This window comes from Monodon monoceros, unplaced genomic scaffold (assembly GCF_005190385.1).
Source record: "Monodon monoceros isolate NGI ecotype Baffin Bay Population unplaced genomic scaffold, NGI_Narwhal_1 Super_Scaffold_16, whole genome shotgun sequence".
Taxonomy (NCBI): domain Eukaryota; kingdom Metazoa; phylum Chordata; class Mammalia; order Artiodactyla; family Monodontidae; genus Monodon; species Monodon monoceros.
Window position 1 is genome coordinate 75,125,437 of NW_021703772.1, and position 72,089 is coordinate 75,197,525.

General features: G+C 34.7%; 1 long non-coding RNA gene across 1 annotated transcript; it reads left to right on the plus strand.

Annotated features, from left to right (window-relative positions):
- Positions 1–6,173: 6,173 nt before the first annotated feature.
- LOC114896524 lies at positions 6,174–43,282 on the plus strand. Its single transcript, XR_003793827.1, has 3 exons — positions 6,174–6,397; positions 8,810–8,927; positions 43,231–43,282. It is a non-coding gene; the product is annotated as an uncharacterized LOC114896524 (long non-coding RNA).
- Positions 43,283–72,089: the final 28,807 nt, after the last annotated feature.

The following is a 72,089-nucleotide window of genomic DNA, read 5'->3' on the forward strand; positions in this document are numbered from 1 at the left end:
CCTCTGAAAATTCTCCTATTAATGGGTCCTAAATTAATCTTTGTGCCTGATCTGCAAATGATGTCATGAAGCAGCAAGCATCATGAGAATTGCCATTACATGGTAATATCCTGTTTTTTTCTTTCCAGTTTGAATTTGGATCAGTGGATAGTTAAAAATAGGAATTTGCACTGGCATTTCCATATTCCTATGGTGCTTCAATGTTGGAATAGTGCCTGTTTTTTTGTTTTTTTAAATCAATTCAGTGAAAAGTTTGCACAGCACCATGTGAAGAAGGTTAGGTGAATATGCACTATACCTACTGTGCCAAGTGAGCAAACATATGCAGACTGCCCCTATTTCCATATAGTTTCTATATGTTCCACATATTGTGGGTTGGTAAAATCATGTAACTTAAACTAATTCATTGTCCAAAGCAGTACAAAATCTAACCTTTTGAAAATCTGATATATAGTTCCTCATTAAAAAAAAAAAAGAGGAAAAAAATGCACAAAGAAGGCATCAACATTTCATCAAGACAGTCAGTCAAATGAAAGTATTGTATTTCTTTCTGGTTAGAAATGAACGTAGTCCTAGCAAAACTCAGAGACGTGAAAAGATCAAATAGGCTACTTGTCCATCCTTAGACACACAATTATATTTGAAAACGTTAAGTCTTAACATACTGAAAGTAAAGACTTCCAGAGCTCTGACTCTAGTGATACCTCTCTCTCACTGAACCGGTCCATGGTCCATGCTGAATATGCTGTCACTCAAGGAAGCATGAGACAATGCGGCCACAGGGAATAATGTACTCCCACAGAAGTTCTGATGTTAATTAGAAGTATGGTTTCAATTAGTAATGGTGATAATAATATTGATGATTGTTATTGTAATATCTATTATCATTTTAGTTGAATTTGGTGCAGAAGAGAGCTGAGCTGGGAATCACAAGTTTAGGTGTTGGTGCTAGCTCTAACTCACAGAAGGTTATGTGTCCTTGATTAAATCATTTACCCAATATGTGCCAGTTTCTGCCTCTGTAAATGTGGAGGTTAATACAATGCGAAAGGGACAAAATATGAGCTTTGGAGTCCCCAAGACCTGGTTTCTGTTTAGACTCTACCATGTATTATCGATGTGACATTTTTTCCAGAACAACCTCTCCCATCCTCACTTTTCTTTTGAGTACATTTGAGATAATTAAACTGATCAGACTGAGCTAAAGTCAAGAGTAAAGGGTAATAGCTCATAGTAGGTACTTAAATGTTTGTTCATTTTGTTTCATTATGACTACTACTTTCCTTGACTACGAATGTGGCAGAAGGGACAGAAACCATATCAGTAGCCAGTGATAATGTGATTAGAAAAATGTATGGGTTTGGAGTAGCTCCTCCTTACAGGACTCTCACAGTAGCCTTTGTCCCACGTGTAGCAAAGTGAATTGACCATGCCATCCTGAACCTGAAATGCTTAATTTGAAGCCTGTCCTCTGTGTCAAAGAGACTTAAGTTCACAGAGAAACTGCAGCAGCTAAAGCAGTGGCTCTACTCTGGGAAATTCATAGATGTTTTTGTTGTTCTGTCCACAGCCATGCTCTTAAAAAGGACTGCATGACAGGGTTCGCCGATCGCTGTTTGTTAAAGGACCTTTTTGTGGCCCTCTGTGGGATTATAAGGTGGCTCAAACACTGTATCTTAATTCATAATCTCCCAGCAAATGTAAAATGGCTGAAGGTTCACTTTTCCTAGAGAGTTTTAGTTCTTTCCTCTCTCTGGCAGAGAGAATTGAGCTCACTATGAGTTCTAAAATATACAATTATAGGAAGCCATGTTTTGAAATGACAGTGGGGATGAAAATGGCATGCGTGACTCCTGTTTGGACACGAATGACTATCGGAAAGGAAGTCAATCTTGAATGACACTGAGAACCAGGATAATGAAGCATGAATTGACAGGTGATGGGCTAGATGTAAAACATTTGAAGAGCCTGTATAATAAAATGAGTGAAATAGGTTGACTCGATCAAGGGAGATTATGGGAAATTATGTCATTTCTATACTGTTTGTTTCTGTGATGAATGAAGAACTTCATTTCCTGGACTCAGGTTTAAGATCTTTTCTATTCATAATTTCTCCCAAATCTACTTTGGAAAAAAAAGAAATTCATCTGTAAGGTATTATTATATTTTGTCTCCTGGTCCAAATTGTGTATGCTATTTTGTGCTACTCAAGATGAATCTTGTGGTGATGATGGTCTTATTTTCTTTCCCTGCTAAAAAAAAGAAAAACAATTCCAGGTAATGGTAAGTTTTGAGGCCATGAGAAATAGCCAGTACATGTCAAAAATATGTTGGTAAAAATTACTTAAAATTTCTTCAGTGGTAAATGGATGGGGTAAAAAAAATGTATGCCAATTTGTATTCAAGTCATTCTTTACCCTTGCCAACATTTTCACTATCAACCAGTAGCATGTTCTGATTCAGAACTTGCCGTTGGAGTAGTGTATGTGTCTTGTCCCAAATAAGGGTTACTGACTCTTCTGAAAAGAAAAATTACTTCTAATTTCCTCAAAGCCTTGCTATCACTGAGTGATAATGAGAACAGCAGAGTGAGGCAGACAGATCTCAGAGGGGCTGAACTGCTGACAAGGAACTACCTGAGTGGACCAGGGATAAGGGCTACACTGCCAATCACTCTTCTCCCAGCAGAGAATAATGCCAGACAACCACGGGGCATATGTCAAGCATCGTTCAATAGGTCTACCTGTTGAGGTTTCCAGATTGACTGATAAAAACAACTTGTCTGCAGGTAGTTTGTCTACATGAGAAGTGACCCAGTTGCTCTATTTAATTGTGTGGATCCAATTGATACTTTAACACAGAAAAAAATAGGTTATCAAGGAGGAGTCAAGTTGGAGGTGAAGTAAGAGGGTCAGTGTTCCCTTCCATCTCCTTGAAACACATAATGTCTTGTAATCATAGCTAAACAAGTGTGCAGATACATCAGTAGCTTTTCTGAAAATGGATGTTTTTAAATTTATTGAAAGGAGACATTTTCTAAGAAACCATTTTTTTAATAAAATAAAGATTATTTTCAAATTAAGTAACTTCTTTATGTTTTCTTGGTGCAGAGGATCAGCAGATATAATGGAGATTTTAGAATCAGCAATTAGGTTTAAAGTTTGTCCACTTAAAGCACTTAACTAACTACAGGACCTCAATTTCTGCTCTGTGTTTTATTGACCTTTCCAGACTCATTTAATGCTACATTTCAGTTATACTGAATGTGTTACTGTTTCTGAATCAAGTTATGGTCCTCTCATCCCTCCAGCGTTCACATGTGTTGTTACCTCTATCCGGAATATTCTTCGGTAATTTAACTTTAATCAGCTATTTCCCATCCCCACACACATACACACTCGTGTACCTGATTTCTCACCATCCTTCAGGACTTACCTTAAATGACACCTCCTCCAGGAGTCCTTCTTTGACCCCTACTTGAAATTAGATCCCGTGTATGACCCTACACATCTTCCATCATAAGGCATCTTATTGAATGATGTGTTTATGTCTTCCCAACAAGACCATCATCTCTGAGAGCAAAGATCGTGTTGCTCTCACTCAACACACTATCCTTAGCACCTATCCCAGCTCCTGGGAACACAGGAGACCCTCAGTGAAAATTTGTGGGATGACATCCTCCAATGTGATTCGTTACTTATCAGAGTCACATATCCAAAATCTCACCAGTTGTGCTATATAACAACAGTCTAACACACAGTAGCCATTCACAAACATCTGTTCAAAGAATGATTAAACAAGTGAATGAATAAATGAGTAAAGTGTTGAGAAGAACACAAAAGTCTTTCTGTCTAAAGTATTTCTTCATAAAATTTGAAATCCTGAATCATATTTTTTTGTTGAATAGCTATTAACTCCCCACACAGCATGGACTATAAAATGACAGGAAGCTGAGCAAGTTCCCATCTGACAACAGATCCTTGGGACCCTGGAAAAACAACAACAACAACAAAACAATGAAGACCCCAGGAAACAAAAGAGTGGAGGAGGAAGGAGGGTGAGATAGAAAAAGACTAAAACCACCTGCCTCTATTCGTTACAGCACTTCTCAGAGCAACATTTTTGACGGCTTCTATAGCAACGACCTCAAAAACAAAGGAGACATATGCAAGTTCAAGAAAATGAAATCAGTGTTTAATTACTAAATATTCTACCTCTAAAATTAAAGAAAAAAAGCTTAAATAATTCAGTTTGATTTGGTCTCATTAGTCTGATTTCCTAGTATTTAGCCTTAATTATGTGATACATAAGCCCTAATTATGTGGTACATATACAGTGCACTCTCTAAAGTTAAAGATCAGAACGGATACTGACTTAAATGATAAAATATGTTAAATTATTAATGGTAATTAATCTTACAAAATAGGCATAATTAGTTTAAGTACTTTAGATATTATTCTTAATAGCATTACAAATAATATGACACAGTTTGATCATTTTAAAAGTAATTTATTGGGAAGAAAAGCAGTTCAAGCAATGTTTTTTTACTCAGGAGGGTGAAGGGATTGCTTGGTGCTGCTAAAATATTTAGCTGTCCTTGTTAAAAAGGTGAGCTTGTTTTAACCCATTAAGTGCTGTGTCCTAAACAAAATGGGAATTTAATTTTAAAGAACATTTTTTTCGTGAATATATCATCCTTACAAATAACAGTAGCTATTCCATTAAGAGTTTTCTAATATTCTTTCATTCAGTGAGTTCTGGGTATCGTGCCATGAATTGTTTAGAATTGTTCAGTTTGTTTTTTCCCTTTTTATTGTTGAGTTTTTGTCTTCTGCTGAGGTTAATTTAAATTTTTGGTTATTTAACTTTGATGCTAGACCAAAGCCTTCTGTTTTAACTCGTTCTTTCTACCTCTGAATGAATCTGCTATTGTCATTTAATGCCTAACATGGGGTTAAACTCTGAGAAGTTCTACCGGAATATACAAGGAATACAGTTTGCCTTTGAAGCAAAATTTTGAAATGGATGTTTCTTTATTGAATGGGAACATGAATGGAATCAGATAATTGGTCATCTCTCCTAACTGGAATTTAGTGATGAAGAATAAGATGATAAATTACACATCAGAAATCATACTGCTTGCTCTCTGGACTTTACTACAATGTTCCGAGTCCAGGTTTAAAAATATCTTTACTGTCTACTACTGAGGAAAGCTTATATAATCCAACTGCAGAACCTTTTCTCAGAATGTAGCCCAAGAGAATGACCAGAAACATGATTTCATCCAATAAAATTCTGATGTTATTAAATTAACCCGTTATATATGAATCAGTCTTGAACTTTGACATTCTAAGATGCTACAATGGTTAAAAGTAAGTAAAGAATGCTATTGAGCATCTGTCTCTAAAGTCATACAGAGAAAGTTTCTAATATTTGTTCTAATGACACCCTTCCACAATGTTCAAAATCAAAACAGCATTCTTCCCAGACACCACACTCACCATTTAATGTGTTTTTCAAAGCTACCATCACCAACATTTTGAGCAGACATCTTCCCAGTATTCAGACTCCCTAATTAGATGTAAAGCAGTGTTGATTTGATACTAATTCAAATTTGGCTCTACTGAATAAACACTCGTTAAGGACACAGATAAAGGTTGGCTCCTGAGTAGAAAGGCTGGCAAAAGTGGGGTCTGGACTTCCCTGTTGGTGCAGTGGTTGAGAATCCGCCTGCCAATGCAGGGGACACAGGTTCGAGCCCTAGTCCAGGAAGATCCCACATGCCACGGAGCAACTAAACCCATGCGCCACAATTACTGAGCCTGCATGCCACAACTACTGAAGCCTGCATGCCTAGAGCCTGTGCTCCGCAACAAGAGAAGCCACCACAATGAGAACACGTGCACCACAACGAAAAGTAGCCCCTGCTCGCCGCAACTCGAGAAAGCCCACATGCAGCAACGAAGACCCAATGCAGCCAAAAATAAATAAATAAAATTTAAAAAAAATAAAAATAAAGTGGGGACTGTCAGGGAAAGGAAATCTCAACACTGTCACAATGTTTTACTGAGAGGACTCCAAGGAATACAGCAGTGATTTCCATACTTTTGACAAATTTAAATCAACGATAGTAAACTTTCTTCACATTAGATCTTGCATAGAATCTCATTTGTAAAACAGATGAAACTGATATTTTAGAAGTCAGTGAGAACAATAAGGGTATTTCACTGAAAAAAGAAATATAAAATTGGATGTTACAGATGACATTGCTCCATTTCAAGAAAATCCACCCAGATAAAGTATAACATGTTTTATTTATTTTTCAATAGGTGGCCTTGAGTCTTAGACTGCTCTTCAACTGATTATCATAGTGTCACAAAAGAAACTATCATCTGAGGTAAGCAGAGAAGCAGTTGTTGGAACTGTTAGTTTCTGTGATTTTTGTTTCATCACATTTTATTGGGATCTATATGCTTATTTGTTGAGTGTTCTTATACAAAATATTATTTTGAAACTCCTTATTTCATATTTCATATTGCTTAAGATATACATTACATCATACAAGGGGCTCTTTATGAGGTCTGTGCTGAGAAATTCCTGTTTGAACTTCATTCCAAAGAAGAATGGTGGTTTTGAGTCTAAAAAAAAAATCTTATTAACATTGTGACCTGTGTAATTGCCAAGTCTTATTTTTTTATTTTGGCTGCAAAAAACCTTGGGGCCATCAATTATGGCCAAGTACTAGGTGTGTGTGTATGTCTTTATACCATAAAATTCTGGCCTCGTTGCCAGTATTTTTCCTTAATAGTCTTTTGTATATTTTCCCATATTTTAAAATACACTGTTGTCATATAATTTCACAAGTTATCTTAAATATTATCTGAAAAAATTGTAGATCAGAGCAACATAAATAATAGATCATTTCAAACAATCTGACTGTTTCTCCCAATGACTTTCCCACTTTTGAAGAACAAGACCACGTCTAATTCATTCTTGTATCTTCAGACCTAGGAAAGTGTTTGCCACTTAGAAGGACTGTTGAATTAATGAAAATACTAGTAATTCTATATCTCTATTTATAAAATTTCATTTTTTCTATTGCTTATTAATAAAAATATGTGATGAATGCTTTTAATGATGTGGTTCCTTTTTTACTCTGTAAACTTACTTACTGTTTCCCAAGTTTGCAAATACCTGAGCATACCCTATGCTGTTTAATAATTATACTCTTGCATGCAATAAGCCGTGCATTATTCTTTGTCCTGGAATGTTTGTCTCCCATCTTATTAGTTTTAACCCAAATATCACTTCCTCTCTGAAGGCTTTTCTAACTCTGTCAGAAGTGTTCATCACCCTTCTCTTGAATTTGCAATATAACTACCCTCAAAACTTTATATAATTTTTAATCAAATTGTATATTAATTTTATGAATATAACTGTTTATCCTGAAAGTCTATGATCTTTATAGGAGGTCACCTTTGTGTCTAACATATCATGAATGCTCCATAATTTTTACTAAATGTATTCTATTTAGCAAATTTAAAAACAACATTGACTGTCAGTCCAATAGTTTTAGCTTAACAGCTTGAACTGTTAAAATAGTCCATATGTTTGGTATTATTTTCACTAACTTTGGCTAATTTCTAGTTTTATTTTTACTGTCAGAGATGTCCTTGTTCTTTTCCTAAATTTAGAGATAACTGGTGTGATTAAGTCTTTTATGTTTCTGAAAATTTTAGGAATGTTAACAATCATCTTTAGGGATTGAAAACATTGTCAACGTAAGACTAAATATACACATGCATATATAATATATATTTAGGTAGATAATTAAGCAGGAAAACAGTAAGCTAAACTGTATAATGTTGGAAATTGTGCAGACAGAGCTGCAAATTCTTCTGGTGCTGCACACAATGCATGGAATTGGAATGTTTGGTAGCTGTGTATTTGCTACCTCTGTTTAAATTTGTAATACTTATTGATTTCTAAATATTTTCCTTGTCTGTTGCCTGGAATTAAATTGATGAAAGTTTCAGAATCAACATCATCAAAAGAAACTCCTGGATTTTTCATTCATTTGCTTTTTTTTTTTTTAACCTCTGAAAAAGTTACAAAACAACCACAATTACATTATTACATAGTGTTAAAGTTATAGCAATACATAGTTTTCAAATTGGAATGCTTGTGAGAGGTATTTGCACTTAATGAGAAAATATGTGTTAAAAGGATATTAAAACTGATTAGCTGCATATCACTTTTATGTTTATAATCATATTTCAACAGTATTTGTTATGATATATGACAATAATCTCTATATGAAAATATACTCATGGAAATTAATCATACTAATTTAATACCAGAATGTTGCCTGCATTGTCCAATTTAATAATCATAACATCAAAATGTTAGTGTAAAATAGACTCATTTCTCTTAGGTATTTTCATTTTGGCTCTCTCCTACCTGATCCTTCCACTTGCCTATTAAACAGTAACATACTGACACCAAGATGTATGAAGAAAACATTTGAAGTCAATTCTTAATTCTATTTTCCCAAATTTCTCTCATTTGTTGGAAATCAGACACAAATGCATTTAGTGAATTGTTAATGAAAAATTTTAGGTAGTTTCAATACTTTAATGTTTTTTCCTTTCCTTTTCTTGCCTAATTTTAGTTTTTTAATGATTCATTTAATGAATTTCAATAACATGCTTACTTCCGAGTCCTTAGGAAATGAAAACATAGGTTTTTCCTGTGTTTTTTTTACATTATTCATTCTTTCAGCAAAACTTTTATAATTTATATTTCAAAGGAGGAGAGAGAAAGAGAGAAGAGAAGTGAAGAAGAGAGGAAAGAAGAGAAGAAGAGAAAAGGAAAGGGACACTCACTGGCCAGATCTTGGGCTTAGGAGAAAATCTAGCTGCAGTTAGGTGAGTGAACAGAAGTTGAAGATGCCCCAGAAAGGTGGGAGAAGCCAGAGATGGTTTGAATTCTATAGCAAAGTCAGAGTAAAAGTATTAATCTATCATAGGCTACTTCTGAACTAATTCAAAACATTCAGGAAAACTTAGTGTGAATATATAACTCGCCAAGTCTGTCCTTAATCAGCTTCCACTCTGCTACTCTGGGTGATGAATGTCTTTTGAATCTTAAGCACTGAGTTCCATCAGAGTGGAAAGGAAGGAAGCTTGTTATCTGACTGTAATAATCAGGTGAGTCTTCAATGGAAAATGTAGCCTTTGAGTTAGACCTGGCAGACTTTTCACAAAGACAGACAGACTAGCATGATTTTTCTCCTTGTCTTGAATACTCATTGTCAAGAGAGCAGAATGCTCAGGGAGAGGTAATAGGTAATTAGGTAGGTTTGGCTGACTACGTTTGAAATATATAATAAGGATTTTGAAAGTTAGGAAATAATACTAGTTTTGCAGGAGTTTACATGATTGGAATTTAATTGTATTAAATTTAGGGGCAGTATTTTAAGTGGTTTATGGCAAGGAACATCTGAAGAAGAGGCTAAAATAAGCCTAGTAGATAAGAGACTGTGGTATAGAGAAGTAAAAGTGGGTGGGGATCAAGTGAAATGAAGAGGCATAAAATGTTCTTGAAGATAGCTATTTTTAAAAATTTTATTTAACAGACTCAATAAGTACTTATTTTCTATTAGACACTGTTTTGAGCACTTGTAAAAGTTAATTTATTTAATTTATAAAACTTATTCCAAATATTGGCTAGAATGAGAAACAATTTTAAAATGACTACATGTTTGTGTGGTCAGAAGAGTGAACAATGAATGTCTAATGGAAATATAATTTTTAAAAAATTTGCTATCGGGTGACCTATAGTTTGTATGTTTAATGAGATAATCTACATGAAATAATTTAATAACTAGCAAAGCCTTGAACAAATGCCCAAGATATTACTGTTCTAATTATTCAAAATTGACCACAAACTTTAAAAAAATCGTATTTGAATAAGCTTGGAGTCAGGCAGTAGATTATCAGAATTACAAGAGAACTAGTTAATATATAGCACTTGCATCTAGGCAACAGTAGAAAAAATGTTTGCATGATAACAGAGCTATATGGCCATTATTTGGAAACTGTTATGTGACTATTTTCCATGTACTTCTTAGCATATTTTTGAGATGGAAAATCCATGGAATGCTCCATTTTCCTTTTTGCATTAAGAAGCCTTGCATAAGAAACTCATTGTGCCAGAGTGATAATTTTGCATAGTTGATAGTTCCCATGAATCATGAAACTACTTTCAACCCACACATCATTTGACCCTTCTCAGCTTTTACACACAATCCCAAAAGACAGAACTTGGATAAAATAAAGAAGTGCCAACCATGAAAAATTATACTGGATTAAAGACAAAGACGAAGGAATTATTTTGAGTGCTATATAAATGTACTATATGACATGCGAAGCAAAACGATGCACCATATTAGGGTGCATGGAACAGAGTGACAGAGTTAAGTAAGAAAATGAAACTCTGTGGATCCCCCAGTGGAATGAATCAGCTTAATTTTATTATTATTTTGTAAATGGTAAACATGCTAAGTTTTCTTTGAGCTTCTGTGTAAGTCAGTTTTCAATTTTATTAGCTATATAGTGTAGAAAAAAATATGGTCTAGACTTCTTGGAGAAAAATCTATTGTCTCCTTTGAAAATTTCTTACACTCTCATGATTTCAAATAGTATTTTTAAGCTTCATATTATCGAATATTTATCCATAGGTCTGGCCATCCCAAGATTTGTACATTTATACACTTAAACCTGCTCTAAACTTCCTGCTCAAAGTCCCGTATATTCCTTAAGCTTAACATATTTTGAATTGAATTGATTATCTCGTCTGCACCCTCACTGACGCATATGCCAGCCCCCAAATTTCTTCCTCTTTTTCTGATTTGGCAGCATGGGAAAGCCTGAAACTTAGGAATTTTCCTTGACTCTGACTCAGTCTTACATCTCTTAATGAAAAGTTGTTGATTTTACCTCCTAAGTATCTCTTTCCTGCCCCACTGTCATCCATGTACTCAGTATCTCTCTCCCGGCTATTAAAATATCCTCTGAATTGATCACCGGACACCATTCTCTTCCATATCAAATTAGTTTTTCAGATTGTCATCAAAGTGATAATGCTAAAATGCAAATCTGGCTGTATAACACTTAAATTTTCTCATTTGTTTCCTAATGCCTAGATTATAAATCTAAGCTCATTGTTTGCTGCTGTACTACACATGTTTATCTCCCAACTTTAACAAACTCTCAGAAATGTGTTTGATAGAGTGTCAGTAGGACCAGGGGGGGTCTATTCAAAATAATGTGTAGGGTGAATTGATCTGAGGAGTGAAGTGAAAATTTAGGAAGAGACTCAAACATGCCACATTTATTGGCACATATTTATAAGCATTAAGTAGGTAATAGGTGCTGAGGACATAAAGACTGATAAGACAGGGTCTTTGTCCTTGAGTCGTTGCTGGTCTCCTATGAGAGACATTTAAACTACAAATCTATTTTTGAACAGATTAGGAGGTGGCACCTGGGCAGAATCTTGAAAGACAATGAATGAGGTGTTATTTTAAATAAGTAAAGAAGAAAGCGTTCTTAATCAGAAGAAACATTGCGTCAAAGGTACAGAGACTAACAAGATCATACTAGATTCTAAAAACTATAAAAAATTTAGGCTACACAGTTAGCAGACACAGTTAGGCTACACAATGCAGACAAGATAAGCAGAGGCTGAAACATAAAGGTCCTTGATTCTCATTGTACAACGATTGAACTTTGTTATTCAGGTAGTGGGATGCTTTTAGATATGTTTACTTTTCTGAGGTTGGGGTGCATAAATACAAAAAATTTAAAAAGTATATGTAAAGTACAAATTAACAGCACCATATTAACACCACTTTAAATGTATGATAAACAGGGGTGACTTGATTAGCTCTGCGTTTAGAAAGAGTCTTCCAATCTAGGGACAAGATAAAAGGGAACTAAATCATGCAGAAAGCACACTGATTTGGAAGCTACTGCTATAATCCAAACAAGACATATAAAAAGCCTGATGGAATGGAGAAAAGAGCATGTATTTGGAGATATTTAAGTGGTAGAATTGATAATATTTGATATTTGATCAAGGAAGTTAAATGGATGGAAAATACATTCCATTCAAGTACAGCAGAACTAGAAAAATGAAAGAAAATTGATTTCTTTGCAATGGTGTAAACAGAATCGTTCTAGGTAAATTGCACAAATGAAGGACCAAGACCAACTATACACTTATATGCTGTTATTAAATGTTTATTTGGGTGGATTAAATCCATTTAATGTGGTTAGGATGTAAAAAAAGTAGTTATCTCAGTCACGTGTATACAAACAACAACAAAAACTAAAATGGAGATACAACATTCAGTTTTCAGAAATTTCAGTGTAAACAACACACTTTTTCTGATTTGAGGCACAAGGAGCTATACAGTATATAAGTTGTTTATTTTTTCTGTATATGACTATAATAGTCCTTTGAAGTTGGGAAGCTGTATCCTAAGTTATGGATATTGGTTCTAAACACCCTTAGGTTTTCAATATTCACCACTACTCCTACCCCTGTCTATTATTTATGGACAGAAAAGAGTCAATGAAGGCGAAGCAATGTTAAAAAGATAGAACATAAAGGGGAAAAAAAAGCGATAAGTGACCTGAGAATCTACTCCGTTAAATTTGCTGAGCTTGATTTAAACCTTCAAACTAATTTTAAAAGGAGGCATTTTTCATTATTCTAACCTCAAATTCTGAATGTGATTAAGCTTAAAATTGAGCTTATAATATGATTAAGTTTTAATGGAATAATTTCCAGATTTCTCTTTTCTAGGCCTGTATGTTTTCTTTAACCTTAATTATTCTTCTGTTTAGAAGTTTAATTGTGTAAATTTACGACTTGAGCAACTTTATTTCAACAAAAAAGCATGGTGTATTGGGTATCCAAGTTTTCTGTCCAATTTTTCTTTTATCTTTTATTACTAATATGTTTACTGTTAACTAGGGAGTTAAATTATTCAGCTCCTCTTTGTTCTATGCTAAAAACAAAACTGGGGGAAAGTTAGATTGTAATTATTTTAAAGAGAAGCTGAGATCCCTAATGAAATCTAGAAGCTAGGAAAGTTGATTTGTGAGGGCCATGGGTATGCGTGAGAGCTGTACAGAATTAATCCAATGAGGAAATTTGAATCATGCTTCAAGGCAAAGGATGCCTGTGAACCAGTCATTACATAAAGACGTTTTTGTTGCCCCATGCCTTTGGCTTCTTAGTGAGGTTGTTCTTTTGGCAAATGATCTATCTTAATATTACACAAGGAAGCTTTGTGTGGCGCAGTGTATCATCAGAGTTCTCTTGTTCTATAATAATGTAAGGAAAAGAATGTGTGCAATTCTAAACACTAGGGTCCAAAGTAAAGATCGTATTCCCTTGTTACATATATGTAAAAATGATAGTGAGAAGCAACCACTTAAAACAAATACTAGAATTACAGAAACTCAACATCTTTGGAAGGTTATCTTCAAATGATGTCTTATAGCGCCGATAAGAACATCAATAATAGCTAATATGTGTTAAGTGCACTATACGTGCCAGTCATTGTAGTAAGTAATTTTTATGGATTATTTCACCTACTCCTTATATCTACTGAAAAGATTGGTTTCATTATTTTTCACAGTTCCTAGATGAAAGAACTGAGGCTTTGATATGTTAAAATTTTAGCCACAGTCATACTTCCTGATCCAGAATTTCAACTCAACTCAAATGATTTAAGATATGATACTTAAAACCACCATCCAATATTTCCTTCCAATAATGATGTAAATTTTGGTTCCTCAAGTAATGCTTAATGTTATGTGGTAAAGAGTTTTGTTTACCATTACGTTAAGTTAGATCTATGACAAGCTGAAAGAAATTTTGATACATTATCTGCCTGTCTCATATTGTCAACATTTCTAAATTGTATTTGAATCATGGACTTTTTTTTTTAGAGTCCATAGATCCCTAGGAAGTATATGGACGTGCCTTAGGGAACCAATGACCCTATAAAATTATATCTTAAATTTCCTGTACCTGCGGTTTGCTATATTTTTCTGGTAAGTGAGAACATTGCTTCTTCAGAATTTTAAGCTGTATATGTATGACCCTCCAAACATTTAGGAACCATTAGTCAGATATTTTGTACTCTGAAAGTAAAAGAAATCTAAAAGTAACACTTTAACAAGCAAAAGGTAGAAATGAAGTGACCTCTGACTTTTAATAGGAGCAATGACAGCAGAAGTGTATAAAGGTTTAGATTAAATGTCACTAGGATCCTAAACAGTGATTTTTAAAATCATGTGTAAGAGAGTGTTACATCTATGTGATTTTGACTCGTTATGCAGTATCAAGCCCAGTTACAATACTATTTTTCAAATTTATTTATGTCAAATACGAATGACTATTTCAAATTCTCTTAATATGAATCTATCAAATCTGTTCTAAAATTTGGCATACAGTCATCTGGATTAACTGTTTTAATTCTATTTAGCCATCATTTTCACTTAAAAATAAATGTATTTGTATGGTAAGTGTATTTTTTTTTGTTTTTTGTGGTTTTTTTGTGCTTCACAAACATAATTTTTTATTTGCTATGTGGAATAAACACTGGGGAAGGGAGACACAAAAGTTAGAGACACCAGTTAAGAGAGTGTTGTATTGCAAGGGTACAAAATAATAGGAAAGGGCAATTACAGAGGTAATTAGGAGAGAAAACCAATTCAGGAAATTATGTTTCTTTCTAATTGATAGACTTCCAATAATTTTTTTTTAACATCTTTACTGGAGTATAATTGCTTTACAATGTTGTGTTAGTTTCTGCTGTATAGCAAAGTGAATCAGCTGTATGTATACATATATCCCCATATCCCCTCCCTCTTGCATCTCCCTCCCACCCTCCATATCCCACCCCTCTAGGTGGTCACAAAGCGCCAAGCTGATCTCCCTGTGCTTTGTGGCTGCTTCCCACCAGCTATCTATTTTACATTTGGTAGTGTATATATGTCCATGTCATTCTCTCACTTCGTCCCAGCTTACCTTTCCCCCTCCTGTGTCCTCAAGTCCATTCTCTACGACTGCGTCTTTATTTCTGTCCTGCCTGTAGGTTCTTCAGAACCACTTTTCTTTTTTTAGAATCCATATATATGGGTTAGCATACGGTATTTGTTTTTCTCTTTCTGACTTACTTCACTCTGTATGACAGATCTAGGTCCATCCAGCTCACTACAAATAACTCAATATCATTTATTTTTATGGCTGAGTAATATTCCATTGTATATATGTGCCACATCGTCTTTATCCATTCATCTGGCAGTGGACACTTAAGTTGCTTCCATGTCCTGTCTATTGTAAATAGAGCTGCAATGAACATTGTGGTACATGACTCTTTTTGAATTATGGTTTTCTCAGGGTATATGCCCAAGTAGTGGGATTGCTGGGTCGTATGGTACTTCTGTTTTTAGCTTTCTAAGCAACCTCCATACTGTTCTCCATAGTGGCTGTATCAATTTACATTCCCACCAACGGTGAAAGAGGGTTCCCTTTGCTCCACACCCTCTCCAGCATTTAAACAGTATTTTTCAGGGTTTTTTTTGGGGGTTTGTTTCCGGTACATGGGCCTCTCACTGTTGTGGCCTCTCCCATTGCGGAGCACAGGCTCCGGACGCGCAGGCTCAGCGGCCATGGCTCTCGGGCCCAGCCACTCCGCGGCATGTGGGATCTTCCCGGACCAGGGCACAAACCCATGTCCCCTGCATCGGCAGGCGGACTCTCAACCACTGCGCCACCAGGGAAGCCCCTCGTTATAGTTTTGATTTGCATTTCTCTAATGATTAGTGATGTTGAGCATCCTTTCATGTGTTTGTTGGCAATCTGTATACCTTCTTTGGAGAAATGTCTATTTAGGGCTTCTGCCCATTTTCAGATTGGGTTGTTTGTTTTTTTGATATTGAGCTACATGAGCTGATTGTATATTTTGGAGATAAATCCTTTGTCAGTTGCTTCATTTGCAAATACTTTCTCCCATTCTGAGGGTTGTCTTTTCATCTTGTTTATGGTTTCCTTTGCTGTGTAAAAGCTAAGTTTCATTAGGTCCCATTTGTTTATTTTTGTTTTTATTTCCATTTCTCTAGGAGGTGGGTCAAAAAGGATCTTGCTGTTATTTATGTCATAGAGTATTCTGCCTATATTTTCTGCTAAGAGTTTTATAGTGTCTGGCCTTACATTTAGGTCTTTAATCCATTTTGAGTTTATTTTTGAATATCGTGTTAGGGAGTGTTTTAATTTCATTTTACAAGAAGCTGCTAGACTCTATTACATGATGTTTGTATTATTTTACATTTCCCACAGAACTGCATGAGAGTTCCAGTGACTCCATGTCCTCATCAACACTTGGCGTTTCCAGTCTTTATAATTTTAGTTTTTCTTGTATGTTTGTCGTGGAATCTCACTGTGGTTTTAATATAAATTTCCCTGATTACTAATGATGTTGAGCATTGTTTCTTGTATTCATCATCCATTTGTATATAATCCTTTGTGAAGCTACTGTTCAAGTCATTTCAACACTTTTAATTAGATTATTTACCATTTTATGACTGATACATTTTATATTTTAGATACATGCTCTTTGACAATTTATATGTTGTGAATATTTTATTTTGCTCTGTGGCTACCCTTTTCATTTATTTAATCATGTCTTTCTAAGAACATAATATTTTAATTTTGATGGTTCACAGTTTATCAATATTTTTCTTCTTTAGTTCCTACTTTTTGTAGTCTATCTAAGAAATCATTGCCTAATCCAAGTTTGCAAAAATTTTCTACTGCTTTCTTCTATAACTTTTCTACTTGTGACTTAGTAATGTTTAGGTCTATGTTCTTAAGATTAAATGTGTGTTGTGTGAATTAAATATTGAGATTCATATGCATATCCAGTTGCTCCAAGACTGTTGAAAAGACTGCACTTTCTTCATTGAATTGCCTTTTGCTTTTGTCAAAAGTGTAATAACTGTGAGTCTTTTTCTATAATCTATTCTATTCTGTTGACTAATATATCTATTCTAACAATAACACACTATCTTGATTACTATAGCATTGTCGTATGTCTTCCAAAATTCTTTTTTTATATATAAATTTACTTATTTATTTTTGGCTGTGTTGGGTCTTCATTGCTGCACGTGGGCTTTCTCTACTTGCGGCGAATAGGGGCTACTCTTTGTTGCAGTGTGCGGGCTTCTCATTGTGGTGGCTTCTCCTCTTGTGGAAAGCTGGTTCTAGGCATGTGGGCTTCAGTAGTTGTGGCACTTGGGCTCAGTAGTTGTGGCTTACAGGCTTTAGAGCACAGGGTCAGTACTTGTGGCACACTGTCTTAGTTGCTCTGGGACATTTGGGATCTTCCCAGACTAGGGCTTGAACCCATGTCCCCTGCATTGGCAGGCAGATTCTTAACCACTGCGCCACTGGGGAAGTCCCCCAAATTATTTTTTAAAACTGTTTTTGGGGCTTCCCTGGTGGCACAGTTGTTGAGAGTCCGCCTGCCAGTGCGGGGGACACGGGTTCGTGCCCCGGTCCGGGAGGATCCCACATGCCACGGAGAGGCTAGGCCCGTGAGCCGTGGCCGCTGAGCCTGCGCGTCCGGAGCCTGTGCTCCGCAACAGGAGAGGCCACAACAGTGACAGGCCTGCATAACGCAAATAAAAACACCTGTTTTTGGTTATTCTAGGTTATTTGCATTTCTACATAAACTTTAAAATCAGCTTAATCAATTTTACAAAAAAAAATCTTTTGGAATTTTAGTTGTGATTGCAATGAATCTAGAGATCACTATCAGAAAGACTGATATCTTAACAGTATCAAGTCACCCTGTCCTTGAACTAATAATTTTTGCAACTGTTTCTTTCAACCTGAAAACTTTATATATATATGTATTTTCTTTAGAGTTGTTTCTTTAGATCCTTCATTCAATTATAGAGAGCTCTTTCTAGTTCTTTCCTTTTCAATATTTGTTTATCCCCAACTTTAAACTTGAAGGATCTCAAAGCACTCTACCACAACTGCAAAAAAGAAAAAAGTCTATGTCAGGGCAGGGAGGAACTGGTCTCTTCAAAATTATAAAACTAAAAGGTCATCTTCCACATCACACTCCTCCCCACCAGGTGAGCAAGATGGAAGCTCTACTCCAGGTGGATGCAGCCAAGATAAAGCTCCCTCTCACCCCAGCATTCAGTCCAGGGCTACGATTTCTCCCAGGAGTGCCAGACCAACAGCATTTCTAACCACCCTACCAACCTTGTAAGGCACTTGTAGGGCAGAAGCTCCACTCCAGGTGTGACAGGCTGAGAATACAGAACCCTCATTGTTATCACTACAGCTCACTCATAGGGCAGTGGATCTCACGCTGGGAAAGGTAGGCTCAGAAGACCAGAGGCTGCTACCTCCACCCAATGCCTCACTGATAGAGTAGCGTTTTCACTCTGAGAAAAACAGGCTGCTGTCCCCATGCCAATTCTGGAGCAATGATGTAGAGGAACTGTCCAGGGAAAGAGGCAGGATGCAAGAACAGAGAGTTCCATGACTCTCCCTAAGGGAACTGACTCTACTTGGAATAGAGTGTGAGGAAGTTCAAGCCTAAGAACACTGTGTCAAAAACAAGGAAGGTTTTGGTGGAAAGCAATTAAGAAGAGGCTGGTAGATTTATGAAAACAACAAGGAAAACAGTAGACCAGTTAGAAGTTTCACAGAGAAAGAGGTAAGAAGTGTCCTTATGGGAATGTTCATAGCAGCACTACTTATAATAGACAAAAAACGGAAACAACTCGTGTCCAATAACTGATAAGTAAATGTGGTATATCCATACAATAGAATTTTATTTGACAATAAAGAGAATAAAGTACATGCTGCAACATTAATAAACCTTGAAAACTTTGTGCTAAGTAAAAGAAGTCAGTTACATAAGACCACATATTGTATAATTCCATTTACATGAAATGTCTAAAATAAGCAAATCTATAGAGACAGAAAGTAGATTAATGGTTGCTTTGGTCTGGGAAGGTTGGAGGTGGGGTGATGTGAAGTGACTACTAATGGGTGTGGGGTTTCTTTCTTGCGTGATTAATATGATATAAAATTGCTGTGATGATTGTTGTACAACTTTGAGTATTGAATTGTGCAATGTTAAGTGGGTGAATTGTATATGAGTTATATCTCAAAAAAATGCTTAAAAAACAAATTATAATAATAGAATTGGAGAGTTTAGAAGGAAGGACAAAGTGGTTTAAAAATTTTGCTTATATTTGTGTGTTATGGAACGATTGTTTGCCCCTGCTCAATATATGTGCTAAAATATAATGCCCAATGTGATAATATTTAGCGATGGGGCCTTTGAGAAGTAATTAGATAATGAGGGTGGAGGTCTCACGAAAGGGATTAGTGCTCTTAGAAAATGCCAGAGAACTAGCCCACCTGTGAGTGTAAAAGCTTACTCATTGAGGATACAGGAAGTCAGCTGTCTGCATCCCAGAAGAGGGTTCTCACCAGAACCCAACAATGCTGGCAGAACTGTGAGAAATAAATTTCTGGTTTTGATAAGGAATATAGTTTATGGTATTTTGCTATAGCAGCTGAGCTTTTAAAGAAAATTCTCTCCTAAATCATGCTACTGAGAAGATAAGTTAACTCTAATAAAGCCAAAAATAAATAAATAAAGGTGACCCATTTAAGAGAGGATTTGGGTAGGTCATTTAGATTCAGTCTGTAGATTGGCTCTTAACCTAAAAAAAGAAAAGAAGCTTACACATTTAGCCCCAGTTAACAGAGTACATGGTCAAAGTCTTATCTATTTTAAAAAATCATATTTGTCCTTAAAATCTCAGAATGATAGCTTGTATGTTGTTAATGGTGAAGGAAGGAGTAGATTAGTGGCCAAATTAGGATTTAGAAGGCTTGTATATATTTTTCCATCAGCCAGGACTAAAGAATATTGAATAAACCTTATTTTTCTGAAAAGACATTTAACCTAAAATTTTTAATTAAAATTTAATAAAAATTTTAATAATACTCTTTTTTTAATAGGAAGCCTACTCAAATACTATCAAAAATTTCCTCGCATTTGTCATTCTTACAATATTTTCAGTTTGAACCATCATTCTTTTAAAATTTTATTCAAAAAAAAATAACAGACTTGTAACAGTTGACCTGCCTTCCCTGTGTTCTACCTAGTACAGTGTTAAAATATAGACATATCTTTTATGAAGACATTAACCTCCTGATGCTATGCCTTGTCTCACCCACCCTCATTGGCTCTCTGTTGTCATAGAGCAATAGTTTACAAACTGAAATTCATATAACATTGAGTTGCACAAGTGACCCATTTGAGTATTTAAAAAATATTAGACTTACATTTATTTTGCTTTGTAATCTCATTCTTTTTTTATACCTTTATTATTTTTTAAATTTTACTGAAATATAGTTGATTTACAATGTGTTAATTTCTGTCCTATAGCAGAGTGATTCAGTTATACATATATATATATATATATATATATTCTTTATCATATTCTTTTCCATTATGGTGTATCGTAGGATATTAAATATAGTCTCCTGTGCTATACAGTAGGAACTTCTTGTTTATCCATCCTATATATAATAGTTTGCATCTGCTAATCCCATACTCCCAGTCCTTCCCTCTCCCCATCCCGTCCCACCTTGACAACCACTAGTCTGTTCTCTATGTCTGTGAGTCTGTTTCTGTTTCATAGAAAAGTTCATTTGTGCTGTTATTTTAGATTCCAGATATGTGATATCATATCGTATTTGTCTTTCTCTTTCTGACTTTCTCACTTAGTGTGATCATCTCTAGGTCCATCCATGTTGCTGCAAATGGTATTATTTCATTCTCATTTAATTTATTTATTTTCAGTCTTTTTCCATTGTATACATACACCACATCATCTTTATCCATTTATCTGTCGATGGCCATTTAAGTTTGTTTCCATGACCTGGCTATTGTAAATAGTGCTGCTATGAACATAGGGGTGCATGTATCTTTTCAAATTATAGTTTTGTCTGGGTATATGCCCAGGAGTGGGATTGCTGGATCATAGGGCAACTCTATTTTTAGTTTTTGAGGAACCTGAATACTGTTTTCCATAGTGGCTGCACCAATTTACATTCCCACCAACAGAGTATGTTCCCTTTTCTCCATACTCTCTCCAGCATTTATTATTTGTAGACTTTTTAGTGATGGCCATTCTGACTGGTGTGAGGTGGTACCTCACTGTAGTTTCGATTTGTATTTCTCTAATAGTTAGTGATGATGAGCATTTTTTCATGTGCCTATTGGCCATCTGTATGTCTTCTTTGGAGAAATGTCTCTTTAGGCCTTCTGCCCATTTTTTGATTGGATAGGTTTTGTTTGTTTGTTATTGAATTGTATGAGCTGTTTACATATTTTGGAAATTAAGCCCTTGTTGGTTGCATCATTTACTAATATTTTCTCCTGGTCCATAGGTTGTCTTTTCATTTTGTTTATGGTTTCCTTTGCTGTGCAAAATCTTATAAGTTTGGGTCCCATTTGTTTATTTTTGCTTTTATTTCGCTTGCCTTGGGACACTGACCTAAGAAAACATTGGGACGATTTATGTCAGAGAATATTTTGCCTATGCTCTCTTCTAGGAGTTTTATGTTGTCATGTCTTATATTTAAGTTTTTAAGCCATTTTGAGTTTATTTTTGTGTATGGTGTGAGGGTGTGTTCTAACTTCACTGATTTGCATTTGGCTGTCCAACTTTCCCAATACCGCTTGCAATCTCATTCTTTGAAATATCTGTTTACCTATGTTTTATAATGTACCTATTATATTGGGGGATACTAGAAATTAGTGGATGAGGAAGGGGAGCAGGGAGGGATGTTAGATGTCCTGTATGGCACAGTCCCAATCAATGAAGTTTTTTCCTGAGTTCTGTATCACTTTCAAAAGAATCACTGGATAGTAGCTGGGTGAAAAGACGACAACTGAATTTCATTTCCCAAGTAAGCAAAAGGTCTTTTTCTTTTACAGTTTTGTTGTTGCTGAAGTTTTTCAGAAATGTAGCCCTATGCAAATTGAGGGAAAATTTTAAAAAGTCACCATTTAGGAAAATTACATCACTTGTAACAACCATGTTAGTGGTATATATGTTGCCAATTCAACACACCTGAATCAGCCTGCCTTTATACGTGATTCTATCTTCAGTGATTCAAGTCCAAGCATCTGAATTCTTTATTATGTCTTCTAATGCACTCACGTCTGGGCATTTCTGTCTTGAAATTTTCTTCTTTATATTAAAGTTGTTTTTTGTAGTTAAGTATATGGATAAGTTATATTATCTATAAATTTTATTTTTAAATAGTGAAGTGAAGATTATATCTTTATACTATTTCATATATATGCATATGTGTGTGCATATACTACTCATATATAATAAATATATATTTTTTATAAAAATGGATCTTTGGGGCAGACAGAGTTGAGATCACCACTCTGTGGGCTGATAACCATGTAATCTGTGGGCTTCAGTGCCTCCCATCAGTTTTCCATTCCTACATCAGCCTTTGCAACTTCTCTACTCTATATGTTCTGCTTTCACCACACCGTACTGGCTGATCATGATTTCCAAATGCGCCATGGATTATGGTGCCTATCCTTATTCCTTTCCTCCATCTCCTTTTTCTGAAAAATGTATACTCTGTTTTATAATACTCTGCTCAATCGGAACACCGTTAGCCAGAGTTTATTTCACTCATTCCCGAACTACTGTATAATTTTGCCCTTATCTCCAAAACAACATTCCTATTTCTATCTTCCCAGTTAAACTGTAAACTTCTAAAGGGCAGGGGTGATGTTTCTTTTTCATTCCTCGAGGGCAAAGATTGTGTTGTATTCATTTCTATCAGCACTTGCTTGCCTAAAAGAATGTTTTTTGATTATTCACTAGTCAATATAATTTTCTTTCTCAATGAACTAAATGACAAATATAAACAGCTTAATGCATGACGTTGATTTGAATTTTCAGCCCCCTCACACACACACCAAGAATTAAATGTTTATGGACACACAGTCCTAACCTCCGTTTGAGCCCTGGTGGCCTTACCTGACAGGTTTCCTCCAGTACCTGCCACCACTGTCACATTTTTGCACATATTCTCTCGTGGCTCCAGCCATTGTCCCAGAGTAATGCCAATTTCTCATCAATTCTTCCTCTTTACATCCTGAAACAGAATTTAAAAACAGTCAAAACATTAGGAAAAATATTGTCTCTTTGTCAGCGTGTTTTCTCCAGCGATTTTGATTCCTGTGATTGAATTACCAGTCCGCCATCCAGGCATTCTTAACACCCAAGTTAGTTACTTCCCAAATCAACTGTTGGGCCACTTCTTCCCATAATACCAAAGTTGGCAAACAGCCTTTGAACTTGAGAAACATCTCATGTATGCAAAGCCACGCACTTTAATTAATGGGGGTAAATAAAATGGAGGTTTTTCACAAATACGCTTTTCATTAACAAATAAGTTGTGGAAGGCAATAGAAATTGTTTTAATTTAGCATCTTTATTTTAAAAAGATATTACATAAGGGTTTACAATTATTATGAAATATAGAAGTTTACTGAATTTAAATTTATGTAATAAATAAATGTGCTTACAAAATTCAAATGGTAGCTAAAAAATTCAGTGAGAATAGAAGCAAAACTGATTACTATATAAAGAGTGAGCCAATGTTATACAATAAGTGATGGTTTACTTGTTTACTGATTATCTTAGTGTAACCCAAAAGTACTACTAGTGTGGTTTCAGTAAATAAACAAAGGAATGGACTATAGAGGGTCCTGTATTAAAATGAGAAGACAGGGCTTCCCTGGTGGCGCAGTGGTTGGGAGTCCGCCTGCCGATGCAGGGGACACGGGTTCGTGCCCCGGTCCGGGAAGATCCCACATGCCGTGGAGCGGCTGGGCCCGTGAGCCATGGCCGCTGAGCCTGCGCATCCGGAGCTTGTGCTCCGCGGCGGGAGAGGCCACAACAGTGAGAGGCCCGTGTACCGGAAAAAAAAAAAAAAAAAAAAAATGAGGAGACAGTTTTATAAGAATGGCATACTAAATCTTGAATATGATCTTTGAAAATATTTCTATAGGTAAAATTCTATGAGTCTTTCCCAGCTATGTTTCTGCCAATAGGAATACAATCTATGGTTTAGAAGAGATGTGTCCTTGTGAAATTCCCTGTAAATTTCCTTTAACAGAATCCTCTGTTCTTACTAGTAAAATAAGAGATTATACTTTTGTAATAAAATTTCACTCTAAAGATTAAATAAAATTTGTATTAAATGTGACAATAAACTTCTCTGTCTGAATACTTAATATTGAAATAACCCATAATATATAAATACTCTAAGAAATCTCAAACTACAAATAATTTTCCAAGTCTGAAAATTTTTTCCAGAAACTTTTTATCCTTGGAGGCCAGAATCATATAAGAAGATACATCCTTTAGGTCCCGTGCACCCTCCCTCCTTCTCTTCCTTTAAATACTGAAATTTTTTCTTAAATATTTTTGTGTGGAGATTTAAGCTTCAGTTTCAACCATTAATATTATGCCAGAAAAATAGCATTTATAGGATTTAGAGCTGGAAAAAATAGTAGAAACCATATACTTTAATACAACCTTGGTGTTTTATTAATTCGAAATGAGTTCTAAAATTATGATGAATTTCTAGGGCACTCACCAAAGTAGTACTAGAATCTGGGTTTCCTTGCAATACTGGAGTCTTCTAATAATTGCAAGAAGTTGAAACGCTTGTGTTACAGTCCTGGTTGGAGCATTTTTGAAAGAAAATGAAATTATTATTTTTCTCTCTTCTTTATCCTTCTCTTTTTCTAAACTTCATAATCAATCTTTCTTCTACATGTCTCCAAAAAACAAATTATCTATCTTCAGTAAAGCTACATTTGATGTCAGGACTTCCTCAACAGCCAGTCACAAATGCCCTTTGTAGTAGTTGGTAATTTAATTCACCCTTTTATCAGTCAAGTTCAGCAGCTAATATTTGACAAGCAGGGGTTACAAACCTGGGTAGCTTTTGACATACACAATTTACTAGCCAGAATCCCAAATCAATGACTTTGAAACTGAATCTTGCTGCCAGTGTATATTTCTTTGATTGCATAGAGTTTTTAAAAATTGAATTTGAATGCTTAATTAAGGGCAGACTTACCAGTGTGTCACAGTTTCTACATACCCTGTTACTTCTGTGTGTGACATTTGATGTTCAGTTTATGTTATGGTTATGGAACTGAAACCAGCATGAATATCACTTTGTGGTTGTTTCATTTTGTTATGGGAGAGGAGGGTGCATGGATGTTTTCTTCTCATAACAATAATGTTTGGGAAGGATGAAGACAGTCATCAGACTAATAGTGCCACTGATGCTTCAAAGACAAAATCTTCGCACTTGATTCAGGAAATCTTAAAGACCATAAAGCATTGTTAACTGTACATAATATTGTGACACATTTCATATCCCTACCTTGCTAAATACAAAGCGGCGTAATATCTATTAATGTGATTAAATGGGTCAGTTTCTAAATACAGTCTTACTTAAAGCTGCTTTTACATATCTTTTAAAAATGGTTGATTATAGAATTAAAAAAAAACCCCAAAACATTAAGACGGTTAATTAGTATTTTAGTATACATCTTTGAGTATTAGAATTAACTTTTTGTAATAATGATTTTAATTAGAAACACAGTAGTAATATTTTGGTTAGTATTTCATGATATCAATAAAAATATTGCATTGTCTTTTCCCATAAATGCAATGACAAACAGCAAATGGTAAAGATTTTACAAGCTAATTAAATGTCATTAATGAGGGCTATAAAATATATATAAATTGTAGTTTCACTTACTTTTGGAGAATGATTATATTTGACCACAATGGTTAAAAGACTTAGACTTACAAATAATACTTAATATAAGCTTTCTTATGAGAAATTTGGCATGAAAATTAAATATGGCCTGAATAAAAGAGTAAAAAAATTATTTTACAAATCTTGCTTCAAATATGCTTCCTCTGCAAATGTATTAGAAATCAAAATCAAATAAATTAAAATTTTTCTTTTCAACCAACATTAACAACTAATGATTAATCTGAATCTGAATGAGCATGACAAATTGGAATCTTATTTGCAAACAGTCAAAATTATGAAAATCAATGCTGCATGGTCTAAATATTATTCTTCACTGACTAGGGAAATATAACCTTTGTTTTGGGTTTATATAAAATATATTATAATTGTTCATACAGTTTTATGAAGAAAGACTTTTCCATTTTAAAGTTATTAGATAATTTTAGTAATCATATTGACAATAAGTGGTTTATCACTTTTCATAATATTATTCTCAATATTTGTCAACATCTATTTAATTTTATTTAATTATTTTAATATTTGATAGTTTGCTTATCCTTTCAAAGTGTGAAATATACAAATATGCCATTTTATTTTTTTCCAATGGAATAGAGCTTTAAATTTGTATTTTCCTTTTTTTAAAAAAAGCACTTTTATTGTGTATTGGATCTAAAACAATGGTTTGATTAATATTAATACAGTCATGGATTTTTTTGTGTGTATTTCAAAATTTATATTCTCCATCACAACACTAGGAAAAAAAAATATCTGTCCCTCCGCCGGACTACTGTTAGTTTGATGATTATACTAATATTAACTGCTTCACTTGAGTAAGCAAAGAAGAAGTAAAATACCAGTCAGACCAGCTGTTAATTCACAGAGTGTTGTACTATGCTTATTAAAAATACCCAAAAGATGTACCTTTGTGATTCAGTCTTTTGAATTAGAATCAGAATATTAATCATGCCTCAGGCCTAAATTAAACATTGGAAGGCCCCTTAAGAATTTTCACCAAATTTTCTTGGATTTTTCTTTATTGGGTCTTCCTAGACTCTGTTTAGCTCTGTAATTGCTTTGCTCCTTTGTTGATAGGTTAAAGCACAGTGTGATTTTCTCCATGTCATAATATTTAAGAGGACGGCTCAATGGTCTACTCCAAGTTGCAAAGTGCAGCTGAGACACTGATTTATAACAGAAATAGTGTTTACAATGTCAAATAAAGTATGAAGTAAGAACAACTATGTATTTAAAATCTATAGCTATAAAAGGATCTGAATCGTTACTATCTTCATATCATTTATATTCTGAAGGGGTTATCTTAAGTGACCCTGCCAAATGTGGATGACCTCTTATATGTGAGTATGCAAATGCAAGAAAAAATAAGGAAAACCTATCAAGCATGTTCAAAATACACTATAGTCTGATTTCAGAAAATGGTCAATGTTACTAATGAATGTATGCCTGAGTACTTACATATGGACCCAGTTTCAAAAATAGAAGTGTGTGATTAAGGTAACATTTGTGCATCTATCTGTCTAAGAACTGTGTCTTGAGTGTACTGTTTATTTATCCTGGAGGACAATTTGAACTCCACACATGAGACCAAAAGGAATGTTATGACCTTGAAATATTTCTTTAACATTTAACATATCTCTACCACCTCACTCTCCAGGCAAAAGGATGAAATGGAAAAGTATATCAATTTGAGAGAGTGTATTATTTTTAAAATAATCAATGATAGTCATAAAGTGCCAGTGCTCTTCCTATATCACAACACTTTTTTTCCCATTTCTCAATTAAACTTATGATAAATTACTAATATTTAAATAAGAACTTTGTTAATTCTGAACCCCCCACAATTATTTTTGGAAAGAGAAAACACGTCTCCTAAAATTGATATTTGATTTACTAACACATTTGTTTGAAGCAGCAGGCTCAGGTTTTTAAGGGTTTGCTTAACAATATTTTGGCTAAAGTGACAGTACGTGGACTTTATCTTGGCAGTACTTGTATATTATATAACACAACACAATAATAACTGCTGTTCAATGTGATAAAAACAAGGGGAAATTTTATCTATTCATAGTATTGTTAAGACAAAAACAAAAAAATTATATATTTTGGGGTGAAGTAGTAACAGCTTACCCACTGGTATGTTAACTAGTTCCTATTAAAAGACTTAACAGAGGAAATATAAATTCATTTGACCTGTTAGGTATCTAAAAATTAGTGCTGTACACTGTTATAGGCAATTTTGGTAGCTAGTAACCTGGGGGGAAAAAAACCCAACACAATAACCAAAAGGAAGCATGTATCAATATTTCGGAAAGAAGTGTGACCAGTGACTGGTGAGTACTTGGAGAATCTAACTTTGCAAGTATGGCGCCAGTGGTGCTTTGTTGTGAAACAGAACTTCATTGATGTTCTGAACTAGACCGTGCCTCTCTTCTTCCCTTCTCTTTGAAAATCTTCAGAGCTGCTTGGGTGATGGACAAATGAATTACAGCTTATTCTTAGAAATATGTGGATTATGAAGTAATCTGCTGGTTTTAAAAAAATCAAATGCAATTTTGTCAACTATTTTCATTAGAGACCAAACTGTGACCAATAAAGAAACAATAACTGAAGGAAAAATTTCCAGTGACCCTCTGTGATAACATTAGAAATGAAGATTAGAACAAATTCAATAAATATAAAATATTTAGTAAATGGAAGACTGATGAGATCTATGAGCTTATGACCTCTTCTGTTGCTCCAGACTATCATGATTTAGTATTTTTTTGAAGAGGAACTTATAATAGTTCTATAAAATCTAACTCTAACCACTATAACTATTTTACCAATTTTGTTTTGTGTATCCTCCATTTTTTGTTTGAATACTTTAAAGCACATCCCAAACAGCATATCATTTCACCCACAAATACTCAAATATCTGTTATTAACAAAGAATACCCCAATATTTTTGTTGTAGTTTTTCTTAAACATTTTAGCCATTTTTTAAATTGAAGCATAGTTAATTTACAATGTTTTGTTAGTTTCAGGTGTAAAGCAAAGTGATTCAGTTATATTCTTTTCCAGATTTTTTTCTATTACAGGTTATTACAAGATAGTGAATATCATTCCCTGTGCTATACAGTAGGTTCTTGTTGTTTATCTGTTTTATGTAGAGTAGTATATATATGTTAATCCCAAATTCCTAATTTATCTCTCTCCCCTTGCCCCCACTATCTCCTCTGGTAACATAAGTTTGTTTTCTATGTCTGTGAGCCTATTTCTATTTTGTAAATAAGTTCATTTGTATCATTCTTTTAGATTCCACTTATAATTGATATAGCATTTATCTTTATCTGACTTAATTCACTTAGTATGATAATCTCTAGGTCCATTCATGTTGTTGCAAATGGCAATATTTCCTTCTTTTTTATGGCTGACTAATATTTTACTGTGTATGTATACCACATCTTTTGTATCCATTCATCTGTCAGTGGACATTTAAGTTGCTTCCATGTCTTGGCTATTGTAAATAGTGCTTCTATGAACATTGGGGTGAATGTACCTTTCAAATTATAGTTTTCCCTGGGTATATGTCCAGGAATGAGATTGCAAGATCATATGGTAATTCTATTTTTAGTTTTCTAAGGAACCTCCATGCTGTTTTCCATAGTGGCTGCACCAATTTACATTCTCACCAACAGTGTAGGAGGGTTCCCTTCTCTTCACACCCTCTCCAGCATTTATTGTTTGTAGACTTTTTAATGATGGCCATTCTGACTGGTGTGAGGTGATACCTCATTGTAGTTTTGACTTGCATTTCTCTAATAATTAGCGATGATGAGCATCTTTTCATGTGCCTGTTGGTCATCTGTATGTCTTATTTGCTGAAGTATTTTAAAGGCTAACACCAAAAAGTTCCATTCCACCCTAAATTCTTTAGTATGTATTTCTAACAATTAAAGTTTGTTTAAACCAATAAAATTAAAAATATAATTCCTGGGCTTCCCTGGTGGCGCAGTGGTTGAGAGTCCGCCTGCCGATGCAGGGGACACGGGTTCGTGCCCCGGTCCGGGAAGATCCCACATGCCGTGGAGTGGCTGGGCCTGTGAGCCATGGCCACTGAGCCTGCGCATCTGGAGCCTGTGCTCCGCAACGGGAGAGGCCACAACAGTGAGAGGCCTGCGTGTCGCAAAAAAAAAAAAAAAAAAAATTATATATATATATATATAATTCCTTAATATCATCTAATTACCTGGTCCATGTTAAAATATTTCCATTTTTCAGATGAGCTCAATTTTTGCAAATAGTTTTTAAATAAGGATATAAATACCGTTTATACATTGCATCTGGTCAATTAATCCTTTTAAATAGTTTAAAGTATATTACAGTTCATCCTTCTTTTTTTGACATTTATTTATTTAAAATTCTGGGTATTTTCCCTGAAGAATTTTCCACATTCTGGATTTGGTTGATTCCCCTGTGTTTACTATAAACTTACAATCACATTTAGAGTTTGATTAGATTAAAGTTTAATTGACTCTTTACTTTGTATTTTCTCCCATCAGAAGACATATATCTAGCTGCTACACATTTAGTGATGATAAAACATATCAGTAATAAACTGACAGAAATATGAAAATATGCCTTACTATTTTTAACAGCAAACAATAAGAAAGAATGCATATGTCCATCAATAAGGGATTGGTTAAATAAACAAGGGAATACTATACAGCTGAATAAAAAAATAGAACATAATCTCTAGGATATGCTGTTCAATGAAAAAGCATTTCAGAGAAATGTGGCATGGTATACGCATAACATATATGTGTATGCTAATATTTTATGTATATAGTATGCCACCATTTAAAAATTAGGAAATATGTGTAAATATATGTATATAATATTTAGTTATATTAAAATAGGCATATAAATCATGAAATTTAAGTAAGTGTAGGCATCACCTAGAATGGATGGGAAGGAATAGAGTGGATGGGATAGTGATAGAAGCTGGACCTCTCTGTAGATAAATAATAGATTTGTAGATTTAACTTTGGAGCAATGTAAATATTTTATGAGTTATAAAACAAAATAATCCTTTATATCTGTAGGGTAACATAGACCTAAGACAAAAAACAAGCCTTCAAATAACTCTAAATTGTCTTCCATACCATGCTGTTGACTGTAAGGTTGAAGTTATTCTGAATTGGCTGTGTGTATATTGTGGGATAAATCCAAAGATTGAGAATGTCCATTGTGATTAAAGGAGAAACAAATTTAAAATGAGATTATGTTAAAATCCTGTATTTGAATTGAAAATCATCAATAAAAACAGACCATATACCATGCCTTAAAAAAAAAGTGGACAAACACAGAATTTCTATGGCTCTCCACTCAAAAGGCCAGGAAATATGACCAACCTAGTTTAAGTGAACATTCCTAGCACTCAGAGTGCAGTTTCTAAAATCTATTTTCACTGGAAGGACAGTAGCCCTTGCAGAAAAAGCTGATTCTGTGTTCTAAATCTGGACCATGTAATGTTCAATATGAGCCTGGAAAATATGTTACATCAGAAAGCAAATAATTTATTCAAGAAACCTAGGATCATATTCATAAAATTAGAGTCAACCTAAATAAGCTCCCAAGAAGCAAAGACGAAATGATTTAAGCATCAATAAGGATTAGAGTACAATGGATTGTAACTCATCAAATATGTTTAAGTACATCAGTTCACAATTACATTAATATACTTAGTCACCTTTGGAGAATGTTGGGCAAATATTTAGGAAATATTGGCAAATAAAGGAAATTAAGCCAGCATTTACCCTACAATCCTATATAATATGAACATCAGCATAAACAAATAGTCAATGACCGAAAGTTTGTCTTTATGAAAGTATTCCAGGTAATCAATGAAGAGGAATGTTGGAAGTAAAATATCAATATTTTTATGCCTAAGGAATTAATGGATCTAGGTTATGATTATCAATGATTTTTCCTCACAAAAAGGGAAACAGTCAGACATTATATACTTCATAATGAACGTACACAAAACTACCTACAAAGCAATCTTGAACAAAAATCCAAACAAAACTGAACAACCCTCTAGATCTGACTATAAACTTTAATAAATTGTGAGGATGGAAGGCCATGTTAAACTCACAAATTGGATAAAATATACAACATTCAGACTATGGAAAACTACAAGGGAAAAGACAGAATAAAGAGGCAGATATATAGAGGAAGAATCTAAAATGGAATATTTTAGAATAATCCAAAAGGAAAAAAGGATCCACAAATTGACTGAATGAATCTTAGTTGATCCAAATTTAGACAAACACTTCAAAAAATATTCCCAAAGAATCAGGGAAAGATGGACACACTTGATTTTGACGACATTAAGGTGCATTATTATTATTTTAGGTATGCTGATTATATTGCAAATGTATGTTTTAAAAAAGAACTCATTTAAAGGACATTTTGGTTGCTTTCAAGTTTTAGCATTTGTGAATAAAGCTAAAGCTCTACATATTTGTGTGGACATAAGTTTTCAAATTATTTGAATAAATACCAAGGAGTGCAATTGCTGAATTGTATGGTAAGAGCATGTTTAGTTTTGTAAGAAACTGCCAAACTGTCTTCCAAAGTGGCTGTACCATTTTGCACTCCCACCAGCATGAGCGAAGGTTCCTCTTGTTCTACATCCTTCCCAGCATTTGGAGATGTCAGTGGTTTGGATTTTAGCCATTCTAATAGGAGTGTAGTGGATCTTGTTGTTTGTATTTGCAATTTCATAATGACATATGATGTTGAGCATGTTTAATATGTTTATTAGCCATCAGCGTATCTTTTTTGGTAAGGTGCCTGTTTATATCTTTTACTCATTTTTAATTGAGTTGTTTGTTTTCTTAATCTTGAGTTTTAAGAGTTCTTTGTATGTTTTGGATAACAATCCTTTATCAGATATGTGTTTTGCAGATTGTCTCCCAGCTGGTGGCTTCTTTTCATTCTCTTAATAGTGTCTTTTGCAGAGCAGAAGTTTTTAATTTAAATGAAGTCCAACTTACCAATTTTTTCTTTTAAAGCTCATACTTTTGCTGTTGTATCTGGAAAGTCATCAACAATACCAAAATTATCTAGATGCTCCCCTATGTTATCTTCTAGGGGTTTATATTTTTGTGTTTTGCACTTAGCTCTTTGATCCATTTTGAGTTAAATATTGTGAAGGATATAATATCTATGTCTAGATTCATTTCTTTGCATAGATGTCCAGTTGTTCCTGCACCATTTGTTAAAAGATTATTATTTCTCTATTCAATAGCCTTTGCTCCCTTATCAAAGATAAGTTGACTTTGTGTGGGTCTATTATGAACACTCCTTTCTGTTCCTTTTATCTCCTCTATTCTTTCCCCAACACCACACTGTCTTGATAACTGTAGCTTTACAGTAAGTCCTAAAGTTGAGTAGTGTCACTATTCTGTGTTCTTCTTCAATGTTATGGTTGGCTATGATGGGTCTTTTGCCTCTCTATATAAACTTAAGAATCAGTTTTGACAATGTCCACAAAATAACTTGTTGGGTTATTGGTTGAGTTTGCATTGAGTTTCTAGATCAAGTTGGGAAGAACTGACTTTATTTATTTATTTATTTATTTATTTATTTATTTATTTATTTATTGGCTGCGTTGGGTCTTTGTTGCTCCACGCAGGCTTTCTCTAGCTGCGGCCAGCAGGGGCTACTCTTCATTGTGGTGTGCAGGTTTCTCATGGCGGCGGCTTCTCTTGTTGAGGAGCATGGGCTCTAGGTGCACAGGCTTCAGTAGTTATGGCACGTGGGCTCAGTAGTTGTGGCTCACAGGCTCTGGAGCACAGGCTTGGTGGTTGTGGTGCACGGACTTGGTAGCTTCGTGGCATGTGGGATCTTCCGGGACCAGGCATTAGGCCCATGTCTCCTGCATTGGCAGGCGGATTCTTGGCCACTGCATCACCAGGAAAGTCCCAGAACTGACATCTTAATAAAATTGAATCTTCCTATTCAGGTACATGGAATATGTCTCCATTAATTTCTTTTTATTTCTTGCGTCAGAGTTTTATCGTTTTCCTCATATAGATCTTGGACATATTTTGTTAGATTTATACCTAAGTATTTAATATTTTTGGTGATAATGTTAATAGTATTATGTTTTTATTTCAGATTCCAATTGTCCATTGGTGTTATGTAAGCAATTGACTTTTGTGTATTAACACTGTATTCTGCAAATCTTCTATAATTGCTTATTATTAGTTCCAAGTCTCTTCTTGTTGTCATTAATTTAGATGATCTATTTCTTCCTGTGTAAGTTTTGGCAGATTGTGTCTTTGAAGGAATTGGTTCTTTTCATTTAGGTTATCAAATTTGTTGGCATAGAGGTGTTCCTCATAATCCTTTAGTATCCTCTTAATATCTATGGAATCAGTAGTAGTTGGCTCCTGAAATATCAGAAATAAATGAGTCACTAATGTCAGAAATAAAAATTTCTGATATTCGTGATTTCTGTCTTCTTTCTTTTTCTTACTTAGTCAATCTAGAGGTTTGTAAGTTTTATTAACCTTTTCAAAGAACCATCTTTTAGTTTCATTTTCTGTTGATATCCTGCTTTCAATTTCATTGATTTCTGCTAATTTTTACTACTTATTTTCTTCTGGTTATGTTAGATTTAATTTATTCTTAGTTTTCTAGTTTTATAAGTTAGAAGCTTATATTATTCATTTTAGATTTTCTTTCCTAATAGATACATTCAATGCTATGGTTTTCCCTCTACGTACTGCTTTTGCTGTATCTCACAATTTTGATGTTATGTTTTCATTTCCATTTCAAATATTTCTAAGTTCAAAATACTTTTTAATTCCTCTTGAGACTTGTTATTTGACCTGTGTGTTATCTAGAAGCATGTTGTTTAAACTCCAAATATTTTGGGATTTTTCCAGCTAACTTTCTGTTATTGGTTTCCACCTTAATTCTATTGTGATCTGAGAGCACAATACATATTACTTTAATTCTTTTAAATTTGTTAAGTTGTGCTTTGTCGTCCAGAATGTGGTCTATCTTTGTTAATGTTCAGTGTCAACATGATGAAAATGTGTATTCTGCTCTTGTTGGATGAGATATTATATAAAGGTCAGTTAGATCCAGTTGATTGGTACTGTTCAGTTGAATTCTGTCTTTACAGATTTCCTACCTGTTGAATTTATTAATTACTGACAGAGGGATGTTGAAGTCTCCAACTATAAGAGTGGATTCGACTATCTCTCCTTGAAGTTCTGTCAGTTTACGGCTTATGTAGTTTGATGCTCTGTAGGTAGTTAATGTTACACATTAAGGGTTGTAATGTCTTCTTGGAGAATTGACCCCTTTATCATTATTTAATGCCTGTCTTTATCCCTGATAACCTTCCTTGCTCTTATGCCTGCTTTGTCAGAAATTAATATACCTATTCCAGCTTTCTTTTTATTAGTTTTTGCGTGGAATATCTATATCTATCTCTTTATTTTTAATCAATCTGTATTTTCATATTTAAAATGGGATTTTGTAGAGGATATATAGTTGGGTCTTCTTTATCCACTCTTCCAGTCTCTTTCTTTTTATTGGTGTATTTAGAACATGGTGTCTAAAGTGATTATTCCTTCTCTAACAACCTTCCTTTCTTTATATAGATCTGGGTTTCTTACCTATATAATTTTCCTTCTCTCTGAAGGACTTCTTGTAACATTTCTTGCAAGGTAGATGTACTGACTACACATTACCTCAATTTTTGTTTGTCTGAGAAAGTCTTTATTTCTCCTTTACTTTTGAAGGATAATTTCTCCGGGGACAGAATTCTAGGTTGATAGGTTTTTGTTTCTTTCAGCACTGTAAATACTTTACTCTGCTTTCTTCTTGTTGCCATGGTTTCTAAAGAGAAGATCAGTGTAATTCTTATCCTTGCTCCTCTTCGGTAAAGTGTTTTCCCCCATTCTAGGTTCTTTCAATATTTACTCTTTGTTTTTGATTTTCTGCAGTTTGAATATGCCATGCTTAGTAGTAGACGTTTTGGTATTTATCTTGATTGGTATTTTCTCAGCTTCCTCCATCTGTGGTTTAGTGTCTGTTGTTAATATTTGAAAATCCTTAGTCATTATTACTTCAAATATCTCTTCTGTTCCTTTCTTTTTTCTTCTTCTGTTATTCTCATTATATGTATGTTACACCTTTTGTAATTATGTTACACCTTTTGTAATTGTCTTACAGTTCTTGAATGTCTCATTTTGTCTTTACATTCTTTTTTCTCTTTGCATTTCAGTTTTGGAAGTTTCTTCTTTTTTTGAATTTATTTATTTGTTTATTTTTTGCTGCGTTGGGTCTTCATTTCTGCGTGCGGGCTTTTCTCTGGTTGGGGCGGGTGGGGGCTGCTCTTTGTTGCGGTGCACGGGCTTCTCATTGCGGTAGCTTCTCTTGTTGTGGAGCATGGGCTCTGGGTGCATGGGCTTCAGTGGTTGTGGCTTGCTGGCTCTGGAGCATGTGGGATCTGGCTCGGTGGTGGTTGTGGCGCATGGGCTTGGCTGCTCTGCAGCATGTGGGATCTTCCCGGGCCAGGGCTTGGGCCCACGTCCCCTGCATTGGCAGGCGGATTCTTGGCCACTGTGCCACCAGGGAAGTCCTGAAAGTTTCTTCTGACGTATCTTAAAGCTTACTCATTCATTCCTCCTACATGTCTAGTTTATAGCTGAGCCCATCAAAGGCATTCTTCATTTACTATATAGTGTTTTTTATTTCTAGCATTTTCTTTTGATTTTTTATTGGAATTTCCATCTCTTTGCTTAGAGTACCCATCTGTAATCATATTTGTTTAAAATTCTTTGTGTGATACTACCACAATCTTTGCCATTCTAAATCTGATTCTCATACTTTCTCTGTCTCCTCAAGTCATGTTTTTTGTCTTTTAGTATGGCTTATAATTATTCTGTTGAAAGCCAACCATTATGTACCAGGTAAAAGGAACTGAAAGTTCCTGCAGTGGTTGTTTGTGCTCCTGGATTTCTGCCAGCTCTCTGTATCTTCCTGTGTGTCACTAAAATTTGGAGGGAAGCAGTTTTCCGTATTACCTCATCTCTGATAGATCTAAAAAGAGATATTGATTTTTTCAATTTATTCAGTTTTGTCTTATTGTAAGAATGAGAGTGATGATTTCAAAGTTCCTTACAAGAAGGAACAAGAAGTCTTTTTCATCTTTTTTAGTGTATGCATTTACAGGTATAAATTTTTTTTAGTGAGCGCTGCTTTTACTGCATCCCATGTGTTTTGCTATGTTGTGTTTTCATTTTCATTTGTCTGTAAGTATTTTCTAATTTCTCTTTGATTTTTCTCTGATTCATTCGTTGTTTAAGTGTGTGTTATTTAATTCCCACATATTTTTGAATTATTCAATTTTCCTTCTGTTATAGATTTTTTAGATTTATTCCATTATGGTCAGAGAAGATACTTTGTATTATTTTAACCTTTTAAAACTTATTAACCTTGTTTTGTGGCCAATATACAGTCTATCTTGGGGAACATTCTGTGTGCACTGGAGAGGAATGTGTATTTTGCTGTTATTTGGTGGACTGTTCTATAAATGCCTGTTATCTCTAGTTGGTTTATAGTGTGTTCAAGCCCTCTATATCTTTATTGCTCTTCTGTCTAGATGTTCTGTCCATTACTGAAAGTGAGGTGTTGAAGTTTTCAATTCTGTCCATCATTGTTTCATATATTTAGGGGCTCTGCTATTTGTTGTTTGTATGTTTATAATTAGTATATCTTGATGAATTGACCCTTTTATCAATGTACAGTGCCCTCCTTTGTCTGTTGTAGTATTTTTTAACTTAGAATCTATTTTAAAAGATATCAGTGTAGGTAGTGACCCTTCTCTATTTTGGTTGCTATTTGCATGGAATATCTTTGCAATATCATTCTTTTCCCTTTAAACATATTTGTTTCTTTGGGTCTACAGTGGGTCTTTTGTAGACACCATATAGTTGGGTCATATTTTAAAAGTATTTTACCAAATCTCTGCCTTTTGATTGGAAAGTTTTAATACATTAACATTTAAGAGAATTACTGATAAAGACTTACTTTTGCCATTAAAAAAAAAGAACTCATTTTTTAGAGAAGATACTGAAAATTTGTAGATAAAATGATAGCATGTCTGGTATTTCTTTAAAATTGAACTGGAATGGGGAGGGAAGTAGGTCAGAGTACAGGTGAAATAAGATTGTCCATATAGTAATAATTGTTGAAGCTGAGTAGTAAGCATGTTGAGTTTATTATACCATACTCATTATCTTTATATCTATTTGAAAATTTCCTTATAAAGATTGAAAAGAATGTTGATCTGTGTTCAGGTGTTATCAGCTCAACCCCCCCCATTACACCTCTAGGATTTATGTTAATTATGTTAATGAACATTAGTAGCTATATTAATGCATTTAGTATCAATTGATAATCATTGACAAGATCCATTACTTATTAGGTTGCAAAATGGTGATTTTTTTTTTTCTAATTCTGTCATTCCATTTCCATTTACTGGCTACAATTTATTGATAAAATGAAATTTACCTCAATAAATATCTAGTTACCCTGAAATAGAGTTTGTACAGAAAAGGCAGGAAAAATGCTTAATTTTTTTTTAACCTTTATTTAGTACTTTTTAGGGTAGCAGTTTGGTGACCTAGCAATCTCCATTTGTAACAAATAACTAGGGTAAATATCATTGTAAATTCTTTGATTTTTATGTGCTTTATGTTTTAAAACAAATGCTAGTCACTATTATTTTTGATGAGCAAATTATCATCTTAATTCAGAGCAAGCCCCTCTGATTTGACTTTGGATTCTTTTAATATGACCCCATTTTCTCCCTTACTTGTCATTCCAAGTTGTCTCTGGTTCATCTTGAACTTTTCCTGCCCCAGGCCTGAAAAAGTCATTTCTATAAGGAACTATCATTCTCTAGGTAAGCAAAATATTTAGAGGCCATTGTCTGAGCTCTGGGGATTTGCTCATTGCTCATTGCTGTTAGGTTCATACCTTCTAGACCTTTTCAATAGATAAAGCTAGCTTTTATGTAGAATTGGAAATAAAAATATAAATTATGAGTTCTTGTATTTTCTAATCAAATTCAAGATGGTAGAGTTTTAATTATCTGCTTTGATATTATATTTCTTGTTCCTTATATTGAACACCTTGGTATTTACTAATTATTTAAATTTTATTTATTATTTACTAATTAAATAATTAAAGATTCAATCATTTAAATAAATATTTATTATTACATAAATAAAATTTAATTATTTAATCCATATATGTAATATTTTCATTTTAACAGTGCTAATTTAGCTGCTAATATTAAGATTACTGATTGCAGTTAAAATTTTTTTGAAGTCATTTTTGCTTTGATTTGGACTTTAAATGTTATCTCACTAGGTGTTTATAGTCAAAATACTTTATTTAAAAGTAGTCTGAAAATTTGCTTTCCCTCTGATGTTTATGCAACCAATTTATGTATAGTTAGATTTCCATTTTTCAGTTTGCTTTCCAATGTTAGGGATGGTGTTGTATTTTCTTTTTGGATTTTTAAAAATTATGTTAAATATATTATGGTTCCAAATTTAAAACAAAGTACATTCAGAGAAGGCTAGTTTTTAAACCTAGCCCACACCCTCTTTCCTACCTCTCATTTTATGTAATCATGTTGTTTTCTACGCGTAGATATTAATAGGGAAATCTTGGTGAAATTAAATATACTGGCAAAGGATTCCCCTACAGTAAGTATATAAGAAGTGTTCATGATAAAGAAGTAGAGTTAGATATCATCAGTCTAAAAACTGTACCAACAACATGACAAACTACATTTCTCAAGGTAGCAGGCAAACTGAAAAAGTAATAAACTAAAAATATAATCCCAAGGCATATCTAGTATGTCAACAAGACAGAGAACAATACTGAATCTGAATCTCTGTGTAGATACCAGGTGAATTAAAACAAAGAAGACAGCTGAAGTTATTATAATGCTACAGATTTAAATACAGTTGACCCTTGAACAGCATGAGGTGAACCACTAACCCCTGTGCAGTAGAAAATCTGGTTATAACTTTACAGTTCGCCCTCCATATCTGTGGTTCTGCATCCTCGGATTCAACCAACCATGGGGTCATGTAGTATTAATTGAAAAAAAAATTCATATACAAATGGACCCACACAGTTCAAACCTGCGCTGTTCAGTGGTCAACTGTAGCACCCTTAATGCCTCAGAAAAACTGTAATAGGTATATTAAATACTGGGTGTCAATATAGGAGAAATGAGAAAACTCACTTAACACGGAAGTACAAGATGGCTAACCCAAGACGTTTAACTGTCCAGAAATCTTTGGAAAATTCTTACTGTGTTTTAATAAACTGGGTAGACAATTATCAAAAATGGCAAATTTTTAAAGAGTTGGCTGATGTTTGCCATGCTAAACATTGTAACTTAAAGGGAGAAAATACTTCTTAGTCATAATAAGGGAGATAATTTTAGTATTTTTACTTAATATTATTGTTAAGAATACTAACTTCCAGTTGCAAATAAATGAATCAGGGGTTTAAAATGTACAGTGTGTGTGTGGGGGGGGGGGTTCCCTGGTGGCGCAGTGGTTGAGAGTCAGCCTGCCAATGCAGGGGACACGGGTTCGTGCCCCGGTCCGGGAGGATCCCACATGCCGCGGAGCGGCTGGGCCCGTGAGCCATGGCCGCTGAGCCTGCGCGTCCAGAGCCTGTGCTCCGCAACGGGAGAGGCCACAGCAATGAGAGGCCCACGTACCCCAAAAAAAAAAAAAAAAAAGTACAGTGTGGGGAATATAGTCAATAACTATGTAATATCTTTGTATGGTGACATATTGTAACTAGACTTATTGTGGTTATCACTGAAAAATATATAGAAATACCAGATCACTATGTTGTGTAAACAGGAACTAGAATGGTGTTGTAGGTCAATTACGCTTCACAATCAAACAAAACAGCATATTCATGGAAAAAGAGATCAAATTTGTGGCTACCAGAGGTGCAGGGTGAAGGGAGGGGGAAGTGGAGGAAGACCGTCAAAAGGTACCAACTTTCAGTAATAAGATAAATAAGTACTTGTGATGTAATGTACAACATGATAAATATAATTAACACTGCTTTATGTTATATATGAAAGTTACTAAGATAGTAAATCGTAAGAGTTCTCATCACAGGAGTTGCAAGATATTAAAATAAAAATCAGCATGAGTCTGGAGTACTTGTTAGGGGGTTAATTTTAAGCATGTTAGAAAAAAGAGATAAATATTAGATTAGAGTGGGAAGAATACATTGATATAGGTGTGCTCTCCTGGGATTTGTTATTATGTTGATTTGAGTTGAGCATCTGGCATTGGCCTTAACAGTCTTTTATATTGCTTAATTAAAGCCTGGATTTAACAATGGTCTAAAATCAATGAGGTTGCAATTCTGGCATGTTCCTGGCATATTTTAGGCTCAGGAAGAAGGGAATACTGGAGTGAATTTATGATGACCCACTCAGCCTCCCCTTAAGCATTTCTCAGATGAGACCAAGAGAACTCTTCTGGCATCCTTGCTGTCCTCTGTAGACGGGATAATTGCGGAAGGCACCACAATGAAATGGGATTCTGTGGTTTCTGTGGAAGTAATGGGATCACTGAGTGGGAGAGGCCAAATCATGGCTCTCAACCGTTAAAGAAAAAGCATATACAATGACCCTATAAACTACAGAGATGGAATAGTAAACAGGGATCTATTACATTGTCTAATTAATAGTGTCATTAGGGACAAAACAGGTAGTCTACTAAATTATTACTTGGCAAATATAAAGAGAAAAATTGCCTGATAAACAAAAACCTGATACAAATAACATGTGGGTATTCACAGTTTCTTATCCAGGTCTCTATCCTACCTTTGCCTTGCATAAATTCACTGATGGGAAATTATCTCTATGAAGTGGTCCATTCCATTTTTATAATATAGTCGTAATTTCTACCTTTTGGTTCTTGTTCTCTCCAGAACCTCACACAAAGAATCTATCTCTAGACTACCGAGTAGTTCTTCAAATAATTGAAGACAGTTTTATGTTCCATTCTATCCTCAACGTTTTAAGTTCCTTCACTATTCTGGCTGTCACTTAGGTGCATTCCAGTTTGTTAATGACAATGTCTTGAGTCCTTCCATTGTGTGAGTTGAAGCCCAGAAGTTGGTCAGAATTATGACCACCAGGCTTACTGGTTACAGTGGTTCTAATAAAGCAGCCTAAGATTGAAATAGCTCTATTGCCTACTTCCTGAAAAGTTGAATTTAAAAAATAAAATGTAATATTAAAAGTTCTGGAAAGCATGAAATAAATAGTTGTTTTAAAATGTATGTTTATGACAAATCCTTTACAAAGTTCCCTCCTCAAACCCATATCATTCCCCTACTAGTTAAAATATGTCAGAAACTCCTTCTTGAAATGGAATTCTGGCATATAGTCATGGATTTAATGGTCTCATTGGTGTAAAATTGCTTTATGCTCATGGTTCATTTCAAGCTGAGGTATAGACAGAGAAAACATGGTGAATATTTAGGTCAGAATAAACTTTATACAATAAGTGATATATTTTACCCACCAGAACTTCCTTTGCTTCACGTGACATGCTCAGTTTTCACAGGACTAAAACTTCTGCCTTTTCAAAGGACACTAATATGTGCTAACCTAGATAAAATCAAGGTTGATTTTAAAATAGATCTAGAATTAGTACACTTATAAGAGAGCTTGCCATAATTCCAGTCTATGTCATTCCTCCACCAGCTTTACGGGAGAAAGGAGAAACAAGGTGTATATACCTGCTGGAGATATTTTGCAAGTTAAGTATCTATTTCAGAGCATATTAGGGCTTGATAACTTTGCACAGAATTTGGTCAACCATGCGCAGCTAAAGTTCTTCTACTGGATTCCATTGATTAGACATTTGGAGACCAGTGAATACTTGAAATCAAATGCATAGTTTTCACGATAAATGTACATGTCCATTTGTCTAAAAAAAATCCTCAGATTTGTCAGATTTTCAAAGTGGTCCACAAAATACACTTCCCAAAAGATTAAATGGCTTGGGTGGATAAATGTGATGTGTGATATATTCAGAAACTGATAGTCTTTGTTTTTAAAATTAGGGTTTTTGAAGGAGATACTGGAACTTCCAAGTGGGATATTCATGAGTGGAGGGACGTAAACTCCAGGTGGCAGGTACAGTTCAGCTTTGGCTCTGTTTGATTGGAATAGAACACTGTAGATATTAGTTCCTTTTTGAAAGAAAATGTTTCATTGTAGAATAGTATTCTATTTTTTAATGTGGTTATATTGCATTTATAAAGAAACCAAGATTGAAGCAAAATAAAACTGTTAGATAAATTGGTGTGATTAAATAATACTGGAGAGAAAATCGGCAAATATCCTAGTCTGTGGGACTTAACAAGGACCTGATTATTTCTGTCTGAGTTTAATTTACATAGTTGTTAAGACAAAACTTACCTTTCTTGAAAATACATAAGACTATATTTGTGGGGGGAGGAGTAAAACCTGTGGACTATCATTTGAAAAACTTTTTGATCAGTGCCCTGCAAAATAATTTTGAGTAATACATACCTTATTCATTTATGGTTAGAAATTAAAGTGTTCCGATGTAATCAGCTAGACTTTAAGCATAGTTTTGGTTTTTTGCTAAGAAACTACTTGTCATATTCTAGATCTTGTTAATCAAGCTATTGTTTTATATCCGTGTCTTCCAAACTTTAGCATCCACAAGAATCACAGACGAACCATGTTAAAATGCAAATTCTGATTCAGTAGTTCTGGAGGGGGACTTTTTTAAACAAGCTCTCAGGAGAGGCCAATATTGCTGGTCTCTGGATCAAACATTAAGCAAAGCTCTATGTCATATGCTTATTGTGTTTCTTCAATATATTATGCAATTAAAATATTTTCAATTTCATATGAGTCTTATATTTATAGAGTACATTCATTAGACAGAATTGAACTAAAAACAAATTCATGAAATATCTCTATATGAAAGAAATGTTTATATCTGAAGTAATATTAAAACATCATGCTAAAAATAAAAATGTCTTATGTTAGAACCTTTTAAAAATTGATTTTATGTAATGAATCCAGAGCTGTATAAAGGATCTATGGTTAGTATCATTGTCATAGATGCTCTAGTTCCATTTTTAGGGGATATTTTTACATAGTTTATGAGACTAGAAAACCGAAAATTCTTACTAGCAATTTCTCTGTCATTTATTTGAATGATGAGATAGCTTCTGGCAATAGTGATTTTAGAGTGTGATTTAAAAGTACACACACACACACACCCCCCTGCATCCTGCATTCAAAATCCAATGTTTACATGTGAAACTGAGAAGGATGAACCTAGTTTAAATCTGCAATCAGCACCTAGTTGACCTGCTGAGAATTGGCAGTGTTTTGAACCACTATGTGGCTTGTTTCCTAATGTACAGTAAATGTCTTTTAAAATGAAGGCGTGTGTGCTTTTTGACTTTGGCAAGAAGGACAAAACAGGAGCATAATGAACGGTAAATTTTAGTGTATTTATGAGTACTTATAGCTCACCGTAAAGTTTTACTTTCTGTGCTTTCTAATATTTCCTTCAAACTTGGCTCGGGCAGTAGGTTCAGTATGTTTGACCCTCTGACTAGAACAGCAACATCAGGTCCACGTTAGCCCGCAGATGTTTTATTCTGTGGAGAAACTTGCAGCGTGAGGAAGGCTGGAATGATTCCTAATACAACACGCAGCTGGCCCTACTTTTAGGCAGAAGTTTGCGTTTCTTTTTAATTTCAGTTTTATTTTTTAAAGATAGAATTAATGATTAGCCTTATTAGTAATAACATTAATTAGAAAAATGCAGCTGCCCTGGTCTTTCCAATGTGCATTATCATTTGTCCATACGGGAGCTTTTGAATGTGAAGTTCCCTTTGAATGTAAAGGGAGAGGTAACTATGCTAGCCTTCTGCCTATACTTGGGGTTATTTACAAACTGCAGATTTGACTCTCTGGACCTACTTGACTTGTACCAGTAGGGGATGATTGCCCAAGTTAACTGCGTTAGGTTTGCTCCAAAGAAGAGGAAATGGTGTTGATTGACGATGAAGCCTCTGCCACTTCGATTGTGGCCTAGTACTTTCCATGAGATGTGTCTCTGCTATTACAGCTTGTTTCCTTTCTTGCTGCCTCAAAGTACACACAGTGGGATAAGGGGAGAAACTGTGAGGGAGGCCTCCTCAGCTGGAGCAGGTCCTGCAGGCCCACTGGTGGTGATTTGTCAGATCACCTGCTGGGGTGTCAGGGAAAGGTTGACTCTGGGGACCAAGGCTGTCACTCAAAGAGTCCCTACTAGATGGCAGTGCACAGGGGGCAGAGTGTACATTGGAATAAGTACTCTTATTTTCATGTAAGAGAATAAAAAAAGTGTTTACAATTGTGTTCATCCAGATGAAGTATTTAAGGCCTCTTTTTTCCTCCTTTCACTGTTTTTTCCTTAATCACCTCATTAATTTGTAGTTTGGCTTAAAATAGCTAGTGGGCTGGAACTATATGGCTCATTTATTCTACTTTACTTTATTTACTTTTTCAAAGTAAAATGGATAAAATCAATTAATAAATTTAAGCCCATTTACTATAATTTAGAGAGTTGCTAAATAATACGTCTTCCTTTCTTCACTGAAGTGCTCTAAGGTAATTCATCTGTGAGAGTAAGGCAACCCCTTTCTTGAGATATTTTTAAGAAAACGGCAGATTGCTATCATTCTGAGGTTTAAGTTCAGTTCTGCCCAGACCCAGGATACAGGCTAAACAGCCTGCACAGGGATTCTAGCATGTGCTCACAGAGAAATACTTCATCACTCACTCGTGTTACTTGTATGAAAAGCATAAATAAATAATTAATATTCTGATTCTCTTCCACCTGGGTTTAGCGGTAGCTCTTATTTCTAAAAGTGATATATACTAATGATGTGTTCGTTTTTTAAAACTAAATACTGTAGAGAGAATGGCAAAACCACTGTTCAGCACCAATTTGGAAAGCATTATGATTGAGAATAGTATACTAACACGCAGGCACAATCTCTGAGATGTTGTCAAGTATGTTAGGATGAGTAAAGTTATGTCTTGTGGGAAGGGTGGAGAAGATCTGGATCAAGCTGGAGGGGGCAGGATAAGGAGAAGGAAAGAATTTTTAAATGGCCTAGAGAAAGAGATCTTTAGACTTGCCTGAGGTCAGGTAAACTGCTGACTATAATAACCCACCAATGTAGGCACAGGTTGTTTTCCTGGTTACAAAAAAAGGACTCAGAAAATGCCTTCAGGAACACAGCTCCTTCAGTATCTGGTAGTGACGAGAATGCACGCAGGGGTGTCGGGGGTACTGAGGGGCATAAGAAAGGTGGGTAGACTGATGTCTGGGACAGTTAATGCTCCATAAACATTAGATGTAATTGAGGTAACACACATACAGACACACACACACACACACACACACACACACACACACACGCCATGAGACATATGGGTATATGTCAACTGTTTATGGAAGGAATGGTAAAAGAAATAGGGCTATGTAAGAAATGGGTACAACTTTCGTAAGGCTAAAAATATTTTTCTTTCTTTTTTCTTCTCTTAGTTTTTAATTAATTATTTGCTCATTGTGGAAAAGTAGATGGCTGTTTTTGTCACGCATAACTGTATTACAACTTTATTCTTCATAGTGTATGAATTTAACAAGGTTGACTTTTTTAGATGTATATCTACACCTTTATATCTTCACTAAGGAATCTAATAGCATAAACATAAGTGCTATAACAAATATCCAGTGAAAGATATTTTAAAGTTTCTCTTAAAAATCTGTGTTAATGACCTGATAATGCTTTGTTATGGCTTTCGGGAAATGTGTGAAGTGTTCTGACAGTATGTCAACTAAAGTGTCAAATATGGTGATAGAGAAGCTAAGAACTGGAATCATAGTGTCATGAAGTGTTAAAGCTGGAAGGGACCTTAGACCCCCTTCATGTTGGAAGTGATGGGGCTGAAGCCCAGGAGGATTAAGCGATTTGTTCAAGGTCACATCTAGAGCAAGAAAGGCCCAAGGAGTAGAACCTGGGTCCCCTGGCTCCCAGTCCTATGCCGTTAGGTTTGCAATTTTGCTCTTGACTATATTAATTGTTTTGTTTTGTACAAAATGAAACACAGATTGCAGAAATGGAGTCAGTTGTTTTTGGAATCTGAGTCATTTTAAAGGTCACCCCATCTCTCATAAGTCAGAGTACATAGCTATCTACCCCCAATCATTTATTTAAGCATTTTTTCCACATGTAACTCTTGGAGATATTAATTTCCCTGACAGTGCAAAGCAGTAGCTGTAGTTTTGAATAATATAGTCATTTCTCACTTTAAATCTACTTTTCACTGAAGGAAGCATTCTTGCTTTTTAATAATTATGTCCTTTCTTTTTGCCCCACTATATCCTGTCAGCCAAACGAATAAAAATCATTACCACAAGTACATACACACAATCATACACACACACACACACATCACACATGGAGCTCTTGACAGATTTCAGAGCACTTTTGTATATGAATTCTTGCTATAATTGCAAATTAGTTACTTGGATGCTCTCAAAAGCCCATTTTATAGATGAGAAAATAGAGTCAGGGAGTTGTGATTTTTCAAAGTAAAGGTGGAAACTAAGTCGTTTATTTTTGAAGTATGTTCCCTTTCAATATACATACACATAATGGACCATACATCTTTAATGGATTAATAAGGTAAATGAGACTATTTCAGAGTATACTGTAATTTTTTAGGATCAACATAAAAGAGGATTAAAATAATTTCTACATACTTCTTATTAATAAGGACTGATACTATTAGAAAATCTAAACCTTGACTAATTTTTGATGTTTTAAAATCTAATATTTTAAATTCTGAATCTGCTTTGAAAGATCAAATAGATTTTCCATATTTCAAAATTGATTTTAGTCATATATGTTCAGAGAATATATTTTATTTATAATCACGATATCTATTTTTAATTTAGACTGATCTCCAGTTGGTTTCCATCACTTTCACTCTATTTTGCTTCTTTGCTTTTCCTCCTTAAGCCACTTAAAGAGTTAACTTATACCAACATATTGTTAACCAATACCAGTTATACTGGACAATGGAAATAACCAGTCCTGGGGCTTGTGAAGTGTCTTGAATCAGGAGTCAGAAAACTTGGGTTCTGTTCCCGTCTTGTCCAATGGTTTGCAATGTGCCTTTGGTCTAATCACTTACATTTCTGAGTCTTAGTACCGTCTTTTATTAAAAGAAGGTGTTAGGGGCTTCCCTGGTGGCGCAGTGGTTAAGAGTCCGCCTGCCGATGCAGGGGGGCACGGGTTCGTGCCCCGGTCCGGGAGGATCCCACGTGCCTCCGAGCGGCTGGGCCCGTGAGCCATGGCCGCTGGGCTTGCGCGTCCGGAGCCTGTGCTCTGCAATGGGAGGGGCCACAATGGTGAGAGGCCCGCGTACAGCAAAAAAAACAAGGTGTTAGACCAGATGATCAACAAGTCCCTTTGATCAACATAAAGGTCGATGGTTTATAATGTATCTCTCCTGTATATTGGCTTTATTAAATTAAGATCTTATGTTATTGTATTTCTTAAAGCAGATACATATGTAAAAAATCCAAATATGAAAGACCAATTCAACAATTATTATACATATATACCTTCATGAACATACAGTCACAATTTCTCAGGCTTCATTAACATGCCATCAAAGTAACTACGTCTTTCCGAGAAAAACAGTGAAAACAATTTACAAATCTTTAAGATGAATTTGTGCTTAATGTAATTAGTGGTAAATGTACTTAGTTATAAGCATGTTAGTTCAACTGGTTCCCTGATTTGGTTGAGGTATAGACATTGAAACTAAGAGATTATAAGATAAAACCTTGAGGCCATAAGCTAAATTTCATTCTTCAGAATATGTGGACTCATTTTGGTTAGTTACATTTTTTAACATAGTAGTATGTTTAATAATACCAAGATTCATCAACAACTTCACATATATACACACACACATATGTATGTATGTATATACTCTATGTACATATGTAATACTATGAACCCCTAGAAAATAAACTCCTCCTAAATGTTTTTAAGATCATATGTAACATACAATTTAATATGATTTGAAATGTGTTACAGGTTTTAATTTTTAAGGTCAGTGTGGGTAGCACACTCGGACATCAATAATGGGGAATAATTTCTGTTTGTCTTTGCTGGAATGTTTAAAAATCTCTAGCATAGGGTTAGCATGAAGATATATTTAGTTTGTCATCAATATATCTAGAGTAGAATGGCTAATAGGTCCAGATCAGAATATTCAAAATGTCAATGGCATTTTATGTGTACGTACATTCCCAGAATCTGTTGGCATTGCTGAAAGCATGGCAGGAGTTGAGGCAGGCAGCGCTACCCAGGCAACATGGTATTGTCTTCTGCTTCAGAGGAAGACTCTGGCCAGTAGGTGTTGATAAAACCACATTTCTACTGTTGTTCAATATGCTGAAAATCCATTGTATTCGTTTCCTGTGGATGCTGGAACAAATGACTAACAAATTTGGTGTCTAAAAACAACAGCAATTTGTTCTCTCTCAGTTCTGGAGGCCAGAAGTCTGAAATCACTTTCACTTGGTCAAAAGCCAGGTGCTGGCAGGGCCACAAGCCCCCTGCAGGCTCTAGGGGAGATTCTGCTCCTTGACTCCCAGTTTTTTGTGGCTGCTGGCATTTCTTGACTTGCGGCCACATCACTCCAATCTCTGCCACCATGGTCACATGGTCTCCTCTTCTGCACCTTATGTGCTTCTTTTTTTTTTTTTTTTTTTGCCGTACACGGGCCTCTCACTATTGTGGCCTCTCGCATTGCAGAGCAAGGCTTCGGACGCGCAGGCTCAGCGGCCATGGCTCACAGGCCCAGCCGCTCCGCAGCATGTGGGATCCTCCTGGACCGGGGCACGAACCCGTGTCCCCTGCATCGGCAGGCGGACTCTCAACCACTGCGCCACCAGGGAATCCCCATGTGCTTCTGAATCTCTCTTGTAAGGGCATTTGTGATGGCATTTAGGACCCAGCCGGATAATCCAGGGCAGTCTCTTTATTTCAAGATCTTTAATTTAATCTCATCTGCCAAAACTTTACTATATAAGGTAATAGTCATAGGTACCAGGGATTAGGACAGGGCTTTATCTTTGGAGCCATTCTCTGCCTCCTCCATCCATCCTCTCATCATTCAACAATGTGTAGTTAGTGTGCAATGAATGCTTCAACCGTGCACCACATAAAATGACTTCTAATGGCTTAAGAGTTTGTAATCCAGGTGTAGAAAATTCACACATTAGTGCAACATTTTAAGAATAGTGGAAAGAAGATGAAAAACAAGAGATAAAACCCAGCTACTATTTAAAACCAAGGAAATGTTTTAAACTAATTAAAAGGTAGTATTTAATATTTAAATTTAATGTAAATATAATGTGACAGACTAGATCAAGTCTTTTTCAAACCCAGATTTTAATCAAAGTCCTTTTCTATTGCTCTGGCTGTGACTGTTGCATGCTTTTGCACCTGCTGCCTCCTATGCTTGGAAATGCCTTTTCACTTTTCTTTTCTTCTTGCCTTTTATGTCTCAACTCAAATATTAAAGCAGCAAATAGGAGGCTGTATCACATAATCTTGATAAATTTTAGCTCTAATCATTAAGAGGGATTTTAATTATTCGTTGCTTATTTTATTATCCGTTTCACCAATCTCCCCATGGAACATTAGCTTTATAAATAAAATTGAGATCTTTTCTATCAACTCCCAGCCCCTAGAATTGCACCTGGCATAACAGGTTTCAATGAGTATTGCTCAGTAAATTCTTAAAGATTTGTTCAAACGTCAGGCTCTCCAGGAAGCCTTCCTTGAACCAACTGCCTGGGAGAAGTTTTCCCTCCTCTATGCACCAACATTACATGGCTTGTACATAAAACTAACATTTGTCAAGTTGCATTATATTAATTTATTCATATAGCTATCTTTTAAGAAAATTGTAAGTTCCTTGAAGGCCAGGATTTTATCTTAGTCTTCTTCATATCTGTAAAGTCGTATCCATACTAGTTCCTGGCACATAAAAGTCCCTCAATGAATATTTTTTCAATGAATTACTCTTTGAAAACCCATGAACTGTCATAAAAGCAGTTTGTAAAATCCATCTATAATAGTTTTATGTGTAAAGCTGACTAAGCTATAGCGCCCTATTATTTAATCAAACACTAATCTCAGTGTGGCTGTGAAGCTGTTTGGTAGATGTGGTTAATATCTATAATCAGTTGACTTTAAGTAAAGGAGATTGCTCTCTATAATGTGGGTGGGGCTCATCTTACCAGCTAGAAAACCTTGAAAGGAAAACTGCGATTTCTCAGAGAAGAAATTCTGCCCCAAGTTTGCAGCATTAACCCTTGCCTGAGTTTTCAGCCTACAGGCTGCACCATACAAATCCCCCCAAGCCCCCACTCCCCCTCTTCCCCTTACCTCCCAGAGAGCTCTAATTGATATACCATCCATCTTTCCATTTAAATCCAATTTAGGGCGGTGGTGAGAGTTTAACCATATCTTACCAGATTAGACTTGAAGCAATTTTGTAGGCTTTAGAAGTAAAGGAAGTAGAATATTAAAATTGAAATTAATATGTCCACAAAGGAAATGAAAAAAAAAACCTTGAAAAATTGAACAAAGAGCTAAATAACAATTCAGAACAGTAAAGGATGTTTTGAGATTTTAAACTAATGATAAAAAGTTGAATTATATTCAATAACATTTACTTAAGATAGGGTAGTTCTCGATAATTTTTTTGGAAGATACTTATCTTATAGAGACTTGAAAAAAAAAATCAACATGTCAATGTGTTTGTGTAATACCAGGAGAGTAGAGGGATGTCTTAATAGTCATTTGAGATACTTCACAATAGTTTGCAACTTCTCAGCAAGTGGAGTTGGAAAAGTCTTTTTATTTTTCCCCTAGACTGTCGCTTTTGCTCAGGAAACTAGGTGATGTCCATTAGAAGTATTTCCTTTGAGATTTTCTCTACTATTGCCTGAGCAGTCAAAATTTTGATGAGGCTACATCTCAAAATTCCAGCTGTTGGCCTCCTCCTGAAGTGGGAGTGAAGACAGGAACTGGTTACTCTCAGCTCTCACCTTCCCCAGCCTACCTGATCCTAAATGAGCGCTTCCTTTTCAGGATCAGAATGCAAAATTCCATCTACACTGGATACAACTATGTAAAACATTGCTATCATAACAAAATGTGAACAAAGATACAAAGAAACACAATTCATGTGTTTTGGTATTGATATTGTGAAATGTATCTTTCTATCTTTTTTATTTCTTGTGTCTTACATGTTTTGTGCAATAAAATAAGACCACAATAGAAAATTATGTCTACCAGCATCTCTGATGAGATTTTGGTATACAAATAAAAAATGATTCAAGTGGGGTGGGTTTGATCAAAGTTGACTTGCTATAGGAAGAATTTCTCAAGAATCAGATGAGCCTCTTCTGGTTTTCAGTGTGTTAACAAAAGGGCCTCTCTTTCTTGGGAAGAACTTTGAGGTGGCCTGGAAAAGATCAGGTACAGTTGATGGCAGGGAGGAAGGGTAAAGAATATAGGCTGCTGACTTAGTCTGACCTGATCATTTCAGTTTCAGTACCTCTAAAACCTAATATCTCCTCTGTAAATTGGCCTCACTCCTGGCTTCTAATTTTTTAGGTAGCTCCACTCTTCTCCAGCTGTAGGATCTCTCCATCTTTTGCTTTATTCCTTCTCATTTGCTCCCCCTACCCCAAATCCTATCTGTTCATCATTTTTTCTAGTTGTTATTGGTAAATTTTCTGCATTGTTTTATTCTACTGCAATCACCCTAACTCATTTTCACACTATTACAATAGCCTTTTAACTAGACACCCTAACATGTAAACTCTCACTCCTTCAGCCTTTTTTACATTCACAGTGACCAGGTTACTCATCCTATAACACAACTATCAGGATTCCCCTTGATTTAAAACATTTCATGTGTCTAAGGATTACAGGCAGGATAGTCAAGATTCTTCCAACAAGAATCTTGATCACACAGGTTCTTCCAACCAGAACTTTACCTGCCTTCTCCTTTTATCCTTCTCCTTTCCATTGTCCCAAATTAATCTCCTGTCTTCCAAACACAACCCAATCTATGTCTTGGCTATACATTTGATTATGCACGATGTGAATTCTATCTCAATGCTTTGCCTCCTTCAAGAATAGAGCCAGAGATTTCCTTGTTCAAGAAATCATGGGAGGGTGGGAGGGAGATGCAAGAGGGAGGGAATATGGGGAAATATGTATACATATAGCTGATTCACTTTGCTATACAGCAGAAACTAACACAACATTGTAAAGTAATTACACTCCAATAAAGATGTTAAAAATAAAAAAGAAATCATGATCAAATTCCAACATAAAGCCATCTTTTTCACCACTTTACCTGTGGTGGGTCTTTTCTGAGATACAGTGTAATGTAGCACAAAGACATACATTGACTCTCAGCTCTGCCATTACACCAGCTGTTGGAGTGTGGACAGATGACGTCACCACTCTGCCTGTGTTTTCTCATCCGCAGAATGTGGATTAAAATGTTTATCTTAGTTGCAGTATTTATCTCTGTGTGTTTATTTTTATTCATTGCTCCTCTCCCTCCATTATAAGTTTAAGAAGCAGACATGTTGTCTGTTTTGTTAGTTGCTTTTTTTACTCCTGCATCTAGACCGACGTCTGGCACAGAGTCAGAAATTCATACCATTTGTTGAAGGAATAAATGGTTAGGCATCTAGTAAGTGCTTCATGAATGGTGGCCATCATCATCATCATTTGTTATTACAGCATCTTTTTAATGTTGCTTGGCATTGCTATTTATTTTTTATGTGAAGTCAGGATTATATTATTTCTCCTTTATAGGTCCTTAGTAACTAGTTGGTACTTGGGCCTATGCAGAAATATACCATAGCTAGTACTATGCAGGATTACATAGATCGATTATTTGGGGACATGAGTGTTTGAGAATAGAATCAAAGCTTATTCAGTGGCACTTTTTTCCCCTAAAGACAACATATTCACATCTTACAGCAAATAATCCAAGCAGAGATTATCATCTGTCCATGGGCTCTTCATGCCACACATATTTACTTTTTTAGCAGTTATTTTTAATTGTTTTCTATTCCCCTACAAAGCCCATAAAATAATAATTTGTCACATTTTAATAACACCTCAGAGAAAATAATTTCTGACTAACACAGGAGAGTCTTTTTAAAAAGTCAAATTTACAGGCATGTGTGTGAGAAGGGGTGATGTTATTGGTAGGATTCTACAGTGACATTTTAATGGTGCTATGAGAAATCAGTTCCAAACATCTAACCCCACTCCCAACCTATCCACCTGCACAGGATAATTTTGTAGACACTCAACTGATCAATTAGTCTTACCTCATACACTGTTATGTCTTTTGGAAGAGTAAGTTTTCATCTTCCTCAGTCAGTCATACCACAGCTTGAAAGAGTTCATTCTATTCAACCTTTCCTATGTAAGATTTGATAAAGAAAAATCAGGGAGAGCATGGCCAGCCCTGGCTCATGGAGTTTGATTGCTTCTGTATCCAGATCATCTTCAACGCACCAGAAACTTACAAAACCTTTCTATACGCCTAGTTAAAACTGAGACTATTCATCAACAATGACACAAAATAGGTGTCATTATCCCCATATGCAGACTGAACTACTGAGGTTCAATGAGGTTAACCCACTTTTCAAAGTCCTGCTCATAATCTGAAGGCCTTTACTCAGTTATGAAAAATCAGGCACTTGAACAAGTTAGAATCAATTATTGGCTTTAAATAATTTCTTTTTGTACATTTTCTTACCGGTGCCTGTAAAATCATCTGTGGTGGTATGAATTAAAGAGCAAGTTTTCACATCTCTCTACGAGGTGTCTCTTTCTCCAAGTGCAGACATGCAGAGGGTGAAGAAAGGAAGAAAAAAAAAGTATTTGATCAGTAATCATAGTGATACTGACCTACCTATGTGCTTATTTGATAATTCTGACTGAATAAATTTCTAATAGTTCAGGGAGAAGAAAGTTATATTAACAGGAATTTGACATTAAATCTCTGGTAATATAGTCTTGAAAACTGAATAATATCTTTATCATTCCTTTTTCATAAAAAAGGAAAATTCAAAGAATATTTTGTTCTTAAATTACAAAATTATGGTTCTGAAATTCAAGCATGTATAATTTTGATGTGCCCTCTCTATTATTTTTTGTAACCGTTACATAAATATAGATTCAGAATATTGTGGTTGAAATTCCCAGAGGGCATTTTTGTGAAACTTAACAGCAAAATGTAGTTGACACTCGTTCTGTGTTACCCTAGGGCTACAGTTTTGATCACAGTCTGTGGGGATTCATTCCTGTCGGGACAATGAATTTTATACTCATGTTATAGGTAAATTTTACAATCCTTTTGCCTTTTTAAAGTACAAATGAAGGAAGAACAAATTCAGTTAAAATATTTCAATCGAAAAGTAAAGAAAATAATAGTATCAAACAGATATAACATATAGACCAAAATCAGTCCCCTTTCAATTCTGATTGCCTAATTAAATATATTGTAATGCTAATATTAATGTAAATACATGCACATTTATACAATTACAATTATTTTTAACATTAAATTTATCACTATAAATAGAAAATAGGAACAAATGAGCTAGGAATTTATCAGTTGCTCTGTAATCATAAGAAAGCAGGGGCTATTTTGCTACTAAATCATATAAACAGTACAGTCCATTATATATCATCTTTGAGTTTTAAAACATTGTTAAGTCCTGATTCCCCTTTGCACAGGTATAAGATACCAGTGACAGTTGCTTTGAATTTTTTAAAAAAGTACATTCTGATGGTAGGTTCCCAAGAAGGTTAAATATAAATTAGTCATAAAGCCAATGGAACTGACAGGAAATGATTAGGCTGTATGATTATTTCTAAATTTATAGTGTTTTAACACTACTAGTGTTTAATTAAGGAGAAAAAGGAGTCAATTTTATTTTATATGATTATATAAGACCTCAAAAATTAATGTTCATCTTACTCTGTAATGCTGCAGTTCTAAAGAGATGTTGAAGACAACAAAGTCCCATTTGATAGTCTAGCCTTTCAGCAAAGAGCTCTTCTTCCTGTCTTTGATGTAGGAATGGTTGATTTAATCAATTATTAATCAAAGTTATGGCATTCTTCTTATATATTTAGGTAAAACTAAAAGATGACTTTCCCAAGCCTTATTGCTTAAATAAAAGTTTAAATAGACTGTGAAAACACTTGACTTTGACATAGCAGATATGGCAGTGATTTAAGTTTCAGAGAGCCACTGGTCTCAACTGGGTGCTTAAATAAAAAGGTGTGTGTGTGTGTGTGTGTGTGTGTGTTCAATGCAATTTTCTAGAAGTAGATGATAAGCATGAGCCGAAATACCCAGAGCACTTTTGATAACCTTCCCATCACAAAAGGCAGGACAGACAATCGGATTTGTTTTCTTCGCACAGGTGTTAAAGTTGACAGGAAACAGCTGAAAGACACAGCCTTGTGGTGAAAGCCGGGCAGCTGGACACTTTGTGCATGGAGAATCTCGAGCAGTTGGTAACATTTGGCAGCTTAACATAGAAAAAAAAAAAAAAATCAGTGCTAGCAAAATCTCAACTGCTGCTAATTAGCAGCAATGAACTGTGGGTAGGACAGTGCGTTTTAATGTGAGAAGATTTTTACAGTAACCACCACACTAAAGGGAGAAAGAGAAAGAAATGCTTCTTAGCTGACCCTCATGGCAATCCAAGCTGCATATTGCAATAATCCTGTAAATTACTATGCTTTCTTATACAGTAACTTGGAGTTAATTAGTAATTTAACATTCCTCTACACTATTAAATGTCTTTCTTGCATTATATTATGTTGTTTCATGGGCTTACCTTAACACTAATGGGGTTTTGTTATATTTTCTCAAAACAGTAACAGTAAAATAAAACTGAGCTAGAAAATTAATTAGTTATCTTTTACCTTTGATTTACCTGTTATTAACAATTAAGTGGTGGTACACGTTTTTAAAGTAGTTCTGGAGGTTAGGTTGAGATGAAGATGCTTCCAGAATATATTACAGAGGAAAAGTGAATAAAAATGAGTAGTGTACAGGCTTCAAGAGACTACACTGCAATGCCGAATGCAATGCAAACACGTTTCATATTTCCACTCTAATAGGGAGGGGTAATGACTGGTGGGTGGAGGAGGGCCGAGGGAGGATAGAGGTAGAGGAGGAAAGCTTATTTAGCTACATTCACTAATTTTTAAGAGAATCTTTGCAAAGAAACATTCATATCATTCATGGGTTTATGCCATAAAATGTGAATATGCTAGAGTGAAGTAGTGGATTTTACCATATAGCCATACAGAAAAAAAAATGCACTTTTTTTTTTTTTTTTGCGGTACGCGGGCCTCTCACTGTTGTGGCTTCTCCCGCTGCGGAGCACAGGCTCCGGACTCGCAGGCTCAGCGGCCATGGCTCACGGGCCCAGCCGCTCCACGGCATGTGGGATCCTCCCGAACCGGTGTCCCCTGCATCGGCAGGCGGACTCTCAACCACTGCGCCACCAGGGAAGCCCAAAAAATGCACATTTTTGTAGCTCTGTGGTTTGTAAATGCCAAAGGATTTTGTAGGATTCTGTGACTGGGGAAAAGTGATATTCAAAAATTTAAATAATATAAACTAATGCACGCAATATTAACATTCAAGTAGAACCTGAGGTGAGAAATTGTGGTAATCAAAATTATTCTGATCACCTGAATGGAAAAAATGTTAAAATTATTAATATGTTTTAAAAAAATTTCTTAACCAGCCACCTCTTTCTTCCCCTGCAAACTTAATTTCCCTATCGAAGGAGGCAAATACAGCAGTATTACACACATGCACTTTAAAAACTGTTCTTACTTAAAATTGAAATTCTGTATATTAAAGATAAAGGAAGTGTTTTTATCTGGCATATCAGTGATCAATGTGAACTAGAAGGTGGAACAATTTAGTAAAAGCAGGGCTTCAGAAGAAGAAAAGCTACATATGTGTACGTGGAAAGGAATGAATTCAGTACAAAACACTTCCAAAAGATTTCGTCTCTTGGGGCTCCCTCTAAAAGAGTGTCTGCTACCATTTAAAACCCTATCCTTTGCAGCTGGATTTGAACATTCCATAAAAAATTCATCTGCGCTTTAAGAGATTTCTGCTTTTCTGTCCTCTCTATTGTTAGACAAATTGAAGTGTGCACTCAGAAGGAGAGTGGCAGTGAACTGCGAATTTATTTACTCATTCGATTCTAATATTGAGAGAATCTACTCGCTCCGTTCAAAGGGTAGAGCAACAATGCAAGTGACATCAGGTCACCCAGCACTTCATAGCTACCTGTGAGATAGAATTGTTCTCCTTGCAGATAGGAAGTGACTGAAACCTCTTTTTCTCATCAGTGTCTATTATGATTGATGGCTCTATGGTCACACTGAATATGCCCTTTTTAAATAATTCACACTGTCATCACCATAGTACTAGTTTATAACTAGCCTGTTATTTTTACCTTTGTTCATTCACTATCAGAAGGTTAGATAAATTAAGTACTGTGTGGATTTTGGTAGCATTATAACCAACCAAAGTACAGTGTTTATAGCCCAACAACAACAAAGCATCAGTTTTATTTTTTTACGACACTCTGAATGTCTCCCTCTCAATAAATCCTAAAAGGAAATTCTGATAAAGCAGAAGCACTTGTAGCACACTTTAACCTGAAACCACTCTTTGGTATTAAGACATCATTAAGACTTTCAGTATAAAAAGCGGTCATGCTGTAGTGAGACAGATGAAAGTTTATCTGAATTCTACACTTATTTCAAAATAAAATATTATGTTTATTTAATGCCTCCGTAATAACAAAATTTACAATTCACTTCCAAATACCTAATGCACACGTTGTACAAAAAAGCAGTAAAAGCATATATTTAAAAAATATAATGTTTAATATTGGGAGTGTACTATACGAGAAATAATATAATACTTTGATTCATTTTCCAAATTGATTCAAAATCAGTTTTGTCAGATGGACCAGCACTAAATAGTCACTAAAACAAATAATTACAAATTATTTGTAATAATACAAATTTTTAAAAATTGTGCTATACCCTAATCGTTGATAGGTCCATTATACAAATTCAAAATATCAATCAAGGGACTATATACTGCCTTAAATAATCAGAGTTGCTTTAAATTTTAATTTTAACGTTGTGATCAATAGTAATTCAAAAACGTTTACTTGTGCAAGTTTTCTCACATAGTATGAAAGCTTCGAATCCCAGATTTTTTTTTTTAATTTAGGTATCATGTACATATTCAACCTATAATAAATATATAACTTTTAGAGATGAACTGTGTGGTTTAATAGACTTGTGTCTTTCTAAACATTTACCTTGGTGTTTTTCTTTTCAGTATCCTAAATTTGGATTCTTATCATTTGTTGATTTTACTGTTGAATTGTTTCTCTAAGTATTAATATCAGGGGGGATGAAAGACTATAAACTTGTCTGCACTTAAAGTATGTGGTCGAAGTCTCAGTATGCTGTCATAAGTAAAAGAAGTCAAACTGATAGCTAATAATTGCCATGTGATCAGGAATGGTATAATTAAAAGTTCGGAGCTTCTATTCATTGATTTACTCAATAAATATTTATTGGCCACTAGGAAATGGAGAGACCTGGCTCTTGTTTGTATGAAGCTTAGATTCTACCAGGGAAGACAATTTTTTTTTTTTAATAAATAAGGCAACCACAGACAGCAATATGTGCATTGAAGAAAATAAAGTAAGGTGATGTGCTAGAGAGAGACTGGGGTAAGCAGGTCTTAAGGGCCTTATTTAGACTGAGTGGTCAAGAGAAGCCTTCCTGTGTGGGTGATACGGTGCTGAGACAAATAATGAACAGGTACGATATGAAAAGATACGGGGCTAGATTATTCTAGATCAGTTAATCCCAGTTCCTGCCATGGAAAAAATAAGCATGGTATTTCAAAATAACTAGAGTGATGAGAAGGCTGATCCAAGATTGGGTCAGGGAGACAGGCAAGGGCTGGGGCAAATGTGGCATTTAGACCATAATCTGTTTGGATGATATCCAGTTGTATGCTACTTAACTTCTGGGAGCCTCAGTTGTTTTAACTCCGGTATAGGGATAGGTTCAATAAGAAAGAACCTAACACAGTGTTTGACAACTTGTAATGGCTCAATTAATGTGACATCTCTTTACCATGTCTTTTGAATGTAAAGTTTCAAAATTACTAAGCACAGAATTCCACATTATCCCTACTGATATTTATTAATTCTCATTTTTATATTAATTAAGCATTCCCATTGGCCAAGAGTAGTGAGAGCCCCATCAGAAGAATCTTTTTAAGAGGGACAGGGGGAACTGGTTATAGGGGGGATAAAATATGAAATTAGTATCACTTATTTAAAATGTTGGACAACTATATTTTATAATGATGGCAAAAATGAAAACAAGGTATTTTTCTAATTTTCATAAAATATTCAGAATTTATAAAATTCAGAATTCAGTCAGACCATATATTTAAATTTTACCTGGTATTTTTATTTTTTTTAATTGGAATATAGTTGATTTACAATGTTGTGTTAGTTTCAGGTGTACAGAAAAGTTAATCTTATACATATACATATATCCACTTTTTTTTTAGATTCTTTTCCCATATAGGTCATTACAGAGTATTGAGTAGAGTTCCCTGTGCTATACAGTGGGTCCTTACTACTTATCTATTTTATATATAGTAGGAGGTATATGTCAATCCCAATCTCCCAATTTATCCCCCTCTTCCCCCCGGTAACCGTAGATTTGTTTTCTACATCTGTGACTCTATTTGTGTTTTGTATATAAGTTCATTTGTACCATTTTTTTTAGATTCCACATATAAGCAATATCATATGATATTTGTCTTTCTCTCTCTGATTTACTTCACTCAGTATGACAATTTACCTGGTATTTTTAAACAGGCTTTTTGTGTGTTTATTAACATGTGTTAATTCTTCCTTATATAATTATCCTTTATTACATAATATAGGATTATCTGTGACTTAAAAAATTCGGGAAAATTTGAGTGGGATTTTCAGAGGTGAATGTCACCAGCCTTGACACATGAAAGTGTGTCACTTATGAGAAGATTCGCAGCCAATTCCAGCCAGTTATCAAATCAAGCCACAACTGGAGATTTGAACTCTTACAACAGTATCACAGAGTCATTTGTTATATTATGATTAAGATGTTGGCATTTGATACATCCTACTATCTACAACAGCTCTACATATAACCAGGGTTCTAATTAAAAATGAAAAATAAGTTTATGGTTTGGGAACCCAATCACACTGGGGAAAAAAAAAATCAAAGTCTTGAGTAAAAGGACTCACTGCACTAAGCAAATTTTTTCTAGAACAAAAGACAACAGATACTCCATCATTTCTAACACTCTCTTCTCAGATATAGTATAGCGTATTGTGGTGCAGTATATTATCACATCTGATTACTTATTATTGTGTGGATACTGGAGTTAAGAAAGATTGAAGAGATCATCTTTCCAAATCCTCACTTATCACACACTTTTCTAGGAATATAATAAACATAACAAATATAATCCCTACCCACATGAAGCTTGTCATTTGATTTAAAAAGACAAATCCAATAAAAGTGACTTTTCTAACCCTCTCCATTTCCCTCAGCTAAAAATGGAAAATTGGAACAAGAGTTCAAGTCTTCAGGCTTCTGATTTATTAATATTTCTAGTACTCCAGTCCTGGGAGTCAGAAGGATTATTTCAGTTTTCTATTCACTGACAAATACTTTAGAAATACTTTAGAAACGACCTTTGTATATGATATATTCATTAGCTTACATCTAAAAAAATAATTATTCAGACCAGTAGTGTTTATCTTCTTTCTGTCTTTTAATGGGAATGCACTTCTCAGATACTAACAACACCTTTTAATTTTTCATATGAGGAAGGCAAGAAACATAGACTTAAAAGAGAACTCCCATGGTCTAATGATGTCTCACAGAACAATGAAACGAAGCTGTTATTCAGGTTAAGTTATACGCGGAGTAATCGAACTAACTTGGTCTATGACAACTTTCCAAATAAAACTTCTAATTCAAAATTTTAAAAAATGTTCTCATTACTGTAATACAAATTTCTTCAAGCTTTGAGAGCAAACGAGGTGGCATTAAAATTAGTATTCAAATTTAGTAGGTTATTTCTTCCTGTTACTTGATATTGTATATTCAGCCCCCTATAAAATACTTTTGTCTACAAAATATTTCCAAATGTTGCCAGTGTTTCTGTCACAGACTCTGCTCCAATTCTGCAACCACCAACTCTTGTTTAATCTGTTGAGCAGTATCTTGTCTGAAGCTCCTCCAGTCACGTCAGTTCTTGCTGTACTTGCCTCCAGTGTATTGGGCATTGCAGTTATCACCAACTCACCAGCAGCACAGCCATCTCTACAAGATCCTTGCTGTTTAATCTTCTCAACTGAGTGCCACGTTCATTCCTACTGTTCCTCTAGGAATGACAGCTCACATTTGGTCGTTTTACTGTTTTCTTTCAATGCCAAAAGTGATTTGGTACCAGTGGACAAATGGTATATTCTCTTAGGTGTTAATATTCTTTTAGGGGGTGTCCTTGAGTAGTACTGATTGGACTCCAGTATTATAGAGCTACAACTCTTAATTTACTTACCAACACTCTACCATGTATATGATCATGTCTTAATGAGTTAATGTTTATACTACAAAATTATTACTCCTTTTTGAACATCTAGGTAAATTAGGTCAAACTTATACTTAGCTCCTTATCAATGGACTCAAACGAAACTAAAATTAAGGTTTTAAAGAATCTTAGAAACGCAATGTGATTAAAGGATAATGTTTTTAAACAGAAAATGAAAGGCTAAGCATCATTGCCAACTCATTAAGATTTCTTTCTAAATACCAAGACAAAAAGCAAAGGTCAATACTCGGGTATCCATCTTATATTTCTTTATCCTGCATGAGTAATTCTCTAGTGACTTCTAGATGGTCTACATATTGGTGGGACATTTAGCTACTAGAGGACATTGATTCTGCCAAAAGTTCAGGCTTTCTAATACAAAAGTTTGAGCTTACATGAATTACTTCTCTATCCCAAAATTGCAGAGAGAAGGAGCATTCATTTTATCTTTCGCCTTTTTGTCTTTAATGGATAATACCTGAATTTTTGTGTTCCATTGACAGTGGAAAATATTTGAAGCCAACATGTTATCTTACTGTTACTAATATAAAGGGAACAAAAAAAAGAACAGAAAGTGCAAACAATCAAAAAGAAGACTAACTTTATCATTGCTGTTGGCTGATGGCCTTGTCTGATCAAAATACAGTAAGAAACCCTGATCTAAGAACTGACTAGGATTACACAAGAGTTTTATGGATGTGACTGGAGTGTGAGAATTCCACATTGATTGTACATGTGTTTTAAAGGATTGATCTTCTACAAAAACAAAATAGAAATAAATTACCCTTATCCATACGAAACACATTATGAGCAAGATTGGTTTCCCAAAATTCATGTAGATGGGATTGTGGTGTCTGAATGGAAGTCTTTGCTTTATGAAAATTATAATTATTTTGATTTTTGTCCACAATCAGCTTGAAATGTTGCAAAACTCTGCAGGTGCTCGCTGTTATAACAAAACCATGGGAACAGATGTTGCAAGGTACCAGGCCAGCTCAAGGGATTAAATTTGAGGCTTTTGAAATTTAAAATTGAAGCTGGGTGATCTTGGGAAAGTGTGCCTGCCAAACATGGTTGCTTAAAAAAATAAAAATAAAAATAAATTATCCAAATTATCTTGACAAGCTTATTTACATTCAAATGACTGGGAAATATTAAGTGGTTATAAAGTACTCCTGGCAGGGTATGGCCTACCTGACCACATTAAAATATGAAATGCTCACATCCATTATGGTGCTAAGGCTTTGCCTGCAGTGACCCCCCTCTTAGGTTTAGTTCCTAATGGGAACCAATTTCTTTGGGCAAGGTGGTACATTTTAGGTGCTAAAATAAAGGTAACCTAAACACTATCTCTTTTAACTAGACAGAGTGAAGTATCTTGGTTGAATCGTTGAGGATGATTTAAAGATTTACATGAATTGCTGTTGGTAGAATAAATGAGAAAAGCAAAGTTTCAAAAGTTAAAATGGTCATAGATTTACTTGTCTTAAGAACTAAACCCATGCTAAAGACATAATAATGAAAACTTTTAAAATATCAAAGTTGTTATTTTTGTGTCTGCACTCTATTTTTTATAATAAAATAATGTCTTATAATACATATTACCACATCTGAGCAACTGCTATGTAACATGAAATGTGTGTTATATTAACTTTAATGCTCCCAAGTTTTTTTTTACAAGGTAGATACTATTATCTGTATTTGCAGATGTAGAAACATTCTACATTACTTGGCAATAAGTTTTGTAAAACTTGTTTATAAGACTAGGGGAGTTTGGCTTCAAACATCTTTTGTTTTTTTCTTTTCAGTTTGCCAAATGTATTTGTATCATCTCATTTGATCCCATCAACAATACTTGAGGGACTCCCCTGGTGGCGCAGTGGTGAAGAATCCGCCTGCCAATGCAGGGGACATGGGCTCAATCCCTAGTCCAGGAAGATCCCACATGCCGCGGAGCAGCTAAGCCCACACGCCTAGAACCCGTGCTCCGCAACAAGAGAAGCCACTGCAATGAGAAGCACGCACACCGCAAGAGTAGCCCACATTCGACACAACTAGAGAAAGCCCGTGTGCAGCAACGAAGACCCAATGCAGCCAAAAAATAAATAAATAAACTTATAAAGAAAAAAAACAATACTTGGAAGTGAATGCATAGGTGATAATACCCATTTTATAGATCAAAACAACAGAACTTTTGAGAGGGACTGAGAATTGCAGCATTTCACGTGACCATGAAATGGCAGAGCCAGGCATAAAGCATGGGTTTCCTGTACTGTGTTCAGTATTATTCGCATTGACTGATTGATTGGGTTTTATAACCCCGGAGTAGAATGAGGCATTTGAGGATGTGGGTGCATGTAGTTTAGTCTTTATTGTTTCCTCTGAAAAAAAAAAAGAAAAACATCTAGTGGCTTAGATCATCATGTTTCTTCTTTTTTTGGGTTATAGTGTTATTCATGATCATGGGTTAGAATTCTTTTTATCTTCTCTAGGGGATTTGAGGCTTATAAGAAGTTAAATGAGTCAGACCTATATGCAAGATATTGGTCTAGGCATTTGAGACATAGAGCCTGACATTAGAATAATCATAATCTAGTTAAATTGTATAATACATATTTGTATTATACATATTTGTATATATTATAATTGTATAATACATATTTACATATTTGATTTCATCTAATCGCTTTAAAAATATGTTGAGTTAGTATTGTTATTCCTATTTTAAATATGAAGAAATTGAGGCTCTGAAAGATTAGTTTATTTTCCTGAAGCCACAGAGCTGAAACATGGGAATGCTGGAACTCATGTACAGGTCCAACTGACTAAAACCAGAAGGGGACTGAGAATGTACACAATTGAGATGAGATGTAGAAACTGGGATAAAGAGTCAGAATTGGAATGTAAATGAGGTGATATAAAAACACTCTGATTTGAGGAGGTTCTCATTATAGGCGGTAACGTTTGGGTTGAGTTCTTGAAGGGGGATTTTGCATCATAGACTAGGGGATGATTGGAGTTTAAGCAAGGGTAGTGTCAATAAAGCCATGGAGTCAGGAAAGTTCATTCTACATTGAGAGAAAAGTGGAATGTGAGTTTGGAAATCCTCATAACGGAAAAAATAATCAAAATGATAAATACAGAGCACATTTGAGGAGGGAGAGGTTCAAGGTCATCTATTTATCTTGGATTTGAGAAGGCTATTATAAATGCTGAGGTAAGTGGAGCCACTGCAGAGCTGAACCATCTGTCTTTGCATACATTTCTCCCAAGTACCTAATGAAATGTTTCTAAAGCTAAGCTCTCGATTACACAAGAAGGCTTGGATATATTCAGAAAAAACATTTACATTGTTTATGAGAATGTGTTTTTCCTTCCTAAGGTTTACATCATGTTTCTTTCCTACTATCTTCTTGACTCATTCATTGTGAAAGCCACAGTGCTTTTTCATGAAGAACACAATCTTTATTCCAAGTTTTAAAGTTCTATACATTATACCTGTATCTCGATTGAACAGAGAATTGAATATAAATAAAATCCATTATGTTTTATAGATCTTTGATGAAGATTTATTCAGGGTAAAAGTGTGACTTTTATTCATCCACTATTAGCGGGTGAGTTTTTCTAGCGTCTGCAATATCAGTGACCATTTTGTACTGATTAATGGTGTTAAAGTAGGAATACATGTAGTGGAGACTTGCTGTTCTCAGTAGACCTGGAAATGGAACGCTTGCCCAGCTTCATGTCTCTCTACTTTGCCTCTGTTTACCTACAGGAATATTTCCAATATCCCTAAAAGTTGTGGCCATATTTGCAACTGCAAAACCAAGTATAGCTTTGCTAAATTTGTGGTTATCATCTATATAAATACGAGAATAGCTATAGAAGAAGCCATTACAAACAATTTATAAAATAAGATTAATTGCTGTGCAATCTGTTACTTTGAACCACCTTCCTAAAGAAATATTTTGCCATTGACCAGGTCACTCATAAAATTTCCTGGTTATACATCAGCATTTTAGCAACTACAATTCCTAACAGACTTTAGAGGAAGAAAACCATCTACTTCTCCTTATTCATTGAGACACTAAAATGAGCCAGCTCACAAGCACTTAGAGAATAACAGACTCAACGTAAAGTGAGGCAAAGACTGTGTTCAGATTGTGTTTCAAGAATTTCACTAGCATTCATTGTAACTATTATTTCATGGAGGAGTGTGGGTTGTACAGGCTTTCTGTATATTCAGAAAAAAATCAAAACTTACTACAACATTTTTGAGAACATTTAAGCACAAGAAAGAAGGCATGTACTTTTCACTCAGACATGAACTTGATAAGCAGAGTTGTGCAAGGCTGAAGAGGCCACAGTACCAAAGCATCTTACAAATCCAATATTACTGGCCAATCTTTGCTTGCATCTTTGTTAATGTTCTAGATAACCTATTAATTATAACTTTACTATTCGTATGAAAAAATGTGCCTGGAAAATAATTTAATCATTTATTAAGGCACTTTATTTACTTTCATCACAGTTTTTTCCCCTAAGAGTTTAAGTTCATTGACTAAATATGTTACAGTGGAAAGACCCTGGAAGCCACAGTAAGTTCATTGTACAGTTAAACCTTATGACCTTGGAAAAGGAGAACCAGCAGCTGACCTGATGGTATCAGATGTTAAAGGCCTGGGAGGACCTGACAGTGGCAGAAAAAAAACAGGTTGATGAGGATTTGTGCCACTGATAGCAATTTGATAATAATAATTGACCGACTCTCTTTTTTTCCTCCTTTCATATACCTGATCTAGTTTGTCTTAGTAAAAATTTTGAAGACTTTCATTAGGTATTATGGTTATAGAGATGGAATAAACAAAAGTCTGCCAGCATCAGACCAAACCTTTCTGCTTTGCACACCAGACACTTGATTAGGATGTTTTATTTGGCAGGTACAGGCTGACAGGCAGAACTGATTTAAATTAACTAGAGAAGGAAAAAAATGTGGCAATCTAAATTTTAAAAGGGAGAATTTATAGCAAAGGCCTGTGTCTGTCTCCTTGTGCTGTGTCATTGAGCACATATGGCTCTTTATATTAGCCTGCCCCATGACAAAGCCAGTGTTTATTCTGGCTGCTGCTTAGAAAAAAAGTGAGCTTCAGAATAAAAGCATGAGGGACTGGGTCGAGACATTAATTATAAATGTACAGTTCTTAGAATGTTTTTCTTCAAGACTTTACTCTCTAGTAAGATTTTCCCCTTATATTAAAAAAGAAATAACTTGTCATCCGAGGTCCTTTATTTTTCTAAATAGACAATGCCTTCACTAAAATATATGTTGAGGCCAAAATTCCATTAATACTATAGCCAAGTAAAATATTATCCAGCTTGGGAATACTGCAGCACATCAGAATTATAGTTTCTAGCATTTTGATACATAGTAATGATTTTGGTGTGAAAGAATATATTATTCGAAGGAAGAAAAAATACATTACTTTGGTTGCATCCAAACTATAAAGCATTTCTCATTTAAAATTATCCATCTTTTTTCAATTTAGAAAGAATTTGGTTCAGTTGAGTCCTATTTTTGCAATATCTTAGGATTTTAAAATATCACCCTGTTTTGAAATGTAAATTAGCACACATTGGTAGGAGAGGAATGGATTATGAGTTATATATGGGCCAAAACTCTAATATCCAAACCATATGGTTCTAATCCAAATTGGAGTATTTCTTTTTTAGTGGAAATAATTGGATTTATTCTGAATCACTGCGACATTATCCATTTAGTTTTCAGGGAACTTTGAAAGTATCTCAATCTAGATGAAGAAGTGGACAGGTAAGTCATTTCCCTCCTGTCAAACTGATAATGAAAGCTACTGCTATAACACAGGCTATCACAAAAGAGAAAAAAGAATACCCTTTTTCATACCTCCTCCCCCACAAAGTGTATGGCATATATGCCTCAATTCCAGATGTAATAAATAGAATTAATAGTTAAAGCAGAGTAAAAGTTGTGCATCAAAGATGAGCCATTTCCATTGCAAATAAGCCCAGAAAAGACAAACATTGACCATTTCTTACCATGGGGTAGAAAGAGTCTTGCAGATTCTCTGTAGGACACCATCCTAACAATTAGTTGAGATTACTTTTCCATTAATCAACTAAATATTTGCTATGAAATAAATTAGGGTTTAAAGGAACTAAAGGACATTTGCAAATGCCTATGTTTTAATGTGTATGATACATTACAGAATTTAGAGTCTTCACAATATGTTAAGTTTCAATTTCTACTGAAGTAGAGTTGTCTTAAAATGATTTAAATTATATAATAATAATGAATATCTGACCATATTTAGGGCCTAAGTATTATATTTTTCTGAAAATAAAACAAATTCCAACAGTGCATTTCAAAATCAAATAAAGGAGACTTCCTCTTTTAAGACAGAAGAAAAATAAAATGCCCCTCTTTTCTTAGAAATAACATCAAAACAACAAGGAGAGCAAGAAACAGAAACATATATTCTTCCTTGACAAAACTAGGAGTCGACTACAACCTCAAACTACAATTTGTGAAGAAGCACTGCTAAATAGAAGAAAAATCAAACAATTATGTGACGGTGCTGTCAGAAGAGGTCTCTGGTTGCAAATCTCAAAGTGGCAGAGCAGGGTTCTCTAAAAAAAGAGAGAGGTTTACACCGAAGAGCAAATCAAACAAACTGTAGATCGGAGTAATGGAATGATGGAATGGGTGTGTGCTGCAAGTGGTAGTCAGCACCTATGCTGGGGCATGAAAAGGAAGCACAGACATAAGGGATGAGTCTCACAGAGACCTGTAGTTTCAAAAGCACTGTGACAGTGAAGCAGAAAAAGAGAAACACTGCATTGGAAAGAAGGTTATAACTGTCAGTATACATGGCTAGAAAAAAGTAAAAGTAAAAAGCTTGTGTCATGAAAATTCCTGCTATTCTGGAACATGGCTCCTTCTCTACATAGACTCCCTCCAAACAGCCTCTCCAGGAACAATTCATTCAAAAATAAATATAAAAAACAAATGAGCACAGACTGTAGAGTAATAATATTTATAAAATATTTATAAAAAGACAGTGCAAAGAAAAAATAGGAGAAAGAACAAAAGACAATGGCACATGGAAGACACATGCTGGGAAACCATTTTTATAGAGCAGACAAAAATTGCAACAAAAACATTGCTCTGAGTTACATAAATAAATTTAAACTTTTATGAAGTATTTGCCTTTATAAACTAAGAGTCCAAAACAGATGTACAAAAGCTTAGGAAAGATGTAATTAAAAATTAAAGCTAACCATGAGCTGGTAGTAATCAGGAGAGCAGAGAAAGATTATAAAAAGTGTGATGTATAATTAAGTCCATAGTGAAAGCAATTCAAAGGAGATTTTCATCTCTGAAAAAAAAGCCCCCCCCACTAAAAAAAACCCCCACAATATCAGGAAAGGCAGGAGTTAAAAGAGTTTTGAAATAAACAAGGGTTTTAAAAGATTAGAAAAAATGTATATAGTCATAAGAAATGGCTAACTCATATTTGATATTCATGAAGATGACAAACAAAAACAGAAAAAGACATGCTTTAAAAAATTCCAGAAAATCTGAATCTATAAATTAAAATGGTATATCTTATTGTAAAAAAAAAAAAATGATGCAAAACAATCAATACCCAGACACAGCCTAGGAAAAAATTAGTGAAAACAACAACAATATCAATCCCTGGCATGCAACATAAAAATGAAAAACAATGACCATCTCTTAAACATCTTTTGGGCCAATGAGAAAATCAAATCAATAACTTTAAAATATCTAGTAAATAATGACAACGTAAACTTACACATCTAAACTCTATGGTCAATTAAAGTGACGCTCAAAAAACTGTATGCCTTAAATATTTATATTAAAATACAAGTAAGAATAAAAAGTAAAGTAAGGCTCAACTAAAGAAGTTAGAAGAATGGAACCAAAGTAAACCTTAAGAGTCATGAGGAAGGAATCAATAAAGAAGAGAGCAGAGATTAACATTATAATATAGGAAAATAATTCAATAATGAATCTAATAGTTCTTTTCTTTCAAAAAGAACCAACAAAATATAAACATTTAGCCAACCTAATTAAAAATAAACTGACAAAACATAGATATACATGAAATGAGAGATGACATTCAAACAAAAGTGATAGAGGAAATTAATATAAGTAATATTTAAATGTGAACTCAGAAAAAAAGTATATCTAAGTAGACAAATAACATAAAATACAGAGATTGTGGCCAAAGAGCTATCCTCAGATGAGTACCAGGCTAAGTTAGTTTCACAGAGAAATTATACCAAACCTTAAGAAGTCAAAACTCAAATGAACCAGCTGTTCCAGGATATACAGAAAAAAAATCCATATTTTCATAAGTGACATACATCTATATAATTGACATAAATAACACACAAAAGAGTGTACAAAACAATCATATACGATGAATATGGTATAAAAATCCCGAATAAAGTATTAGCAAATAGAATTTAATTGTACAGTTAGATTACTACCTCAAGATGTACCTCAAGATGGACCACATTCTATCAAACAAACAAAAGATCTATCTATAAAAGGACTATGAGAAGATATACTAGATTTTAAAAATAATCTCATAGCAGTAAAATCATTTCTATTTATGTAACAGAACTCAGAAGACAAAAAAGAAAATATCGAAACTATAAATACATAAGCAATAGGAATATTCTGCATGGCAAGATTCATAATAAATGAAATCAAAGAAAAACACTGTAACTTAACACACAAAATTTTTAATTTCCATAATATGAAAATCAAGTCCAGACTATCAATAATAAGGTCAACAACACAATAAAATATTTTGTACCTAGTTAATTTAAAAAAATTATCATGTAAAAAGTTGTTTCAAAACCACTTCCCATGAGAAAAATAAATATAAAATTGTGAGAACCATTCTTCACATACAGTTTGGCCAACTCAGAGTTCTGC